The sequence below is a fragment of the Rhineura floridana genome, chromosome 3 (assembly GCF_030035675.1).
Source record: "Rhineura floridana isolate rRhiFlo1 chromosome 3, rRhiFlo1.hap2, whole genome shotgun sequence".
Lineage (NCBI taxonomy): Eukaryota > Metazoa > Chordata > Lepidosauria > Squamata > Rhineuridae > Rhineura > Rhineura floridana.
This window is the reverse complement of record NC_084482.1, coordinates 199,334,601-199,387,800: the sequence shown is the minus strand read 5'-3', so window position 1 is coordinate 199,387,800 and position 53,200 is coordinate 199,334,601. Positions and strand designations below refer to the sequence as shown.

The 53,200-nt window shown below is 42.8% G+C and overlaps 3 protein-coding genes and 1 long non-coding RNA gene across 6 annotated transcripts in view; 1 reads left to right on the top strand and 3 right to left on the bottom strand.

Annotated features, from left to right (window-relative positions):
* LOC133378866 (zinc finger protein RFP-like) overlaps positions 1-7,190 on the bottom strand; it is a 10,087-nt gene extending 2,897 nt beyond the window's left edge. Inside the window, exons 1-4 of the mRNA XM_061613480.1 lie at positions 6,966-7,190; positions 3,955-4,158; positions 2,339-2,434; positions 1,752-1,982 (exon numbers count right to left, since the gene is read on the bottom strand). Of these exons, the coding sequence (XP_061469464.1) occupies positions 1,752-1,982; positions 2,339-2,434; positions 3,955-4,158; positions 6,966-7,190 (756 nt within the window). The remainder of the gene's footprint in view (positions 1-1,751; positions 1,983-2,338; positions 2,435-3,954; positions 4,159-6,965) is intronic.
* Positions 7,191-17,650: 10,460 nt separating this feature from the next.
* On the bottom strand, positions 17,651-22,341 carry LOC133381061 (zinc finger protein 79-like). The gene is made up of 2 exons (XM_061619515.1): positions 22,257-22,341; positions 17,651-19,074 (listed from the first exon to the last, which is right to left on the bottom strand). The coding sequence occupies exon 2, from the start codon at positions 19,030-19,032 to the stop codon at positions 18,241-18,243; it is 792 nt and encodes a 263-aa protein (XP_061475499.1). The 5' UTR covers positions 19,033-19,074; positions 22,257-22,341; the 3' UTR covers positions 17,651-18,240.
* Positions 22,342-41,129: 18,788 nt separating this feature from the next.
* LOC133381059 (putative zinc finger protein 66) lies at positions 41,130-48,118 on the bottom strand. Of its 3 annotated transcripts, XM_061619509.1 has the most exons (3): positions 48,037-48,118; positions 46,271-46,356; positions 41,130-43,700 (listed from the first exon to the last, which is right to left on the bottom strand). In XM_061619509.1, the coding sequence occupies exons 2-3, from the start codon at positions 46,307-46,309 to the stop codon at positions 42,801-42,803; spliced, it is 939 nt and encodes a 312-aa protein (XP_061475493.1). In that variant the 5' UTR covers positions 46,310-46,356; positions 48,037-48,118; the 3' UTR covers positions 41,130-42,800. The 3 variants fall into 3 exon arrangements, with proteins under 3 accessions (XP_061475493.1, XP_061475495.1, XP_061475494.1); XM_061619511.1 differs by lacking the exon at positions 46,271-46,356 and having other exon boundaries at positions 48,037-48,103; XM_061619510.1 differs by lacking the exon at positions 48,037-48,118 and having other exon boundaries at positions 46,192-46,352.
* Positions 48,119-48,184: 66 nt separating this feature from the next.
* LOC133381062 (uncharacterized) lies at positions 48,185-52,222 on the top strand. Its single transcript, XR_009761614.1, has 3 exons — positions 48,185-48,249; positions 48,390-48,723; positions 52,020-52,222. It is a non-coding gene; the product is annotated as an uncharacterized LOC133381062 (long non-coding RNA).
* Positions 52,223-53,200: the final 978 nt, after the last annotated feature.

Genomic DNA, 53,200 nt, shown 5'->3' with positions numbered 1-53,200 from the left:
TTCATATCTCATCTCAAGGTCTCCCTGAGCATTTTGATCAGGGGGACGATAGATCGTTCCCAGTATTAAGTACTTAAATGTTCTTGCTGCTGTTGTGTTTGTTAACCCATCCAAACACTTCAGAGGATCAATTCCACCCACTCCCCTTTACCAGTTTGCCCTACAGGGCATCTTGCCTAAGTGGTCATATGTGACCATCACTCCTGTTCTGTTTTTAATTCTTCTAAGCCACTAAATGTCCACAGCATGGCTTAAAGAAGCCCCAGACTCCTGCAGCTATCCTTCCCTCAAAAACAAGCAAACGAAACTCTTTCCACTGAGGACAGGGTAAAGAGACATCCACATACCAGCACAGAGTACTTGAATCTCTTTTGTGCAGTTTTAACAACAAGAGGCTTTAGCAGAAGTTGTTCTTAACTGTGAATTTGACTAGGTAATCAGGGTCTGAATTAGCACACCAGGAGCCCAGCACAACCAGTGATAAAGAACGACAGACTCAAGATTGGACCTGAAATGAATCAGTTTATTGATACACAATGCTTCATTCAAAGCCATATATCTCTCCTTACTATGCATTTGGATGCCTCCTAACATGCGCCAGAGACAACAAGCCTAGCTACTAAACAGAATGTTTAGGTTCCTTAGTATGACCTAACTTCTAAGTTCTGCAGGGAGGAGGGAGAATTCCACCTTGTGGTTTTTCCCACTACAGTGTTGCAAGAACACCTGCATTTGGCTGACTTTCTTTTCTCCTAAAGATACAGGATCAGTCTCAGGGATTGAACCTGGCAACCCTAATTTTAAATACATTTTTAAATATCTTAAAATATGTTGAGTTGCCCAAATGTTGTTTTCACTCTTAACTTAAGGTTGGCACTGGGGGAGGCTCTTGTGCCTTTAACAGATGTATGGCAGGCAGAAATTAAACAGAAATTAAATTAAGCATTTTCTAGGATGGAAACACAATTATGGGGGAAACGTCACCTGTTGACATTCTGTCTGTCAAACATATTATTATTGTCATATGGAGCTTCCTGAGTCAAGTGCTGTAGAGGAAGCATCGTTGTGTACAGGTGGAACACTTAAAACGGGAGTCCCAATGCCCCGGCATCAACCAGGCTCTGTTCACCACTCTGGGTGGTTTGCTTTTATCTCCTTCCTTTCATTTCCTTCAAAAATTGTTAAATGTAGCTTATATTACTGTAACCTGCTCTGGGCCCTTCTGGTGAAGGGTAGGTAATAAACAGCATCATCATCATATTTGTTTTTGTGATGAATAAAAAGTGACATTATTTAATGCTTCATTATGTATTTTTTTCAATCAACACGGACGAAAAGTACAACAATTAGCATGTGGGGGTCATGAAGAGTTTTTGAGGTTACAAAGGGGGTCCCGTACTCATAAAGGCTGGGAACTACTGGAATTGAGTATTAGTTGGGACCCTCTACCAGGTCACACCCTGATCTAAGGTGGGTTCCAACAGCAGCATGACCAGCAGGCAAAGAGACGGTAAAATAAATAAGTGGGCTGCTTATATGCAACTTTGGTTTAAAAGTGAGTTCTGGGATACAGTCTACCACTTCCAACTGCAGGTGGAGAATCATACTTATGATGGCTCCTCTACGTAACAATAGCAAGTCCCTAGAATAGCATGGGGGAGGGGGAGAGAAGACTTAGGGGACAGCCTTCCTCCCCTGTCTGTATATTGATGTGGCACACTCCACTCTGTCATCCAAGGACCAGAATTTACCTGCAGGAGCTCACTGGCTGGTTTCCAATGCTTGTCCTCCATCTCCTGGATGGTGCTTTCGAGACAGGAGAGGTCCTCGGAGAGCCTGGCCAGGTGCTCATCCCTTTTCCTTGCAATCTCCTTCGCCACCTCTTCCATCTGGGCCAGGAGAAGCTTCTCTTGTTCTTCCAGAAACTGGCGCAGCCATCTGAACTCAGCCACTGTCTTTCCCCTCTCTGCATCAATTTGCCCCTTCAACAAGTAAATGGAAAGAAGAGAACAGCAGACCAATATCAGGAATAAATATAGTCTGACTTAGCACTATCAAGGAATCAGTTATGAGAATTCCCAGGGAAGGGCACTTCTGACATTTCAGAGAAATCACACCAATATTTAGCAGGGAAAGAGTTTCAGAAAAACTTAACAAGCCCTCTCCCTCCTCTCAGAATAGTCTTTGATTAACATTTTCTGAGGGAAATCAGGCAGTTCCAAACAGTTCATTTAAAAAACATTGTACAGTATCTCTTTCTACATTTCATATCCACTTTCCCCAGATATTGATTCTAGGCCGTAGTACTTTTTTGTTTCGAAGTAATAGTGATGTTCACAAGCAGGTTTTGGCTTTCCTTTTCAGTATCTGCTTTGAATGTCAGGATTTTCTCTGTCTTCTTTCTCAGATTGTCTAGGCAGCTGCTGACCCCATTCTGCAGAGAAAACAAAATCCCATTTTGAAGCAGAGCTGTGGGGTTTGGGAGTTGTAGTGTAGGCTTGTCCAACTCAGAGTAGACCCACTGAAGTTAATGGATGTGACTAACTTAGCTTCATTACTTTTGATGGGTCCACTCAGAGTAGAACTTAGTTGCATGCAACACCTAGTTAATTTTTCCTCTCCACGTGATATGAGGCAAAATCTTGTACACCTATCATATCCCCAATTTACTCACCTTTTTTCCCTGAACTAAAAAGCCCCAAATGTTTTAACTTTTCCTAAGGGATTTGCTCTAGCCTACATGCAGGGAAACAGTGGGGCCAGGTCTTGCATATGTGCCCAGTCCACTAAAGACTTTTAATCCCCTGCGTGTTCAGGCAAACACCTGAAGATGGCTATTGTTACACAACAGCCCTCTGTCCACTCGTCTGGGAGTAAGCCCCATTGAACACAGTGGGGCTTACTTCTAAGTAAACATGAGTAGGATGTTGCTTTTCATTTGTCCCAGGAAAATATACATGACCCTGGACTATTTCCCCACCTCCTCCTTCCGAAACTCTAAGAAGAACATGAGCAAAACCCTCCTGGATCAGACCAAGGATCCACTTAGTGAGACGATGCTAAAGTTGGTTCCTAGTTCCCAGTTCCTTATTTGCTTGAAAGTTCAAAACACTAAAAAAGAAGGAAAGTTGACAGCTACAGCAACTTCAAGCCAAAGTTAACAGTTCTCTGAACCCCAAAATACATGTTGGGGTGCCCTGTATGATATATCACTGTGATCGGGGGACTCTCCCCGTCAAGAATAACAATACATTTATGCAATCAAAATCGTCAGGCTTCTGATGCTATCATAAATACATAATGATGTCATAAAATCATAAAAAATAAGTAACTGAGGGTGCCCATCCCAAACTCTGCTCTGGGCCAGGACAAATCACACACCCCATGAAAGGGGAGGGTATCCCCTATGAGATGCCACTGCGTCCTGCCTGGCCCAGAGCTTCTGCTGGGCACAGGGCACGGAGGAGGGCATCTACGCAAAACCAAAGCAGACAAAAACTTGCAGGAAAAAATGAGTAACTGGGGGTGCCCACCCCAAAATCTCCTCTGGGCCAGGACAATCATACAGCCCAGGAAAGGGGAGGGTGTCCTTTATGAGATGCCAGTGCATCCTGCCTGGCCCAGAGCTTCTACTGGGAGCAGGGCACGGAGGAGGGCATCTACGCAAAACCAAAGCAGATGAAAACTTACAAGAAAAAATAAATAATTGGGGGTGCCCACCCCAAAGTCCGTTCTGGGCCAGGAGAAATCATACACCCCAGGGAAAGGGGGGGTGTCCTCTACTGCATCCCACCTGGCCCAGAGCTTCGAGGACACCCTCCCCTTTTGTGTGGTGTATGATTTCTCCTGGCCCAGACTGGCAAAGGTGATGTATTACCATATTTTGTTGCAGTTCCCACACATTCATGCCTATTCTTCCTCTCACCCCTGTCAAGATCCAGAGCGATTTCCTACCTTGTAGGCCTGGGAAGCCTCTTCCAGAGGAATCACCTTGTGATTTTCATGTTCCTTGGATTTCTCACACACAAGACAGATCGGGGTTTTGTGGTCTTTACAGAAGAGTTTCAAGGGCTCCTGGTACTTCTCACAGACTCTTCCCTTTCCTTCTACCCGTAGCCCCTCTTGAAGGCCGAGTTTCTTCTTGGCTATAAGTATTGGCTATAAGCAAGGGGAGCTTGAAGTCTTAGTGCATCAAGGCAAATATGACTTCATAGGGATAACAGAGACTTGGTGGGATGACTCCCATGATTGGAATATAGCCATTCAAGGATATAAACTCTACAGAAAGAATAGAAGCAACAGAAAAGGAGGGGCAGTAGCGTTATACGTCAAAGACAAATACACCTCTATGGAAATCCAAGAGAGCGAACAAAGGGGTCCGACAGAGACCATTTGGGTAAAAATAAATGGAGAAACAAATAAAACCGACATGGTAGTAGGTGTCTACTACAGACCCCCTGGCCAAGAAGAGGTGGTAGACGAGGCCTTTCTCAAACAAATCTCTGAAATCTCAGGGAGGCAAGAAGTAGTAGTGATGGGGGACTTCAACTACCCGGATATCTGCTGGGAGACAAACTCTGCAAAGCACAAAGCCTCCAACAAATTCCTGATGGGCCTTGCTGATAAATTTCCTCTTTCAAAAAGTAGAAGAAGGAACAAGGGAATCGGCAATCCTGGACCTGATCTTAACTAACAGGGACGAATTGGTCACGGGAATTAAAGCGGTCGGTACCTTGGGGGAAAGTGACCACGTAATGCTGGAATTCGTGATTCTGGGGAAAGCCAAAGAAGAATATAGTCAAATATGGACCTTGGATTTCAGGAAAGCCGATTTTAGCAAGCTCAGGGAAATGATGGGTAGGATCCCGTGGCTAGATAGACTAAAGAAAAAAGAGCCCAAGAAGCATGGGAGTTCATGAAGAACGTATTACAAATAGCGCAATTGCAAACAATTCCAAAGAGAAAGAAAAACAGAAGACATCGGAAAAAGCCAGTGTGGCTACATGGAAGACTGGTGGAGGAGGTAAAAGTAAAAAAGAGCATGTATAAAGAATGGAAGAAAGGATGCATCACCAAGGAAGAGTACCGATGAGTGGCTCGGGCTTGCAGGAATAGCGTAAGGAAAGCTAAAACCCAGAATGAGCTGAGGCTGGCGAGGGAAGCGAGGAACAACAAAAAGGGGGTTTTCAGATGTGTTCGAAGCAAGAGAAAGACCAAGGAAATGGTGGGACTGCTGCTCAATGAGGAGCGCAAAATGTTGACAGATAACAGGCAGAACTGCTCAACTCCTATTTTGCCTCCATTTTCTCCCAAAAAGGGAACAGTGTGCAACCTTGCATCGGTAGCAATCTCGGTAAGGGGTCGGGATTGCAGTTCGAGATTGATAAGGAGATAGTCAGGAAATACCTAGTTAACCTAAATGAGTTCAAATCTCCAGGGCCTGATGAACTGCATCCCAGAGTATTGAAGGAACTTGCGGATGTACTCTCGGAACCTCTTGCCATCATCTTTGAGAAATCCTGGAGAACAGGAGAGGTGCCAGAGGATTGGAGATGGGCAAACGTCGTCTCGCTCTTTAAAAAGGGTAAAAAAGAAGATCCGGGGAATTACAGGCCGGTCAGTCTGACTTCAGTACCAGGAAAGATATTAGAACGGATAATAAAAGAGTCCATTGGCAACAATCTAGATGACAATGCTGTGATTAGTAGGAGCCAACATGGGTTTGTCAAGAAAAAATCCTGTCAAACTAATCTCATCTCTTTTTTTGATCGGGTCACTAGCTTAGTAGATGGTGGAAATGCTGTAGATGTCATCTATCTAGATTTCAGCAAAGCATTTGACAAAGTCCCCCACGACCTTTTGATTAGCAAACTCGTCAAATGTGGACTGCATGGAAATACTGTCAGGTGGATTCACAACTGGTTGGAAAACCGTACTCAAAGAGTGGTCGTCAGTGGCTCTGCTTTGGACTGGAAGGAGGTTTCAAGTGGAGTGCCACAGGGTTTTGTCCTGGGGCCGATACTCTTCAACATTTTTATCAATGACTTAGATGATGGGGTGGAGGGAAGCCTTATGAAATTTGTGGATGATACGAAACTGGGAGGGATAGCTAACACAATGGAAGACAGGAATAAAATCCAAAGGGACCTGGATAGACTAGAAAATTGGGCTGAAATTAATAAAATGTCATTCAATAAAGACAAATGCAAGATTCTGCATTTAGGCCACAAAAACAAAATGCACGGGTACAGGATGGGAAATACCCGGCTTAGCAGTAGTGCATGTGAGAAGGACCTTGGAACTGTAGTGGATCGCAAGTTGAACATGACCCAGCAGTGTGATGCTGCGGCAAAAAAGGCAAACACGGTTTTGGGATGCATAAACAGAGCTATAGTTTCCAGGTCGATGGAAGTAATAGTTCCACTATATTCTGCATTAGTCAGGCCTCATCTGGAATACTGCATTCAGTTCTGGGCACCTCATTTTAAGAAAGATATAGACAAGTTAGAGCAGGTTCAGAAGAGGGCGACAAGGATGATTGCCGGTACGGAGAACAAGTCTTATGAGGAAAGGTTGAAGGAACTTGGCATGTTCAGTCTGGTGAAGAGAAGGCTGAGGGGCGACATTATTATGCTCTTTAAGTACCTGAAGGGCTGTCACATAGAGGAGGGTACAGATTTGTTCACTGCTGCGCCAGAGGGTAGGACTAGGTCTAACGGTTTTAAGTTGCAGGAGCGTAGATTCAGATTGGACATTAGAAGGAACTTCTTGACAGTAAGGGCAGTTCGGCAATGGAACCGACTGCCTAGGGAGGTGGTGGGATCCCCTTCACTGGATGTCTTCAAGCAGAGGCTGGATAGCTATCTGCAGGAGATGCTCTAGCTGTGGATTTCCTGCTGTGAGCAGGGGGTTGGACTCGATGGCCTACAAGGCCCCTTCCAACTCTATGATTCTATGATTTCTGCATTTGCCAGCGGCCGATTTGAGATGAGAGTCCTATGCTGAACTGTTTCCCTGCACTGAGGGCAGGAAGCCTCTGCCCCAGCTTTCTCCCAGCACCAGCTCAGGCAGGCTCGGCAAAAGTTGTGCCCGCACTCCGGGATGATCACTGGATCCTGGAAATACTGCAGGCAGATGGAACAAGTGGCTTCCTCGCAGAGATCCCAGATGGGACCCCCGAGATAAGCCATGGCGGCCTCACCAGGAAGACCGTGTGAGTTTCGTTTTCTCTCTTCTCCGTCAGCAACTGGGTGTTCCCTTTGAAGGAATTTCAAAGAAGGCAACTCGGGGTCTCCGCTATTGTGGAGATTGCTGGACCACGCCTCTTTTATAGAAGATTTTTTAAAAAATGAATGGTCATAATTCGTGACTACTGATTTAAGCAACGATTTTCCTATGAGAACTGGAGATAAGCGAGCTTTCTATTAATTTCAAGTCAGCCCCAACTACTTTGAAAGCCAATGAATGCATCTGAGGCCCCCAAGCCCCTCCCACCGAATTACTCCTTCTCGCTGCAGGCCACGATGAAAAACGCCAAAGCGCATCACAGCCTAAGAACATAAGAACATAAGAAGAGCCTGCCGGATCAGACCAGTGGCCCATCCAGTCCAGCATCCTGTTCTCACAGTGGCCAACCAGGTGCCTGGGGGAAGCCCGCAAGCAGGACCCGAGTGCAAGAACACTCTCCCCTCCTGAGGCTTCCGGCAACTGGTTTTCAGAAGCATGCTGCCTCTGACTAGGGTGGCAGAGCACAGCCATCACGGCTAGTAGCCATTGATAGCCCTGTCCTCCATGAATTTGTCTAATCTTCCTTTAAAGCCATCCAAGCTGGTGGCCATTACTGCATCTTGTGGGAGCAAATTCCATAGTTTAACTATGCACTGAGTAAAGAAGTACTTCCTTTTGTCTGTCCTGAATCTTCCAACATTCAGCTTCTTTGAATGTCCACGAGTTCTAGTATTATGAGAGAGGGAGAAGAACTTTTCTCTATCCACTTTCTCAATGCCATGCATAATTTTATACACTTCTATCATCTCTGACCCGCCTTTTCTCTAAACTAAAAAGCCCCAAATGCTGCAACCTTTCCTCGTAAGGGAGTCGCTCCATCCCCTTGATCATTCTGGTTGCCCTCTTCTGAACCTTTTCCAACTCTATAATATCCTTTTTGAGATGAGGCGACCAGAACTGTACACAGTATTCCAAATGCGGCCGCACCATAGATTTATACAACGGCATTAGGATATCGACTGTTTTATTTTCAATACCTTTCCTAATTATCGCTAGCATGGAATTTGCCTTTTTCACAGCTGCCGCACACTGGGTCGACATTTTCATCGTGCTGTCCACTACAACCCCGAGGTCTCTCTCCTGGTCGGTCACCGCCAGTTCAGACCCCATGAGCGTATATGTGAAATTAAGATTTTTTGCTCCAATATGCATAATTTTACACTTGTTTATATTGAATTGCATTTGCCATTTTTCCGCCCATTCCCTTAGTTTGGAGAGGTCTTTTTGGAGCTCTGCGCAATCTCTTTTTGTTTTAACAACCCTGAACAATTTAGTGTCGTCAGCAAACTTGGCCACTTCACTGCTCACTCCTAATTCTAGGTCATTAATGAACAAGTTAAAAAGTACAGGTCCCAATACCGATCCTTGAGGGACTCCACTTTCTACAGCCCTCCATTGGGAGAACTGTCCGTTTATTCCTACTCTCTGCTTTCTGCTTCTTAACCAATTCCTTATCCACAAGAGGACCTCTCCTCTTATTCCATGACTGCTAAGCTTCCTCAGAAGCCTTTGGTGAGGTACCTTGTCAAACGCTTTGTGAAAGTCTAAGTACACTATGTCCACTGGATCACCTCTATCTATATGCTTGTTGACACTCTCCAAGAATTCTAATAGGTTACTGAGACAGGACTTTCCCTTGCAGAAGCCATGCTGGCTCTGCTTCAGCAAGGCTTGTTCTTCTATGTGCTTAGTTAATCTAGGTTTAATTATACTTTCTACCAGTTTTCCAGGGACAGAAGTTAAGCTAACTGGCCTGTAATTTCCGGGATCCCCTCTGGATCCCTTTTTGAAGATTGGCGTTACATTTGCCACTTTCCAGTCCTCAGGCACAGAGGAGGACACAAGGGACAAGTGACATATTTTAGTTAGCAGATCAGCAATTTCACCTTTGAGTTCTTTGAGAACTCTCGGGTGGATGCCATCCGGGCCCGGTGATTTGTCAGTTTTTATATTGTCCATTAAGCTTAGAACTTCCTCTCTCGTTACCACTATTTGTCTCAGTTCCTCAGAATCCCTTCCTGCAAATGTTAGTTCAGGTTCAGGGATCTGCCCTATATCTTCCACTGTGAAGACAGATGCAAAGAATTCATTTAGCTTCTCTGCAATCTCCTTATCGTTCTTTAGTACACCTTTGACTCCCTTATCATCCAAGGATCCAATCGTCTCCCTAGATGGTCTCCTGCTTTGAATGTATTTATAGAATTTTTTGTTATTGGTTTTTATGTTCTTAGCAATGTGCTCCTCAAATTCTGTTTTAGCATCCCTTATTGTCTTCTTGCATATCTTTTGCCAGAGTTTGTGTTCTTTTTTATTTTGAAAAACTCCACTTTTGTGCATATTCCCGGTGGATCATTTTGACAAAAGTCCCAGCCACTGAAAATATGTAATGTGCAAAAAGGTCGATGATGGTGAATTTTTAATCTCCTCAGCGGGTCCTCTCTGGCCATGCTCACAGAACTATTAACATTAAAAAAAAAAGTTTAAAAAGTTTTTTACATAGTTTCCCAGAAGGATGCATTTACTCATGGGCAATATCTGAAGTTTTTTGAGAATTGTTTTATATGTTTTTACTTTTTTTATATACTACTGCAGTATCTCATGGTTTATAAATATTCTGAATAAATAAATGAAAAATGACAAGTGAATTATTGTTTTCAATTTTGAGGCTGGTACAACCTTTTATTTGATACTCTATTTTATACATGTGTGTATTTTGTTTTGCCTCAGTGTTGGCATATTTATAAATGCAAAAGTTAATACAAAACAATTAAGAACATTGCAAATCCTCCACAAAAGGGCCCTGCAAGAACATCCAGCTTCATCCTCTGGATTCTTGTGGATTCTGATTTGCTTTGCATGCGTGTTAACATTTTGCAAGAAGTGATTGTACTGAAACTTTTCCCCCCCCCAGTCCTAGAAGTTGGGGTCATCCAACAAAGCTGAAGAAGTGTTCCAGGGTGAAGGAGAAACAGCAGATTTTTGTGGGTAGATATTCTAAAAACGAAATTCAGACCCTCCTGGAGAAATGTGATGGGTGCATGATCCAGGTATATACACCTATGTAAAGTGGATAGGTGGGAGATTCAAGACAGGGAAAAGGAAGAGTTCTTCACATAGCAGATAGTTAAAATGTGGAATTTGCGGTCACAAGTTATACAGCTTTAAAACCTATCAAAGTCATGGAGGATAAGGTGGCCAATGGCTGCTATTCATGATGGCTCTAAATTTCATGTGGGATCAGACTCAGAGGCGCCATTCCTCAAGACCAGTGGCAGGGCACCAACAGCAAGAGGGAGATGTTGCCCTCATGTCCTGCTTGAGGCCGTCCCATTGGCCAGGGGTTGCTATAGACAGGCTTCAGGCGTGCAGGATCTACTTTGCTTTTTAACCAGCATACCAGGATCATCCAGCCAGAGCCAGGTGCAAAATAGCTTACCTGAGCTGACATAGACTAAGGTAAAGGCTGCCTCAGCCCAGGAATTTGTGATCCACCCCAGAATCAAGCCCAGAAGGTTATTCACAAAAAACACCACTCCTGGTATCCTCACTTTAGCAATTTTTTCCAGCCATTTTGCAGTGGTGATGGTGAGCTTTTAAACTGTTGTTCCTGTTTGACAACTAGGAGAAACCCTTGTCAATCTGCTGTAATCATCTGCAATCTACCAATAGATTCCAATCAACCTTCCCCTGCCATAAGCACTTGGCTGACCACTACTATGGGAACAGAATGTTGGACTAGAACAGCCTTTGCTCAGGGCTCACCTTAAAGACTAAAGTAATGACAACAGAAGATTTATGTAACTTTACAGTTGACAATGAGGTCATTGAACTTGTCAAGGATTATCAATACCTCGGCACAGTCATTAACCAAAATGGAGACAATAGTCAAGAAACCAGAAGAAGGCTACGACTGGGGAGGGCAGCTATGATAGAACTAGAAAAGGTCCTCAAATGCAATGATGTATCACTGAACACCAAAGTTAGGATCATTCAGACCATGGTATTCCTGATCTCTGTGTATGGATGTGAAAGTTGGACAGTGAAAAAGGCGGATAAGAGAAAAATCAACTCATTTGAAATGTGGTGCTGGAGGAGAGCTTTGTGCATACCATGGACTGGGAAAAGACTAATAATTGGGTGTCAGACAAATTAAACCAGAACTGTCACTAGAAGCTAAAATGATGAAACTGAGTTTATCATACTTTGGATGCATAATGAGAAGACATGATTCACTAGAAAAGACAATAATGCTGGGAAAAACAGAAGGGAGCAGAAAAAGAGGAAGGCCAAACAAGAATGGATTGATTCTATAAAGAAAGCCACAGACCTGATCTTACATGATCTGAACAGGGTGGTCCATGACAGATGCTACTGGAGGTCACTGATTCATAGGGTCGCCTTAAGTCATAATCGACTTGAAGGCACATAACAACAAAACATAGCTCATTGGTTGTTTAAAAACTGGCCGTAGAATCACACAGGTGGAAGGAATACAAAAGATCATCTAGTTCAACCACCTACCAATGTATTTATGGTCTGCCCCAAACAACCAACTAGAACAGTATGGTTTTCCTCTGCCTGGACATTGAGGACAACTGACTTTGGACAGAGGATGGCGCGGCCTCCATATCTCCCTAAATGCAAAGTAATGCAGGAGGAGGCAGTGACCCTGACCCAAGCCCAGTTGTGCATCGTGTGGGAAGGTTTGAAGATGGATTCTATGTACTTTTCGGTTAAAGCCCCTCCCCATGCCTGGGAACGCTGCATTATGAGCGTTCGCCAAAGCAGTAAATATTCTAAGCACATTGTAAGTGCTTAGCCACCTCCTTCCCACCTTTCCACTTAACCCAGGAATGTCTGGAGCTGTTTGATGCAGGCATGGGGGGCAGGGAGGACTTACAAGCACATCCCTCCATCTTAAAGCCCACATGCCTGAAGAGGCCTACACTCCTATGATTTTAAATACTGAGGGCACAGAGTGTTGGACTTGGAATGGCAGGGCCTGGGTTCAAGTCTCTACTTGACCACAGAGCTCTCTCAGTGGCCGTGGACAGGCCACTGTCTCAGCTCAGTCTGCCCTCCCTCACAGTGTTGCAGTGAGGATAACACAGGGGGTGGGGGAGAAAGGTTATTCCTGCCCGCCTACATATTACCCATCTTTTCTTGTAGCTCAAGAGGATTGCAAGGGCAGGAAATGTTGTGGTTGTGCTGCTTGTGGTGAGGGGAGGGGTTGCATCTGCGCAGTAAGCGCTCCTGAAACCAGCTGCTGCGACAGCTTGTTGCCTCTGATAGAAAAGCTTAGAGGGGCAAGTCAGTCGGAGCACCTCCTTCCTTTTTCTGCTATATTATTATTATTATATTTATATATTTATTATATTGTTGTTGTTGTTAATAATAATAATAATATTAATAATATCTCTCTCGCATGCACACATGTAGCAAAAGGTAACTAATATTTAAAAGCCTAATACGCGAGTACGGCAAATTGAGGGCGAAGCTCCTGTTTTTAAATGGTTAAAAAACAAACCAAAAAAATGGTCCCTCCTTGCCAGCGCGCACATCATTTTCCACACGAAACAAGCCATGAGCCTCCTGTAGTTGCGGGTGGCCAGCACTCGCTGAAGCCAAGTTGGAGATAAGCCGAAACCTGGGATCCTGTTGGTAATAAGGTGCAACCAACAGTGATGAAAGGACGTCCTGTGGACAGAAAATCCCGGCATCCTGGAGCACATGTCCCAATTAACTTTGAATTTTCTGGTTTAGGTCAGGTCAAGAGGTCAAGCCTTTTATTGCTAAGATCAACCATTCAGAGCTTTTTTACAGTCAAGTAGTATATACATTTTGTTATATAAACAGTATTGTAGTGGCAAATTCAGAAGTGCAGGGTCCTTTCCTGTTAGTCATAGCCACACCCACGCCCCCCTTTCTTGCTGCTGGGTTGAGAATGAGACCCGTCTCAACGCCTTCTCCCACAACAACATGGACTTCTCGATGCCACACCCCCTCCGCAGGGGTGAAGGACCTATTAGAATGGTCCGCCCCAGGTGCCTGATGGATCCGGATGGATTCCTGACTGCGCTAGGGGAATTGGAACCTGCTGAAGGTCGCCTGGTCGAAACCCTGGTGAGGGAGTGGAATATAGGGATCACCAGGGCATTAGATCGGGTGGCTCTGAAACGTCCTCTCCCCCTGAACAGAACTCAGTTAGCACCTTGGTATACACCATGTCTGCGGGGTCTGAGACAGGAGGTGAGACGACTAGAACGCCGGTGGCGGAAATCCCGCTCCGAAGGTGTCTGGACACAAGTTAGAGCGGCAGTAGCTGCCTACCAAGTGGCAATAAAGGCAGCAAAGAAGGCCTTCTTTACTGCCTCTATTGCGTCTGCAGAGTGCTGTCCCAGGAGGTTGTTCCAAGTGGTCTGAAGCCTGGTCGGTCCAGTTGCCCAGGAACCCTTGGAACAGTCAAAAGCCTCCTGTGACACTTTGGCTAAGCACTTTGCTGATAAAATCGAACGCTTACGGAGCTCGATCCCGTACGCCGTGGATACGGTAATTGAACCTGAGTTGGCCAGTTGCATGCCGGTCTGCCTGGATCACTTTCAGCCTCTCTCTTCTGATGATGTGGACAAGGTGCTCTCGACTGTAAAGCCTACCACCTGTCTAAATGATCCTTGCCCATCGTGGCTCCTTATGAGCTGCAGAGAAAAGTTGGGTGAGGGGATTAAGGCGGTGGTAAACGCATCCTTGAAGGAGGGTGTGATGCCATCAGCCCTCAAGGAGGCAATTGTAAAGCCCATCTTGAAGAAGCCCTCCTTGGATCCCCAAGTTTTTAATAACTTTCGCCCAATTTCAAATCTACCGTTTTTGGGCAAGGTCATTGAGCGAGTGGTGGCTAATCAGTTGTCGACACACTTGGATGAAATGGATTACTTGGATCCATACCAATCAGGCTTCAGGACTGGTCACGGAACTGAAACAGCCTTGGTCGCTCTGGTGGATGATATGAGGAGGGCATTAGATAGGGGAGAATTCACCTTTCTTGTCCTCCTCGATCTTTCAGCGGCTTTTGATACTGTTGACCACAGTATCCTTTTACATCGCCTGGAGGGACTGGGAATAGGAGGCACTGTACTACGGTGGTTCCGTTCCTTTCTCTCTGATAGGCACCAACGGGTGGCATTGGGGGAGGAGGTTTCAGACCCTTGGCCTCTTAATTGTGGTGTGCCACAGGGTTCTATCCTCTCTCCCATGCTATTCAACATCTATATGAAGCCGCTGGGGACAATCATCAGGAGATTTGGGCTGCAGTGTCACCAATATGCGGATGACACTCAGCTCTATCTCTCGTTTAAATCTTCACTGGAGTTGGCTGTGGAGACCTTGTCCAAGTGCCTGGAATCTGTGAGTGGATGGATGGGAAGGAATAGGCTGAGACTGAATCCCGATAAGACCGAGGTATTGCTCGTGGGGGACAAGAGTAGGCTGTGGATCGTTGACCTGAAACTCAATGGGGTGAGTTTACCCCTGAAGGACCAGGTCCGCAGCTTGATTCCAAGCTGTCCATGGAGGCTCAGATTTCGGCAGTAAGCCGGGCAGCTTGGTATCAACTACACCTTATACGTAGGCTGCAACCCTACCTTCCTGTTTATCAGCTCCCACTGGTAGTACACGCACTGGTCACCTCTCGACTTGATTACTGTAACGCGCTCTACGTGGGGCTACCCTTGAAAATGGTCCGGAAACTACAACTTATACAAAATGCGGCGGCTCGACTGTTACAAATAGTCGTCGCCGGGATCACATCACACCAGCGTTGTTCGATCTACACTGGCTTCCAGTTGTTTTCCGGGCCCAATTCAAGGTGTTGGTATTAACCTTTAAATCCCTATACGGTCTCAGCCCAGTTTATCTAAAGGAGCGCCTACAACGCCACCAATTATGCTGCCCGACAAGATCAGCCACACAGGGCCTTCTCTCAATCCCACCAACTAAATCAGCTAGATTGGTGGGGACCAGAGAGAGAGCCTTCTCAGTGGCGGCCCCCGCCCTCTGGAACTGCCTCCCACAGGATCTTCGGCATGCCTCTTCCCTGAATATATTCCACAAGGCCTTAAAGACCTGGCTTTTTCAACAGGCTTTTGGGATCTCTGGGAATGGTTAATTTTTTATGATTGAAATGCCTCCTACTCTGCATTGTTCTTGTATCATAATTTATATTGTTATATTACATTTTATTGTATTGTATTTATTGTACTTTGCTAAATGTACATCGCCTAGAGTGGCCATCGGCCAGATAGGCGACACATAAATTAAATTTATTATTATTATTAGATCGGAGCCAATAAGCAGAAAGGAAAAGTGGACAAGAGAAAAATAAACTAATTTGAAATGTGGTGTTGGAGGAGAGCTTTGCGTATACCATAGACTGTGAAAAAGACAAATAATTGGGTAATAGAACAAATTAAACCAGAACTCTCACTAGAAGCTAAAATGATGAAACTGAGGTTATCATACTTTGGACACATAATGAGAAGACATGATTCACTAGAAAAGACAATATTGCTGGGAAAAACAGAAGGGAGTAGAAAAAGAGGAAGGCCAAACAAGAGATGGATTTATTCCTTAAAGGAAGACCTGAACTTCCAAGATCTGAACAGGGTGGTTTATAACATGCTATTGGAGGTCGCTGATTCATAGGTTGCCATAAGTCAGAATCGATTTGAAGGCACACAACAAGAAGCATGGAAGAGTGTTAGCTGCTGAGAAGAGTCTTCTTGGTGGCTGACTCATCTCCTTTCACTCCAGTTGGCTCCAATCAGCAGGAAAGGACAAGGAAGCATGTTAGAAGACTCCTCCCAGTGGATAACACACTCCCCTTTCATGCTGATTGACTCATAGGATGCTGGAGACATTGGGACCCTGCTCCCAAAAAAGTAAGGGGTCTAATACCCCCCGAGACCCAGGGCAACTATACCCCTGTAAGGGAAAGCGGAAAATGGGGTGTGGCTGGAGGAGGCATGGTGTGACTATCGTGAAAGGGCCCTGAACTTCTGAATTTGCCGCTACACTACTGCTTATAAGCAGATTCCTTTAGCCCAGTCTGCATCTGCATTGGAATTGTTGTTAAGATGTTTTGTTTTTAAGATTTTGTTATTGTTGTTTGCTACTTTGAGCTCCTTTTGGAAGGGTAGGATATAAATTTAATAAATAATACTAATAATGCTGATTGTAAAAATAAAATTGAAATCCACCCCCAGTGTGGCTGTCCTTTTCTTTAGGTTCTCTCCAGGGTCCTTTGAACATATACATGAAGCTGCCTTATACACTATTGGTCCATCTAGCTCAGTATTGTCTAGAACGACTGGCAGTGTCACCCCAAGGTTTCAGACAAGGGTTCCACCCAGCCCTTCCTGGAGATGCCTGGGATTGTTTTGCATGCCAAGCATATGCTCTTCCCAATGGGCTACAGCCCCTCCCCAACAAGACTGTTATGTTGGGGGAGGAATCTGGCCCTTTGTATTTGGGCAAGCAGTTTATTGTGATCATGAGATTTGTCTAGGAGAGTGGGAATTCAACCTCCTCCTCCTAACTCCCCCCCCCCGTGGTGGAGGCGCATTCCTTGTGAGCTATGCTATGGGGTGGGTGAAACTGGCCATTGTCGCCTAGAACCTGAGCTAATCTTATCCAACACACTTTGTTCCTATAGTTCCTGGAACCTTTGCTCCAGCGGATAATGAAATCTTGTTGGTAATAAGATGCAACCTCCGACGGTGATTAAATAATAAATTTCAATTAGATAATTGACATTGTGTTGGCAAAAAATCCCAACATCTATATCCTTAGAATCTTCAGGTTTAGGTGGTCAAGAGGGTCTCAAGCCTTTTATTTGAAATATAAATCAGATGCAGACGCTAGGATGCCTTCATGTTATTTTGTCGCCTTCTGTTGCACTCACCTGAAAAAGCTTCAACAATAAGACATCCACTATGGCATTAGGCGGAGCCTGGAGGGTTTGAGCTAGCCCAACTTTGTTAATGGAAGCTCACAAAGTGAGGGTGCGGCTGCTTCCTTGAAAAACACGCTTGCATATTTGGTTGTGGGACTGGTTGCCTCTACTGTATTGCTGGATCCTGGTCTAGTAGCGATTATGGTCCCCACATATGCGAGCTAGTTTAGTTTATGCTGATGTTTAAGGGGATCTTTCTGAATTGGTCTGTATTGCTTTAAAATGTGGCATTTTTATCTTCTTTTTTTGTGTATTTATAACGCTGCCTACTGCTTCGGGAGTTCTTCAAAGCCTGAAGTGGTAAATAAAAGACATTTTAAAAACAACACCAAAAACAACAGAAGATTCTTGTCTGCAAAATGCTTTAGTGGTCTCAAGAGGGCTAGTAACCAGTTTACATCCTGAGAAGAAGCGCCATCCTCTGCAGTCAGAAAGGAGCTGCAGGCACGTAGACTGTCAGTAGGCTAGGTACAACTATTGCCTTCTAAGAAGCTGACTGGCAGAGGAGCGACCAAAGGGAGAATCTCCTGCCCAAACTGGCAGAGGAGCAGTCCATCTCCTCCACCATTATTTATTTATTACATTTATATACCGCCCCATAGCCGAAGCTCTCTGGGCGGTTTACAGTGATTAAAAACAATAAAAAACAAATATACAAATGTTTAAAACACACACAAAAATTTAAAAACACAAAAGAGGCTACAAATTTACATTTGACATAAAGTATATGCACATTTTATGCAAATGTGTGTCTTTGGGGAGTGCAGCAGAGGCCCCAATCTACCTGCAGTATACCGAGCCTAGAAAATCCTTGTATGGATCCTTTGATGAACAGAAAGAGTGGAACTCCGCTGAAAGCTTTTTCCACATTCAAAGCATTTATATGGCTCTTCCATTGTATGGATCTTTTGATGTGCCTGAAAATGGCCATTCTGACAAAAGCTCTTTCAACTCTCCAAGCATTTATAAGGTTTGTCCCCTGTATGAGTTCTGTGATGCAAAGAAAGGCGGCTGCCTGTCCTGAAGCTCTTTCCACACTCCAAGCATTGATAAGGTTTGTCCCCTGTGTGAGTTCTGTGATGTAAAGTAAGGCTGCTACTCTCACTGAAGCTCTTTCCACACTCGAAGCATTTATAAGGTTTGTCCCCTGTATGAGTTCTGTGATGCGAAGTAAGGTGGGCACTCTGACTGAAGCTCTTTCCACACTCCAAGCATTTATAAGGTTTGTCCCCAGTATGAGTTTTTTTATGTTGAATAAAGCTGCTACTCCAGCTGAACCTCCTTCCACACTCCAAGCATTTATAAGGTTTATTCCCTGTATGAGTTCTTTCATGCTGCCTGAGGGTGTCACTGCAACTGAAGCTCTTTCCGCACTCCAAACATTTGTAAGGTTTGTCCCTTGCATGAGTTGTTTTATGTTTACTAAGGGTACCACTCTGACCAAAGCTCTTTCCACACTCCAAGCATGTATAAGGTTTGTCCCCTGTATGAGTTCTTTGATGCGATGTAAGGGTGCTACTCTGACTGAAGCTCTTTCCACACTCCAAGCATTTATAAGGTTTGTCCCCTGTGTGAGTTCTGTGATGCGATGTAAGGGTGTCACTCCAACTGAAGCTCTTTCCACACTCCAAGCACTTATAAGGTTTGTCCCCTGTATGAGTTTGTCTCTCCTCTTGTCTCTTTTCTCCATCGTGACTCCTCAGTTTCTGTTCCTGCACCTGCTTCTCAGCTTTTTTCATTGATACTTCTGGTGGTTCTCCCTCAGATCCCCCAGATATATCCTGATGGAATGAAAAGGAAAAGTGATGAAATGCTGTGGAGAAATGTTCTGGTTATATTATTATCTGTACTTTGAAAACATATTTCTGGGACCTCTGTTGATATCAGAGTTTAACTGTCAATGCTTGAGGCCTTGTATGGAGCTGTTTTAGCAGTAGGTGCTTGGTAACAGGTTGTGAGAGATGAGTGTGACACATATCTGCTCTCTTGTGCCTCCATTTCTGGTGGGCAGCCCAGTGTTTATGCCTAGCTGGAATTTGCAAACCTATGATGGATCCTGTCCGACAGGGAGATGGTGCTGAACTGTGTGCAGTGGCGAAATTAATTATCTTTGTGAGTTTTATGTTATTTTTAAAAATTTAGGTTGCCTTTTAAGGTAAAGCACCCTCCCAAAATGTCTCACATACAAATAAAAGGTATTAAACATAGTTTCAATAACATACCATGATTTTAAACAGTGCTGATATGGAGGCTGTGCCCCTACCTTCCCAACCATCTGCTCCCATCTGTGGTACATGCTGGTCTCCTCTCGCCTAGACTACTGTAATGTGGACAGGGAGATGGTGCCGAACTGTGTGCCATGGGGAAATTAATTATCTGATTGTGAGTTTTATTTTATTTCTAAAAATTTAGGCTGCCTTCTAAAGTAAAGCACCCTCTCAAAATGTTTCACATAGAAATAAAAGGTATTAAACATAGTTTCAATAAAATACCATAATTTCAAACAGTACTTAAGCACATTTTAAAAATCCCAGTTGAGTCCCTAATATTAACCAAGCCATTAATAACACAGTTCGAATCAGCAGAAAACAATCATCAATAATCCAATGTCTCAGATAAGAGCAATTTGCAACAACTGCATCTTCAAAGCCCATTAAACTGAAATAAAGCCAGCCATATATATCTCTTGGGAAGGATACCTAATCTAGTATGTGTCCATCTATCGTAGTATCATTTATAATTGCATTTACATCCCGCCCTTCCTTCCAGAAGGAGTCTAAAATAGGAAAGCTGTCGCAATATCTCCATAGCAAACATCAGCTTGAGGAAAGCTCAGCTATGAAATTCCTTGCCCAAGGTAAATGCTACTGCAAAGAAAATAGCAATTTTCAAGAATGGATTGGTAGAAAATGTCAGTAATTGCCAGCTGATTATGCCATATATTACTTCCTTCTGCCACCATTTTGTGGCTGGTGGGCTTCAGTAATTTTCAGGTGTCTGAAGTGGGCCCTGGGGATAGAAAACTGGACAACCCGTGTGCTAGATAATGCTGATGAGGAACATCTCTTGTTCTACAATTTAGTCACAATTCCTGAACACAGAGCAGTCCAATCACATATCTCAGCATATTTTCCCCATTTTGCAAAACCCTGGATAACGAGGTCTACTCCATCTCCTTCCAGCCAAGAGATGATGTTACGTGTCAAATTGGATGTCCTCTTTCAAGCAAAATGCATATAAACATAAATCTGCCTTAAACAGGGAAAATCTATTGGCCAGCCCAGGAATAGCCAACTTGGGGGGGGGGCGTCTACTCCTGGCAGTGACATTGCTGCCTCTCTAAGAGAGAGGGGCAAGGCGATGTGGAAGTCAGGGCTCTGTGGGCACACTGGTAGAGCCGATCCGGTACTCCTCCTGGTGTGCCCAAACAGCCCCAAACCACCAGCTGCCTTGCCCCTCCCCCTCCTTGCCAGCTACTCCTGGGTCTATCTACCTTGGTTCTGTGTCTTTAGCTCCCGCCACCTGCATCCCAACAAGAGACCTTCCTGGCCACAAAAAAGAGAATCAAGATAAACAACTCATGGCAGATGCATTTCTGTGCTAAGATGGCGATCATTATGAGAGGCAGTATGGGGAAAACAACTGGGGAAAGTGCTGTTGCACTCATGTTCTGCTTGTGGGCTCCCCTTGGGCACCTGGTTGGCCACTGTGAGGAACTCCAAAAGGAACTCTCCCAAGTCGGCTTAAAGAGCAAATGCAATTAAATGAAAGGAAGTGTAAAGTGATGCACAGTCAAGTAAAAAAATCTTAACTGAACCGGTGGTGACTGACCAGCAGAGAGACCTTGGGGTCATAGCAGATGCCTCATTTAAGATACTGATGTTGTAGCTATGAAATTGGCGAATTCCATGTGAGGGATCATTAAGACACAGATTGGAAATAAAACTACCAATATCGTAACACCATTGTACAAATCTATCATGTGATCCTACTTGGAATATTGTCTACAGTTCTGGTTGCGTGACCCCAAAAATAGTATTGTAGAGGTGGGAAAAGTACAGAAAAGAACAACCAAAATGATCCAGGGTATGGAAAGGTCACAACATTTGGGGATTTTTGCTGTAAAAAAAAGCTAAGAGGAGACACGATAGAAGTGTATGATCACACCATACATTTAAAGCACATTCAACACAAATTTACAGCACATGATTGCCCAATGAATCCTGGATAATAGTTTTTCCTCACTGCACTTCATTCCCAGCACCCTTAATAAACTACAACTCTTAGGACTCTTTGGAGGAAGCCATATGCTTTCAATGTACAGTGTGGATGTGTCAAAATGGTGCATGATGTGGAGAAAATGGATAATGCCCTCTGATTTAGTAGGGAACTTACACCTGGTATGTAGGAAGAAGGAGCGGGAAGTAGTTCCCACCAGTTTTCATCAGTTTCAGGAAAAACGTCACTTGCTAAATGGTTTGTCGGGCAGCCTATCCTAAAAAAATGAGGGCAGGGGCATGTTTTTGCTTTTCTAAATTGAATGAGACCTTAATTCTAAGAGAATAGGAAACCCAGGAGGGCTGGCAGAATGGTATTGAAAGAATAACCTCAACATTAAACATTCAAAGCTGAACCAAAAACCAAATGAAGAGACATGAAGAAGCTGCCTTATAACAAATCAGGCCATTTAGCTCACTACTGTCTACTTAGCTCCATTCTAACTATTAAGCGTCTACATCTCAAAAGCTTGAGATCATGAAATTCATCACCAGAAATCCACAAGTTCCTGAGGGATGCTTAGATCTGGCCCCAACCAGAGCAAGCTCAGGGGAGGAGGCAGACGGGACTTAGGGCAGAGGGCAGGACTGCATTCTCAGATCTTAGGAGTCTGCTGGGGAGTGGGCGCTTAAAAGGAGGGGTCCTCGCTTTCTTCCCACCTCCCCGTCCGTCCCGAACTGTATACCTTGTTTCAGGCTCCCTCCGTGCAACCCCCTCTCTAACACAACTGCAAGCAAAGTCAGGATCCTGCGCTTCCGCATTGCATTTCTTTCAGAAAGGAGGGACAGGAAAAGGAAGTCCCTCGTGCACTCTTCCTTTCTGTTGTGGTTTGTTAACCCTTAAAGAGTGCCCTGGCAGAAGCTCCTCGGCTGCTTCAGAATGAGAGCAAGGGAAGGTGGTAAGCACGTTTTTCGCCTGTGTCCCTACTTCATATTAAAAATAAAAATGCCTTGCACATGTATTAAAAAAGACTTTGAGGGAAAAGTTTAGGCTAGCCTAAACCCCGTTTTCTTTACCTGTTTGATTTCTATGCGCAGGGACGTTTTGTGTTGACTTTCTCACTCTGCTACAAACCTCCTGCAGTCGGAAGTGACTGAGTCCAGCCAGAAACACATTGCCTGCCTAATGTGTTCCTTCTGTCATTCTCCTGTTACTGTGGTGAACGCCGACAGTGCACTCCGAAGACCTGTGAACATCCCGAAAAGAAAATCAGGTTGAATGCTCGTGGTCGTATTACAAGCCCATAAACAAATCGGAACAAATGCTTAATAAAGATATGAGAGTGGCTAATTCTACTGCTTCCTATGATGATGATGGACTGCCTTCAAGTTGATTCCGACTTATGGCGACCCTATGAATAGGGTTTTCATAGTAAGCGGTATTCAGCAGTGGCATCACTAGGGTTGGTGTCACCCGGTGCGGTAACTCATGGTGTCACCCCCATGGACCTCCTCCTGTACTAGACCATACAGAATCCTTAGTAGTGTTTTTTGTACTAATGTTACTCGTAAATCGTAATTCCCGTATATCACTGAATGTAATGGCAATAGTAGTGACATAAACAACTAGCAAAATTAAAATTACACCTTTACATTACAATATCATACGCACAGCTCAAATTCTTCAGACACCTGCTTATGTCCCTATGCTGCTCCCACCCCTCATTTAGGTGCCTGGTATGCATGCGTGTGGACACACCTCCTTACAATTATGGAAAGTGATTCTTAATAAGTCTCCAGACACAAAGTTACATAACTATTTATCAGTTGTTTAGTAGAATATTCAGAGCTGCAGGGTCCCTTCATGATAGTTACAGCCACGTACACCCTTTTTCGCTCCTGCATTAATGAGATCTTTGTTAATGCATTCTCTCACAACAACAAACATCTCTAGGAGCCAATCAGCATGAAAGTAGAGAGCGTTAGCAACTGAGAAGAGTCTTCTCAGTGGCTGACTCACCTCCTTTCACTCTGATTGGGTCCAATCAGCAGAAAAGGCAAGGAAGCCTATTAGAAGACTCTTCTCAGTGACTAACACACTCCCTTTTCATGCTGACTTTAGGATGCTTGGAGACATAGAGACTCTGCTCCCAAAAAAGCAGAGGGACTAAGATCCCCTGGGCGACTACCCTCCTGGTGCTTATGGACATGACTGTAATATATTTTGTGATGTGCAAGTTTGATATTATTTATTAAGTGTGTTTAGGATTACACTGATGGCATTCCCAAATATGTACTTTCACACAGATGTTGGTTTTCCATAACACAATGTTTGTGCAAGCCTCCACACTTGGGGGGGGCACTACTTGCACACCCCTTCCATAAGCCTCAAACATGGTCTCTTGTTCTACCAGCGTGCCTTCACACCATCACATTTCGCAAAACATAAGGATAGGTAAATTGCTTTTAGGGAGGTTCACAACTATGATTTCCTATTTATTTAATCTAAAAATATTTAAAATACATAAAAACAGCCAGGGGAAGATATTGGAGAAATATAAAATAAATACAAATTAAAAAGGGGGAGGTGAAGAGACCTTAAATGTGCTACTCACCATCTCTCAGCCTATCCTCCCCTCAGGATGAAAACAATGGAGAACCATAACCACCCCCAGGAAGAAGGGCACACTTAAAATGTAGAGGAAAAAAGCATCGACAACCATAGTGTGAAATCAAATACTTATTGGGACACAGTATGAAGAAATATTTATATAAACATGACTCTCAAATATGTTTATGAATTACACAATCTGTAAATATATTTATAGTGCAATCCGATGTTTGTTTACTCAGAAGCAAGTCCCAATGTATTCAATGGGACTTACTCAAACTGGGAAGTGTGCAGAGAACTGCAGCCTCAAGTGATAAGGAACTTGTTTTTTCAACTTGTTCTTTTAAGTTGAGACCTTATCCCAGTCTGAGTCTGTGTTGGAATTGCTTTTTAATATGTTTTTAAGCCTTTTCTTTTTTAAAAAGCTTTTAAAAAATATTTTCAAAGATGTTTTAATATATTTTAAAGTCTGTTTTTATGATGTTTTAAAGTGCTTTTAGTGCTGTTGTTTGCTGCCCTGGGCTACTACTGGGAGGAAGGGCGGGATATAAATCAAATAATAAATAAATAAACTTCATTCACCCAACCCAAAATTCAGAATCATGCCTCTTTAGGCTGTTTTCCAACTGTTTATTCTTGTTTTATGGTTATTGGATTTTAAATGGCTTTATTTCTTGTTGTGAGCTGCCATGGTTTCCAACCCTACCTCACAGGGTTGTTGGAAAGACTACACACACACACACACTGCAGACATATAAGTACATACAGCCCATATAATAGTTTATTGTCAAACCAGTTGGTCATTGCAGAAAAATCAGTAATAGTTTTTAAAAAATCAGTATTAGTTTCCTACAGAATAAAAACTGTAATACCTAAGTAAGCCCTGCCTACTTGCTTTAAAATAGGACTGGAGGAGGGGGGAGAGAAAGAGAACACAAACACAGTTCTTTTTTACATTCACTCCAAAATGCCATTGATTTTCAGCACATTCATAACCTTGTCTACTCAAAAGTAAATCCTATTGAATTCAATGGGATTTACTCTGGAGATATGGGATCAGCAATGCTTTTACCCCCACAAAAGCAAGTATTGGGAAGGTTTTGAAAACACTGCCCAGGATCTGACTCCTACACGCAAGAGGGGAAAAAACTGAAATGTATATACTTACCCAATTTATGAGATTTTCAGATAAACGGGGGGGGGAACCACCATTTTCTGGCTTTGCAATGAGGTTTACTAGACACTGCCACAGGTCAAACAAACACTTCACTGATTGGCTGCAATCCTGAACAGGCGGGGTTAAAGCTACAAAATGCTATATAGATTTAACGGGGGCGGCTGACGTTTTTATGCATATCTTGAGAACCGGACCACCTAGAAACTTAATTTTTTTTTTTAATTAAAGCTGAGACTCACCCCCCTCTGATGGTTTCACCTGGTGCGGTCCGCACGCCCCTAGTGACGCCTCTGGTATTTGGTAGGGACTAGAGAGAGGGCATTCTCAGTGGCAGGCCCCACTCTCTGGAACTCCCTCCCGTTCGATCTTCGCCATGCCCCTTCCCTGAATATATTTCACCGAGCCTTAAAAACCTGGCTCTTTGGACAGGCCTTCGGGATCTCCGGGGTGGGCTAATTTTTCTATGATTGTTTTATAATTGTTTATTGATTGCCCTACATTGTTCTATACTGCTGCTATTTAAAATGGTTATTGTTGACTGCATTGTATTTTATTCTGTATTTATATTGTATTTTATCGAATTTTAATGTGTACGTCGCCTAGAGTGGCTTCGGCCAGATAGGCGACACAAAAATTAAATTTTACTTACTTACTTACTTACAGAGGGGGTTTACCATTGCCTTCCTCTGAGGCTGAGAGGCAGTGACTTGCCCAAGGTCACCCAGTGAGCTTCGTGGCTGTGTGGGGATTTGAACCCTGGTCTCCCAGGTTGTAGTCCAACACCTTAACCACTACACCGCACTGGGTTAACATTTAAACAGGATAAAACAATCCCCCAGCTAATAAACGAAACAATACATAACTCATTCATAACTCATGAAACTGGGGTTCTTTTTATGAATTCAGGTTGGCACTGAAGGACAGCAGGGCTCTCATGCCTTTAATGGCAGGCAGCTATTTAACAGAGTAAGCCTTTCCTAGCCCAGAACAAAAATGATGGGGAAAGCTTCACCTGTTTGATATTCTGTTTGTCAGGCATCTTGTTACATGTCTGTGTCCCCTGTTTTATTTTTGGGCACTCCTCCCTCCCCCACCTGGCCCAGAGATTGTGTTGGATGCAGGGCATGTATAAAGGCATCTATGCACAACCAAAAGAGACATAAAGCGAATAAAAAGTAAGTACCTGGGGGTGTTCACCACAAAATCTTCTCTGGGCCAAGACAATCAAACACCCCAGAAAATGATAGGGTGTCCTCTATGATACTCCAGTGCTTACGGCCAGTACTTATGATCTTTGTGGAATTTTTTAATGTTTAATTTTTGTATTGGTTTTCCATTACTTACCTTGTTATAGCTCAATTTTATTATTTTAAGAAGTCATTCATGCTGGTGACAGAAGGACTTGTGACACGGTCAACAAACAACGATTTCTTTTTTTTTTTTTACAATAATTTTTATTCAAATTTTCATAAAACAAACAAAACAAAATCATAAAACATTCAAAGACAAAAAACAAAACAAAACAAAAATGATTAAACAAAAAAATAAAATGTTGACTTCCCATTTGTCGCAGATCAAATCAGTTATAGGTCTACAATATATAACAATCCTGTCTCTTAAATTATATTATAAAATCACTTTCCTCCAGTAGTTATCTTAATTAATCATCAAATCTCATAGACATTACTTTATTCTTTCCACAAAAAGTCAAAGAGAGGTTTCAATTCTTTAAGAAATATATCTATCAATTTTTCTCCAAATAAACATGTCGATTAATCCATCTCGTTAATAATAATAATAATCTTATTGTCATAACCATAGTCCAAATAAACATATCGATTAATCCATCTCATCAAATCTGTTAAGTCCAATAATTTCAATAGCCATTATTCCATTATCCATATTAATTCCATCTTCCATCTTCAATAGTCCTGTTAAGTCCAGTAATTTCAGTGTCCAATCTTCCATTATCAGTATTCCATAATAATCTTGCTGTCATAGCCATAGTCATATAATAAGAGTCTGATGGGAATTTCCTCTATCCCAAATATTTTCTTGCCATCCATTCTGAATAAGTTGCTGAAATATTGTTGTAAAGTCATATCTCTGTTCTTCTTTTTTACAAAATGCACTGGCTCATCTCTTGAGAGTTTTTCCATTGTCACATGGCTGCAGTTAATTCCATAGATTTTCTCTATATCAAGCTCCATCACGTCATTCCAGTCCAGAAAATTATCCAAGCCATTGATAACTTTATCTCTAATATCTTTATTAATTTCTTCAGAGATAACGTTAAATTCCAAACAGTAGATTTTATTTCTAATATCCATAAACTCCAGATCTTTTTCCAATTCCACATTTGTTCCAATCTCCAGGGCTTGTATCTTCCCTTTATTTTTTCTTTTCTCATCTCTGATCTCATTCTCCTCTCTCACAGGATCCCCTATTTCTTTAAGCTCCTGCGTCATTTTGCTCAGTTCCATTTTCAGCTCCATACTGCCCTGTCGCAGGGTTTGTTTCGTTATCTCAATCTCATCCATTATTTTCTGAAACATAATTACTTCCAGATTCTCAGCCACTTTCTTGATTGCCATTTTTAAAACCACGAAGACAAAACAAAAATAAAGAAGAACCACTTCTTATTTCAGCAACAATTGGGTTAATATTCCAGGCTTGATGACATCACAGTATAAACAGAGCAGCCTGCCTTATCTCTCTATGTTCAAGAATACAAAACAAATTTAGTTCCCAGCATCAAAACAGTTAGTGGCGTCGTGAAGAAGCAGATTCGTCAAAATAAAATAGACCAAAAAGAGAATAGTCCCAGACAATATAATGTTCCAAAGTTCATATTTTTTATTTTTTTCTCCTCGGAATAGAAATCCCTCTTCTGTTTATATCTTTAGAATGCACTTCCAGGACAGCTTTTTGCAATAGAAACAGAGATAAGCTGTTAATTTCGTGAATAACAGAGAAGAGTTATAGCTCACCCAGAAGTTCTTTAAAGCTGATTCATTTGACAAATCTCTTTTTTGCTGCAACAATTTAAACCAAGTAAAAAAAAGATAGAAAGAAGGGTGCTTGCCTGTTAGTCCGTTTTCTCTTTGAAGAAAAGATAAACGTATCGCATTAATCAGATAGAGCTTGTTCGGAAGTCTGTCCGGCATTGCTGGCTGGACCTTTTCTCATAAATTAATGAAATCCAGTCCTCCCAACAAAAACAGGCTTTTGAGGTTGATCTCTACGTTTCTCCCTGCCCGGGAGAAATTTCATCAGTCAAAAAAAAAAATGTTCTGACTGATTTATACCTGGATAAGCTTCTTCTGAGGCGGGAGCCCGTCTCAAAAGCAGGCACAAGCGAAGTCACCCTTCCTGGAAGTCAACAAACAACGATTTCTTGAAGAAGATGTAATGTAATAGATGACACTCTAAAGCAGTGATTCTCAAATGGTGCGCCCAGGCACACTGGTGCGCCCTAAGAGGTGGCTAGGTGTGCCTCAAATATTATGAAAGTATATTTTAAAAATGAGAAGAAACCCGTTTGTATATAGTCAGTAATAGTTTTCTATAGTTTAAGTTATTTTTATTCATAGTTTAAAATATATTATTTTTAATTTTGTACACTAAGTGCGCCAGAAAATTTTTATATGTTTTACAGTGTGCCACGAACCAAAAACGTTTGAGAACCACTGCTCTAAAGTATGCATGGATGGCATCTCATAGAACACGTTCTCCCAGATGCATGGCAGTATTGTTTGTGGTGCCCCAAACAATCTTTTAGGATGGGCAGCCCAGTTTCTTATTTTCTTTCCTCTACATATTTGCTATTTTTCTAATACGTATATGCCCTTGTCTGTACCATACATACAAAGGAAGCTCTGAACTGGGTAGGAACTCTCTCCCACATGCATGGATATATGACTTGTAGTTCCCAAAGCATGTTTTGGGGTGGGAACCCACAGTTCCATATATATGTTCTACATTGTTTGTTGTGCATAGATGCATATATCCATTTTGTGTTTCCACAAGAAAATCAATGCCAGGCAGCATGCAGTGACATCTAGCTGAGGACACTCTCCCCTTTTCTCAGGTGAATGATGTTTCATGGCCCACAGCAGAATTTGGACTGGTCACCCCAAATTACATATTTTTCTCTACTTACTCTTCATTCTTTTAGTTATGCATAGATGCCCTTATGAATGCCCTGCACTGAGCAGAAACTATGCGTCAGGTGGAAATATTGGCATCTCATAGAGGATACCCTCTCCTTTCCTGGGGTGTATGATTTGTCATGGCCCAGAGCAGATTTTGGGGTGAGCACCAGTGCCAGATTTACATACAAGCTAAACAAACTACAGCTTAGGGCCTCACATTACGAGGGGCCTCGAGTTTGAAAGAAAGAAAGAAAGAAAGAAAGAAAGAAAGAAAGAAAGAAAGAAAGAAAGAAAGAAAGAAAGAAAGAAAGAAAGAAAGAAAGAAAGAAGTTTAATAATGTAATTGATGATTTTGCAAGTATTAAATCGCGGAAAAATGTTTTGAATGTGCTTTTTTAAATGTATTCTTCATTAATATAACATTTGTGTTTTGTTGTTGTTATTTGCCTTCCAGTCGATTACAGCTTATGGCGACCCTGTAAATCAGTGACCTCCAAGAGCATCTGTCATGAACCACCCTGTTCAGATCTTGCAAGTTCAGGTCTGTGGCTTCCTTTATGGAATCAATCCATCTCTTGTTTGGCCTTCCTCTTTTTCTACTTCCTTCTGTTTTTCCAAGCATTATTGTCTTTTCTAGTGAATCATGTCTTCTCATGATGTGTCCAAAGTATGATAACCTCAGTTTCATCATTTTAGTTTCTAGTGACAGTTCTGGTTTTATTTGTTCTAACACCTAATTATTTGTCTTTTTCGCAGTCCATGGTATCATAAGAACATAAGAACATAAGAAGAGCCTGCTGGATCAGGCCAGTGGCCCATCTAGTCCAGCATCCTGTTCTCACAGTGGCCAACCAGGTGCCTGGGGAAAGCCCGCAAGCAGAACCCGAATGCAAGAACACTCTCCCCTCCTGAGGCTTCCGGCAACTGGTTTTCAGAAGCATGCTGCCTCTGACTAGGGTGGCAGAGCACAGCCATCATGGCTAGTAGCCATTGATAGCCCTGTCCTCCATGAATTTGTCTAATCTTCTTTTAAAGCCGTCCAAGCTGGTGGCCATTACTGCATCTTGTGGGAGCAAATTCCATAGTTTAACTATGCGCTGAGTAAAGAAGTACTTCCTTTTGTCTGTCCTGAATCTTCCAACATTCAGCTTCTCACCACATTTCAAATGAGTTGATTTTTCTCTTACCCACTTTTTTCACTGACTAACTTTCATATCCATACATAGAGATCGAGAATACCATGATCTGAATGATCCTGACTTTAGTGTTCAGTGATACATCTTTGCATTTGAGGATCTTTTCTAGTTCTCTCATAGCTGTCCTCCCGAGTCCTAGCCTTCTGATTTCTGGACTATGCTCCACGAGCCTGCTCCACGAGCTAGAGGGAGCCCCAGCTGACGAAGCGTCAAGGCCCCAGCTGACAAAGCGTCAAGGCGAGTTAAGCAGCAGAGCGAAAAGAGGGTAAGTAGCTCCCATTTATTCCATTATTTAATTGAAGTAAAACAGCTCAGAGCAATAAGTAATAAGGGCACCCTAAGGTCACCCGGAGCTAGGAGCCAAATCCTGAAAGAACCTATATCTTAGGAGACAGATCCTAGGAGAAGGAAGCGTATAGAAAGCTAGTTTTCAACACCACCCTAGCAGGAAAGCTTCAGGGGACACTGTAAACAAGGCTAAATTCCAGTCGGAGAGAAGGGGGAAAAGGAAACTCCACCGATACATACAGGGAGAGAGTCAGCTCAGTCCTTGCTAAAAAGGGCAGCTTCAGCCTTCCTGAAACACAACCACAAGCTCTGTTTCCCTAGGTTAAAGAAAGGTCAGGCTGTTCTAGGTGGGAAAACAACAAACAAAAAAGACTTGCCTGGAAGGCGCAGCCCCTTGCTGAGATTAAAAGCAGCCAAAAGCTTAAACAGCCCCGCCCCTCGCTCAGGAAGGAAGCCTGCCTTCCTGCCTTCAAAGGAAGGAAGCCTGAGATAATCCTAAAGAGTTAAGGCCCAGCTGATAGCCATCAGCCTCAAGTAACACATCATTGGCTGGCAGCAGTAGCTGGGAGGAACCAGCCACACATATAAAGTCAGAGCACCCTAGCGAGGGAGCCTGCTCCATGAGCTAGAGGGAGTCCCAGCTGACAAAGCGTCAAGGCGAGTTAAGCAGCAGAGTGCGTTCGGCAGCAGGGCGAGGAGGCCAGGGCCCCCTACTCTGCCCGTCTGTTCCCTGACCTCAACTAAACCGCAGTCTCCAACCCATTGACATAATAAACCTTAAACAAAACTATGCAGGTAAGAAGCCAGCAGGAGTGTGGGGGCTTTCCAGTGTTTTGCACCGCCTGCAGCATGTACGACTATCTGCCTGTTGGACAGAAGTCGTGGGTGTGCTCTCGGTGCAATGAGCTCCTGGCTCTCCGGGAACGACTTCATTTCCTTGAGGCCAAGGTGGCGGACCTGGAAAAGCAGAGAGAGGCAGAGAGGTGTGTGGAGGAGGCCTTCCGGGACGTTATAGCTGTGTCCCACTCCAACGATGATAGCTCTCCTGCTATCATGGAGAACGATGGTCTCGGGGAAGGAGAGCATCCAGCTGAGGAAGAGGGAAACGATCCCTTAGAAGGGACCCATTCCTTGGGGGATGAGCAGCTGTCCTCTCGTGCCGAGGATATATCTCCAGGGGGTGGAGGGATCCTTGTAGTGGGTGATTCGATCATTAGGAACATAGACAGTTGGGCGTGTGATGGGCGTGTAGACCGCAAGGTGTTTTGCCTGCCTGGTGCGAAGGTTGCGGATATCGCCCATCGTTTAGATAGTTTGGTAGACAGTGCTGGGAAGGAGTCAGTGGTTGTGGTGCACGTTGGCACCAACGACATGGGGAAATGCAGCCGTGAGGTCCTGGAAGCAAAATTTAGGTTGCTAGGTAGGATGCTGAAAGCCAGGACCTCCAAGGTGGTTTTCTCTGAAATGCTACGGGTTCTACGCGCAGGACCAGCCAGACAGGACCAGCTTCGCAGTCTCAATGCGTGGATGAGACGATGGTGTCGGGTGGAAGGGTTTGGATTTGTTAGGCACTGGGGAACATTTTGGGACAAGCCGGGCCTGTACAAAAGGGATGGGCTCCACTTGAACCAGAATGGAACCAGACTGCTGGCACTTAAAATTAAAAAGGTGGCAGAGCAGCTTTTAAACTGACTGAGGGGGGAAACCCGACAGGAACTGAGAAAGGTCCGGTTCGGAATAAACCTCCCCCCTGGGATAAAAACCAAAGAAATGATGAAATTTTAAAAGGGGTAGGCCTAGAAGTAGGCATTGTGAGAGCAGTGGCACAGGATATCAATTCAGAAGAGCAAAATTACCACAGGCCTAACCACAAGTGCCAAAGACACTTGAAGAGAGACACTGCTTACAAGTGCCTGTACGCTAATGCTAGGAGCCTGCGAACCAAGATGGGAGAACTGGAGTGCTTGGTCTTAGAGGAGAGCATTGATATAGTGAGCATAACGGAGACCTGGTGGAATGGAGAAAAACAGTGGGATACGGTTATCCCTGGATATAAACTATATCGGAAGGACAGGGAAGGACGTATTGGTGGCGGAGTCGCTCTATACGTGAAAGAAGGCATTGAATCCAGCAAGCTCGAAACCCCAAAAGAGGCGGACTCCTCCACAGAATCATTGTGGGTGGTGATACCATGACCCAGGAGGGACTTAATACTGGGAATGATCTATCGTCCCCCTGATCAAAATGCTCAGGGAGACCTTGAGATGAGATATGAAATTGAGGAAGCATCCAAACTAGGAAATGTGGTAGTAATGGGTGACTTCAACTACCCGGACATAGACTGGCTGCATATGTGTTCCAGTCATGACAAAGCAGCAAAGTTTCTAGATATTCTAAATGACTATTCCCTAGACCAGTTGGTCATGGAACCGACCAGAGGGACGGCAACCCTGGACTTAATCCTCAGTGGGGACCGGGACCTGGTGCGAGATGTAAGTGTTGTTGAACCGATTGGGAGCAGTGACCACAGTGCTATTAAATTAAACATACATGTAACTGGCCAATTGCCAAGAAAATCCAACACGGTCACATTTGACTTCAAAAGAGGAAACTTCACAAAAATGAGGGGATTGGTAAAAAGAAAGCTGAAAAACAAAGTCCAGAGGGTCACATCACTCGAAAATGCTTGGAAGTTGTTTAAAAACACTATAATAGAAGCTCAACTGGAGTGCATACCGCAGATCAGAAAAGGTACCGCCAGGGCCAAGAAGATGCCAGCATGGTTAACGAGCAAAGTCAAGGAAGCTCTTAGAGGCAAAAAGTCTTCCTTCAAAAAAATGGAAGTCTTGTCCGAATGAAGAAAATAAAAAAGAACACAAACTCTGGCAAAAGAAATGCAAGAAGACAATAAGGGATGCTAAAAAAGAATTTGTGGAGCACATTGCTAAGAACATAAAAACCAACAACAAAAAATTCTATAAATACATTCAAAGCAGGAGACCATCTAGGGAGACGATTGGACCCTTGGATGATAAGGGAGTCAAAGGTGTACTAAAGAACGATAAGGAGATTGCAGAGAAGCTAAATGAATTCTTTGCATCTGTCTTCACAGTGGAAGATATAGGGCAGATCCCTGAACCTGAACTAACATTTGCAGGAAGGGATTCTGAGGAACTGAGACAAATAGTGGTAACGAGAGAGGAAGTTCTAAGCTTAATGGACAATATAAAAACTGACAAATCACCGGGCCTGGATGGCATCCACCCGTGAGTTCTCAAAGAACTCAAAGGTGAAATTGCTGATCTGCTAACTAAAATATGTAACTTGTCCCTTGGGTCCTCCTCCGTGCCTGAGGACTTGAAAGTGGCAAATGTAACGCCAATCTTCAAAAAGGGATCCAGAGGGGATGCCGGAAATTACAGGCCAGTTAGCTTAACTTCTGTCCCTGGAAAACTGGTAGAAAGTATTATTAAAGCTAGATTAACTAAGCACATAGAAGAACAAGCCTTGCTGAAGCAGAGCCAGCATGGCTTCTGCAAGGGAAAGTCCTGTCTCAGTAACCTATTAGAATTCTTTGAGAGTGTCAACAAGCATATAGATAGAGGTGATCCAGTGGACATAGTGTACTTAGACTTTCAAAAAGCGTTTGACAAGGTACCTCACCAAAGGCTTCTGAGGAAGCTTAGCAGTCATGGAATAAGAGGAGAGGTCCTCTTGTGGATAAGGAATTGGTTAAGAAGCAGAAAGCAGAGAGTAGGAATAAACGGACAGTTCTCCCAGTAGAGGGCTGTAGAAAGTGGAGTCCCTCAAGGATCGGTATTGGGACCTGTACTTTTCAACTTGTTCATTAATGACCTAGAATTAGGAGTGAGCAGTGAAGTGGCCAAGTTTGCTGATGACACTAAATTGTTCAGGGTTGTTAAAACAAAAAGAGATTGCGAAGAGCTCCAAAAAGACCTCTCCAAACTGAGTGAATGGGCAGAAAAATGGCAAATGCAATTCAATATAAACAAGTGTAAAATTATGCATATTGGAGCAAAAAATCTTAATTTCACATATACGCTCATGGGGTCTGAACTGGCGGTGACCGACCAGGAGAGAGACCTCGGGGTTGTAGTGGACAGCACGATGAAAATGTCGACCCAGTGTGCAGCAGCTGTGAAAAAGGCAAATTCCATGCTAGCAATAATTAGGAAAGGTATTGAAAATAAAACAACCGATATCATAATGCCGTTGTATAAATCTATGGTGTGGCCGCATTTGGAATACTGTGTACAGTTCTGGTCGCCTCATCTCAAAAAGGATATTATAGAGTTGGAAAAGGTTCAGAAGAGGGCAACCAGAATGATCAAGGGGATGGAGCGACTCCCTTACGAGGAAAGGTTGCAGCATTTGGGGCTTTTTAGTTTAGAGAAAAGGCGGGTCAGAGGAGACATGATAGAAGTGTATAAAATTATGCATGGCATGGAGAAAGTGGATAGAGAAAAGTTCTTCTCCCTCTCTCATAATACTAGAACTCGTGGACATTCAAAGAAGCTGAATGTTGGAAGATTCAGGACAGACAAAAGGAAGTACTTCTTTACTCAGCGCATAGTTAAACTATGGAATTTGCTCCCACAAGATGCAGTAATGGCCACCAGCTTGGATGGCTTTAAAAGAAGATTAGACAAATTCATGGAGGACAGGGCTATCAATGGCTACTAGCCATGATGGCTGTGCTCTGCCACCCTAGTCAGAGGCAGCATGCTTCTGAAAACCAGTTGCTGGAAGCCTCAGGAGGGGAGAGTGTTCTTGCACTCGGGTCCTGCTTGCGGGCTTCCCCCAGGCACCTGGTTGGCCACTGTGAGAACAGGATGCTGGACGATGGGCCACTGGCCTGATCCAGCAGGCTCTTCTTATGTTCTTATGACTATTATCTCCATTTTGGTTAATGACTGTGCCAAGGTATTGATAATCCTTGACAAGTTCAATGTCCTCATTGTCAACTGTTAAGTTACATAAATCTTTTGTTATTATTTTAGTCTTCTTGACGTTCAGCTGTAGTCCTGCTTTTTTGCTTTCCTCTTTAACTTTCATTATCGTCATGATCTGTGGGTGGGTAGGAGATGACAAGAGAGGAGGTGGAGAGTGAGACGGGGTGGAGTGGAGAAGATAATTGTTTGTGCTTTCCTCTTTAACTTTCATCAGCATTCGTTTCAAATCATCACTGGTTTCTGCTAGTAGTATGCTATCACCTGCGTATCTTAAATTACTGATATTTCTCCCTCCAATTTTCACACCTCTTTCATCTTGGTCCAATCCCGCTTTCTGTATGATATGTTCTGCGTATAGATTAAACAAATAGGGTGATAAAATACACCCTGTCTCACACCCTTTCCGATTGGGAACCAATCGGTTTCTCCATATTCTGTCCTTACAGTAGCCTCTTATCCAGAGTATAGGTTGCACATTAGGACAATCAGATGCTGTGGCACCCCCATTTCTTTTAAAGCATTCCATAGTTTTTCATGATCTACACAGTCAAAGGCTTTGCTGTAATCTATAAAGCACAAAGTGATTTTCTTGTGAAATTCCTTGGTCCGTTCCAGTATCCAATGTATGTTTGTGATGTGATCTCTGGTGCCTCTTCCCTTTCTAAATCAAGCTTGGACATCTGGCATTTCTTGCTTCATATATGATCTTCTGTTGTAGAATCTTAAGCATTACTTTACTTACATGGGATATTGTCAATGGTTGGGTAATTACTGCATTCCCTGGGATCCCCTTTCTTTGGGATTGGGATATTTATTGAATGCTTCCAGTCTGTGTGCCATTGCTTAGTTTTCCATATTTCTTGACAAATTTTTGTCAAAATCTGGACAGATTCAGTCTCAGTTGCTTGTAGCAACTCTATTGGTATGCCATCTGTTCCTGGTGATTTGTTTCTTCCAAGTATTTTGAGAGCAGCTTTCACCTCACATTCTAAAATTTCTGGTTCTTCAGCATATGGTTCCTCCATGAATGAATCTGTCATCCTGGCATGTCTTTTGTAGAGTTCTTGAGTGTATTGCTTCCATCTTCCTTTTATTTCATCTCAGTCAGTCAGTGTGTTCCCCTGTTGATCATTCAGCATCCCTACTCGTGGTTTGAATTTTTCTTTAAAGAAATCAATCTTTTGGAACAGGGCTCTTGTTCTTCCCTTTTTGTTGTCCTCTTCTATTTCTATCCAATAACTATTGTAATAGTTATCTTTGTCCCTGCGTACTAGTCGCTGTATAGTTGCATTTAGGGTTCTAACCATGTTTCTGTTTCGTTTTGCTTTTGCTTTCCTTCTCTCTTTAACCATTTTAAGAGTTTCTTCAGTCACCATTGGGGTCTTTCTCTCTAACTAGGAGTATTGTCTTTTTGCATTCTTCCCAGATAATGTCTCTGACTTCACTCCATAGTTATTCTGGTTCTCTGTCAACTAAGTGTAAAGCCCAAACCTCTTCCTTATCTTTATATTCTTCTGGGTTGTTTTTTAAATTGTATTTTGGCATTATGATTGCTTTGTTGTTCTTTAGCTTTACTCTGATTCTGGATATTACCAGTTCATGATCTGTACCGTAGTCTGCTCCTGGTCTTGTTTTCGCAGAAAGCATGAAACTTTTCCATCTTCTGCTACCAATTATATAATCAATTTGATTCCTATATTGACCATTTGGCGGTGTCCACGTGTACAGTTGTCTTTTCAGTTGCTCAAAACATGTGTTCGCAGAAACAAATTATTGGCTTCACAGAATTCAATAAGTCTTTCTCCTGCTTTCATTTCTGTCTCCTAAGCTCCATTTCCCCACAATCCCTAGTTCTTCTCTGTTCCCTACTTTTGCATTCCAGTCCCCCATGATTATCAGCGCATCTTGTTTCGGTGTGTGATCAATTTCTTCCTGTACTTCTGCGTAAAATCTCTCCAATTACTCTTTTTGTTTCTTACCAATTCCTCGCTTGCACTGCAGTCTTCCGGAGCTCCCTGTATACTATCCCAGCAGAGACGGGCTTCTTAAAAGATGGGGCTGGGGGAAGCTGCCTCCTCTGCTCAACACGCTCAATCAGGTTCTGTACCCCAAGCCCTGCGCGATAGGCCAGCGGCTGGCTCTCGGCAGGTGACAACAACAAAAAGAGGGAAACCCTCAAAGTGCCAAGCTGGTGAAGGAACTGATAATAATTAAAACAGGAATGTTTTAATAGGATGCCAGATGCGTTTTGGGTGTTGTCACCCATTATCAAGGGCAATCTGTCAGCAAGAACCAACAAATATACAACATTAAAAACAGTTTTCAATCATTCAAAACATAATACCCTATTTGGCACATTACTCAGTAAAATGCAAACAGTTCCGCAATTTTCTGGACACTGGTTACAATATGCTGATAAATAGGAAAAAAGGGGGACAACTCAGATGGAATATATTACAATGAAGACTATACATAGCAATAAATGTATCAGATACTAGCACACCCACTTTTCCAAAAACTGAAAATGATATATGAAAAATATTACAAGGGAAGATACAATGTCTGTAACCAAAAGCACATAAATGTGAAAAACATGAAACTGTTAAAACAATACATTTTAAAATAGACCAACAGCCAAAGGAATTATTGATTAGCTACCACTGTTTCAAATGCACAGAGTCAAAAATATATAATGTTAATAAAAATGATATTAATGCAACAACAAAAATGGTGCAAATGACATATAACTTTGTAACAAGTGTATGGAAATAAAAATAATAATAACTCTGAAATATAGGCAAAGAAATCTTAAATACCCCACAATGTAAAATTGCTAAAAATATATAAAATAGCTAGATACAAAAGACTCAGTGAAATTGGTAAAAATGCCATATAACTATACCATATTATATATGAAAATATATAATAAGAAACAAATGGCTCTAAAATACAAGCAGAAAAAACTTTTTTAAAACATCCAATGATAAAATTACTAAAAAACTTAAAATGACACTACTAGGTCTACAAAAAGACTAAAAATGTCAAACAAGCATGTGAATATAAAATTATTTATACATTGTGTGAGAGCCAGTGTAGTGTAGTGGTTAAGGTGTTGGACTATGACCTGGGAGACCAGGGTTCGAATCCCCACACAGCCATGAAGCTCACTGGGTGACCTTGGGCCAGTCACTGCCTCTCAGCCTCAGAGGAAGGCAATGGTAAGCCACCTCTGAATACCGCTGACCATGAAAACCCTGTTCATAGGGTCATCCATAAGTCGCAATCGAGTTGAAGGCAGTCCATTTCCATTTACTAGCAATATATTAACAAGCACAAACATAAAACAAATAAACAATCTACCAGGATGTTAAAATTCTGATATCTGCTCTTATAAAAACGAAACAGAACAAAATAATAAATAAATAAATAAATACCTTTGCACAGTGTGTAACGTGACTATCTTGTTGGTGAAGCCAAATGAGTAAGTTCCCAAGCACAGGTGGCTATAAAATGAGAAGCAAGCTACTCACCCATAGGTGAAAATAGCTGTACACTAAAAGTTTTATAAACTTTTAATATATTATTATTATTTATTTTTATTTTATTATTAAATTTATATACCGCCCTATAGCCGAAGCTCTCTGGGTGGGTCACAACAAGTAAAAAATACAGTTAAAATATATCATTAAAACATTTTTAAGTACAACATAAATTGCAGATGAAAGAATTTAAAACATAATTAATACATATTAAAATCCATTATTAATATAAAGATAATAGGGATGGCGCCTGTCTCATATTTAAGGGGAGGGAATTCCACAGGGTAGGTGCCGCCTACACAGTAAGTGTGGGTGGCTGTTGAAAATGCCACAGTATACACATCTACTCAGAAGTAAGTCTCTTTCCATTTCATAGGGCTTAAGTAGGTACAGGGTTGCTGCCTAGGCTTTCTTGTAAGGAAGCGGCAGGAAAGGGCTCATGGTGAAGGGTTCATAGTGGCAGTAAGCTCACTCAAGTACAAGCTTAACACACAATAATCATGCTAAATTGGTTGAAGCCTGGAGGTGCCCTAATGGGGTGGGGGAGAGAACAAAACATGTCTCTTTACAAAGAATCATCACTTTAGTTAAAGGAAGCAAACTTTGATGCCTGTGATACAAGCATTATATCCCCTTTTGCAGTTGTATTATACCTCCTTCTGTATCTTCACAACAGCCATGTGAGGTGGGTTCAGATTATGGTTGGTAACTGGTCTAAGGCAGGAAGTGAGCAAAGCAATGATGAGTTAAGTGAGTTTAAAATGTGAAGTTGTACATGCTCAGAGTACTCTTTTGTTTGCTGTAAAAAACTCAGGAGTGGAAATTAGCAATCAGCATGGAGAGTGCAGGGATGGCTGTTTTCCTGGTTTTGTGTATTTATTTCTAGTGTCTCCTCACTATTTTTGCTCTTTGCTATATTAGTTAGAAATTATTAACTTAAGATGCTAGTTTTTAATATATATCAAGTTGCCCAAATGTGTTGCTGCTTTTGTTTTTACAGCATAAACATTGCAGTGTTGGGAGTGGACGGAAATGTGAACTGCTTGCAATTGAAGTGTTATCCAATTTCTTGGTTTGCTGTTGTTTTTTCCTAAGGAAATGCAGCAGTGAGGTGGGGGGAGTTAGGTTAAGTTGCCTGTAGCAGCAATATGTGGGGAGGGGGAATATGGGAGTTCTTGGGAGTGGGTTGGTGCTGCTGGTATAAACACGTTTTGTTATTCAAAGAGGTCAAGGTGGTGTACAGAGCTCTCCCCCTTTGCATAGCCTGTGAGGTAGGTAAGTTAAGACATAAAAACTGGCCCAGGCGTACCAATTGAGCTTAAGAGCCGAGTCGACATTTCAAATTCTTTTTGCCCAAAAATGAAAAAGAAAAAAAATGTTATTTAATATGAAGTATTCATAAATACCACAAGAAATGAATACAGGCTTTGCTTTTTAAACTATTTAAATCTTGAATTTATTCCAGCATGAGCATCTAGACAGAACTGCTATAAATCTTAAATCACTTTTGATTCCCTCCAACTGAAATACCACACCTGATCTTACCTAAGATCAGAATGTGAAAAACGTACAGTAACTTAATAAATTTACAATGTAGGAGAATTCTTTCTCCATTGGGATCTTTTGCTGGGGGTCCTTAAATAAAATTGAAGACACAGGCTTGAAGCAAAAAGGTAGGCCTTTATTCTTTACAAGCACATGCAGGCACATGCAGGGTCAGCCCCCCCAGGAACATCCAGAAGAGACTTCACTGAGGCACTGTGTGCAAGCTCTTATATAGGGTACAATTACAGCATGTGACAATGGTTTAACCAATCTCATGAGTCCTTGCCCACCCAACAACACAGGTCTTCCTCTCTACATTCATTCTAAACCAATCAGAAAGCATTAGCTAACTACAGTGGTGATTCCAAGATTCTGTCCATATCATAAATGTTACCATTGTCCTACTGTCTCTTCAAGACTAATGAATTTTGGTTCTAGTTGGAACAGTTACTTCTGTGAATGTTTTCAGGCATACCCAGTACATCCATTGTTGTATTGTTTCTGATGGGTCAGGCTGACTCAGGTTCACCTGGAAATATTTTGGACAAGTTCCCTGAGTCAAGTTTGGGAACTTAACTCAGGGTGTTTGTAAATGTATGAGCAACCCCAGTTCTATTCCTTTGCCACAGGGGTTTTTCTCAGAAATCCCATTCCCTTGCCTATGAAATACATAGCTCATGAAAGAGGGTTTTATTTAAACCCCTGAGCTACCTTATGAAACCACACAGACTAAGGAAAAAGAAACTGGATTACTCTGGCCAACTGGTAATTGTTTCAGCCACTTTAGATATATAGACAGACAAGCAGGCCACCCCAGATGTACCCTTTTCTTTATGGAAAGACATCTATAAAATTATAAATTTAATACTGTTATGTAAATCTTTACTAAAATCTATTTATTAAAACATTTGATTATTTATCCCCTAGGTGGCATTCAAGGATCAAACATTGGAAATCCCTACTCATTTCATCAATCACAGCTTTCTTTCGCTCCTAACACTTCTTGATTCCAAACAATAAACTCATTAATTTCAGCCTTGTCAAATACCAGTCAGTTTGCCAAGAAACAGGAGATCGGCGTGACTGAGTTAAATATCAAGATTAAGGTTTTCTCTATAAGCATGAATCTCAATATTTAACTCCTTATGATTTTTCAAAAGAAATGTGCCCTCTTAATAATCATGATCATACATGTATGGACATATAAAATTCCCCATTAACAACACATCAAATGTGAGTTCTTTAGGGTTGGCATTGCAAGAGAGCAGGGCTCTGTTGATATTCTTTCTGTTTGATATCTCATTATTTATTTATTTATTTATTACATTTATATACTGCCCCATAGCTGAAGCTCTCTGGGCAGTTTACAGCAATTAAAAACAATAAAAAACAAATATACAAATTTTAAAACACACCAAAAAATTTAAAAACACAAAAGAGGCTACAAATTTACATTTGACATAAAGTATATGCACATTTTATGCAAATGTGTGTCTTTGGGGAGTGCAGCAGAGGCCCCAATCTACCTGCAGTATACCGAGCCTAGAAAATCCTGTTGGTAGCCCTGCTTCCTTGTATGGATCCTTTGATGAATAGAAAGAGTGGAACTCCGCTGAAAGCTTTCTCCACATTCAAAGCATTTATATGGCTCTTCCATTGTACAGATCTTTTGATGTGCCTCAAGATGGCCATTCTGACAAAAGCTCTTTCAACTCTCCAAGCATGTATGAGGTTTGTCTCCTGTATGAATTTTTTGATGTTTACTAAGGGTGCCACTCTCACTGAAGCTCTTTCCATACTCCAAGCATTAAGGTTTGTCCCCTGTATGAGTTCTGTGATGCAAAGTAAGGCGGCTACCCGTCCTGAAGCTCTTTCCACATTCCAAGCATTTATAAGGTTTGTCCCCTGTATGAGTTTTTTTATGTTGAATAAAGCTGCTATTCTCACTGAAGCTCTTTCCACAATCAAAGCATTTATAAGGTTTGTCCCCTGTATGAGTTCTATGATGCGAAGTAAGGGTGCTACTCCGACTGAAGTTCTTTCCACACTCCAAGCATTTATAAGGTTTGTCCCCTGTATGAGTTTTTTTATGGTGAATAAAGCTGTTACTCCAGCTGAACCTCCTTCCACACTCCAAGCATTTATAAGGATTGTGCCCTGTATGAGTTCTTCCATGCTGCCTAAGGGTGTCACTCCACCTGAACCTCTTTCCGCACTCCCAACATTTGTAAGGTTTGTCCCTTGCATGAGTTGTTTTATGTCTAATAAGGGTGCCACTCCGACTGAAGCTCTTTCCACACTCCAAGCATGTATAAGGTTTGTCCCCTGTATGAGTTCTTTGATGCGATGTAAGGGTGCTACTCTGACTGAAGCTCTTTCCACACTCGGAGCATTTATAAGGTTTGTCCCCTGTATGAGTTCTGTGATGTGAAGTAAGACTGCTACTATAACTGAAGCTCTTTCCACACTCCAAGCATTTATAAGGTTTGTCCCCTGTATGCATTCTGTGATGTTGACTAAGGGTGCTACTCCGACTAAAGCTCTTTCCACACTCCAAGCACTTATAAGGTTTGTCTCCTGTATGAGTTTGTCTCTCCTCTTGTCTCTTTTCTCCATCGTGACTCCTCAGCTTCTGTTCCTGCACCTGCTTCTCAGCTTTTTTCATTGATACTTCTGGTGGTTCTCCCTCAGATCCCCCAGATATATCCTGATGGAATGAAAAGCAAAGGTGATGAAATGCTGTGGAGAAATGTTCTGGTTATATTATTATCTGTACTTTGAAAACATATTTCTGGGACCTCTGTTGATAACAGAGTTTAACTGTCAATGCTTGAGGCCTTGTATGGAGCTGTTTTAGCAGTAGGTGCTTGGTAACAGGTTGTGAGAGACGAGTGTGACACATATCTGCTCTCTTGTGCCTCCGTTTCTGGTGGGCAGCCCAGTGTTTATGCCTAGCTGGAATTTGCAAACCTATGATGGATCCTGTCCGACAGGGTGCTGAACTGTGTGCAGTGGTGAAATTAATTATCTGATTGTGAGTTTTATGTTATTTTTAAAAATTTAGGTTGCCTTTTAAGGTAAAGCACCCTCCCAAAATGTCTCACATACAAATAAAAGGTATTAAACATAGTTTCAATAACATACCATGATTTTAAACAGTGCTGATACGGAGGCTGTGCCCCTACCTTCCCAACCATCTGCTCCCATCTGTGGTACATGCCTGGTCTCCTCTCACCTAGACTACTGTAATGTGGTCTACGTGGGGTTACCCTCGAAAACGGTCTGGAAGCTGCAACTGGTACAGAATGCAGTGACTCGCCTGATTAAAGGCAGCTGCCGGTGAGATCACATCATTCCAGTGCTGAAGGAGTTGCACTGGTTACCGGTTGTTTTCCAGGCCCAATTCAAGGTGTTGGTTCTGACCTTTAAAACCCTATATGGTTTCGGCCCAGTCTATCTGAAGGAGCGCCTCCAACATCATCAGGGATGCTGCTCAACAAGATCAGCCTCAAAAGGCCTTCTCTCCATCCCACCAGTTAAAACAGCTAGACTGGTGAGGACTAGGGAGAGGGCTTTTTCAGTTGTGGCCCCCACTTTGTGGAATTCCCTCCCAAATGATCTCCGCCATGCCCCTTCTGTGATGAGCTTCCGCCGGGCTTTGAAGACCTGGCTCTTCAGGCAGGCTTTTGGGGTGGGTTAGGTTTTATTATTATTGTTGAGATTTTTAATGTTTTAATGTATTTGTATGTTTTTATTTTGTATGTCGCCCGGAGTGGCTGGACAGCCAGCCAGATGGGCGACTAATAAATTTAATAAATAATAATAATAAATAATAATAATAATACTTGAGCAAATATTTAAAATCTCATTTAAGAATTATCTAAGACTAACCAAGGCATTACTAACACAGTTCAAACCAGCAGAAGACAATCAATAATCCAGTGTCTCAAAGAGCAATTTGAAACAATCTGATCTTCAGTGCCTATTAAAAATCTGAAACAAAGCCAGCCACATCTATCTCTTGGGAAGGATACCCAAGTATTCCACAAGTGAGGGGCCTCCACAGAAAAGGCCCAATCTCTAGTTTCTGTCAATCTATCATATTATCATTTATAATTGCATTTACATCCTTCCCTTCCTCCCAGGAGTCTAAAATGCAGAGGCTATTGCAATATCTCCATAACAAATGTCACCTTGAAGAAAGCCATGGAACTCCTTGCCCAAGGTAAAGGCTATTGCAAAGAAAGTGGCAATTTTAAAAAATTGATTGGTATAAAATGTCAGTAATTGCCAGCTGAGTTTGTCATGTTTTACTTCCTTGTGCCACCATTTTGTGACTGGCTCTGTCCCTGCACCACCACTTTCTGACGGGTGGGCCTCAGTGCTAGACAATGCTGAAGGAGGAACAATTCATATTGTACAATTGATTCTCAATTCCTGAACACAGAGGAGTCCAATCACATATCTGAGTAGGTCTCTCCCCCTCTGCAAAACCCTGGACAAAGAGGTCTTCTCCATCTCTTTCTAGCCAGAAGATGGGGTTAGGTTTCAAATTCACATGTCCTTTTCCAAGCAAAATACATATAAACATGAATCAGTCTTAAACAGTGAAAATCTATTGGCCTACCCAGGAGTGGCCAACTGGGAGGGGTGGCATCCATCAGGCCTCCTGGCAGTGACATCACTGCCACCTACTGTAAGAGAGAGGGCCAAGGCGATGGAGAAGTTGGGGCTCTGTGGGCATACTGGTGGAGCTAATCCGGTACTCCTGGAGTGCCCACACAGCCCCAAACTACCTGCTGCCTTGCCCCTCCCCCTCCTTGCCAGCTACTCCTGGGTCTACAGACCTTAGTTTTGTGTCCTTGGTTCCCGCCACCCACATCCCAACAAGAGACCTGCCTGACCACAAAAAAGAGAATCAAGATAAATAACTCATGGCAGATGCATCCCTTCGCTAAGATAGCTACCATTATCAGAGGCAGTATGGGGAAAATGAGTGGGAAGAGTGCTGTTGTACTCATGTTCTGCTTGTGGGCTCCCCGTGGGCACCTGGTTGGCCACTGTGAAAACAGAATCCTGGACTACCTGAGCCTTTGGTTTCATCCCGCAGGTCTCTTGTTGTCTTCTTATGTCCAGGGTAAGTCTACCAGTACCGTTCTAATGATCTCATTGGCAACATCACCAAGAGGAATTCATACCTTCCATAGCTATTGATAAAGGGCAAAAGAATCCTTGTCCAGAGAGGTTGCCATCTCATTAATCTCCCGCATAACCTACTTGTACAGAGCTCTCTGGTCTGGATCTAGCTGAGCCCATTCCTCCTCGGTGAAATGCAAGGACACCTCTTCAAAGGTCACCAGTCCCTGGAAGAAGAAAACAATTGCTTTCCTCATTAACTTTCCCAGGCAAGGCATGGACATCATCTGCCCTCCACTTACACTCTGAAGAGAGATGGGGCAAGTGCGATACTTTCCTTCAGTGTTCACAAATCATCTCAGGTCCAGATGGCATCTGCCTGAGATGTCTTAAAACAACCCAAATGTGACATTCCTGATCTTCTAACAAAAAGATGTACCTTCTCCCAAAGACATGCTAACATATGTATGACTGACAAATGTATTACAATTTAAAAGCAAAAGGACACAGAAGGTATCCTGGAAATCAGAGGCCTGTTAGCTTAATATCTGTTTTAGGAAAAGTAGTGGAAAATGTTATTAAAGACAATTACCAAACATGGATGCGAACTTCGCAATCGTGAGATAAGAGCAAATATGCTCTTATGGATCAATAAGTGCTTAAAGATCAGGAAAGAGAGCAGGAATAAATGAATAATTCTCCCAATGGAAGGATGTAAAAAGCCCCCCCCCCAATCATCAGTATTAGGACCTGTGCTTTTAAACTTGTTCCTAAAGGACACAGATTTGGAGTCAGAAGTGAGGTACCCAAGTTTACTGTTGATATCAAATTGTTCATTCAGGGTGGTTAAAACAAATAGGGACTGTGAGGAACTCCAAAAGGAACTCTCCAAGCTGGCTTGGGTATGAAAGAGCAAATGCAATCAAATGAAAGCAAGTGTAAAGTGATGCAGTCAAGTAAAAACTGAACCGGTGGTGACTGACCAGGAAAGTGACCTTGAGGTCCTTCTGGATGCCTCAATTAAGATACTGTTGTAGCTATGAAGCCCAGGATTCAAATCTTTCTCATAGAAAAAAAGCTAAGAGGAGACATGATACAAGTGTATGATCGCACTATGCATTGAAAGCACTTTGAACACAAATTTAAGCACATGATTGCCCAAAGAATCCTGGATAATAGTTTTTCCTCACTACACTACATTCCCAGCATTCTTAATAAACTACAACTCCTAGGACTCTTTGGAGGAAGCCATATGCTTTCAATTACAGTGTGGATGTGCCAATATGGTGCATGATGTGGAGAAAATGGATAATGCCCTCTGATTTAGTAGGGATCTTACACCTGGCATGTAGGAAGAAGAAGCGGGAAGTAATTCCCACCAGTTTTCATCAGTTTTAGGAAAAACGTCACTTGCTAAATGGTTTGTTGTGCCGCCTACCCTAAAATAATGAGGGCAGGGCCATGTTTTTGCTTTTCTAAATTGAATGAGACCTTAATTTTAAGAGAATAGGAAACCCAGGAGGGCTGGCAGAATGGTATTGAAAGAATAACCTCAACATTAAACATTCAAAGCTGAACCAAAAACCAAATGAAGAGACATGAAGAAGCTGCCTTATAACAAATCAGGCCATTTAGCTCACTACTGTCTACTTAGCTCCATTCTAACTATTAAGCGTCTACATCTCAAAAGCTTGAGATCATGAAATTCATCACCAGAAATCCACAAGTTCCTGAGGGATACTTAGATCTGGCCCCAACCAGAGCAAGCTCAGAGGAGAAGGCAGACGGGACTTAGGGCAGAAGGCAGGACTGCATTCTCAGATCTTAGGAGTCTGCTGGGGAGTGGGCGCTTAAAAGGAGGGGTCCTCGCTTTCTTCCCACCTCCCCGTCCGTCCCGAACTGTATACCTTGTTTCAGGCTCCCTCCGTGCAACCCCCTCTCTAACACAACTGCAAGCAAAGTCAGGATCCTGCGCTTTCGCATTGCATTTCTTTCAGAAAGGAGGGACAGGAAAAGGAAGTCCCTCGTGCACTCTTCCTTTCTGTTGTGGTTTGTTAACCCTTAAAGAGCGCCCTGGCAGAAGCTCCTCGGCTGCTTCTCAGGGAGAGCAAGGGAAGGTGGTAAGCACGTTTTTCGCCTGTGTCACTTCTCCATATTCAAAACAAAAATGCCATACACATTTTTTTAAAAAAGGTTTTGCGGTAAAAGTTTAGGTTAGCCTAAACCCCGTTTTCTTTACCTGTTTGATTTCTATGCTCAGGGGCTTTTTGTGTTGACTTTCTCACTCTGCTACAAACCTCCTGCAGTCGGAAGTGACTGAGTCCAGCCAGAAACACATTGCCTGCCTAATGTGTTCCTTCTGTCATTCTCCTGTTACTGTGGTGAACGCCGACAGTGCACTCCGAAGACCTGTGAACATCCCGAAAAGAAAATCAGGTTGAATGCTCGTGGTCGTATTACAAGCCCATAAACAAATCGGAACAAATGCTCAATAAAGATATGAGAGTGGCTAATTCTACTGCTTCCTATGATGATGATGGACTGCCTTCAAGTCGATTCCGACTTACGGCAACCCTATGAATAGGGTTTTCATGGTAAGCGGTATTCAGAGGGGGTTTACCATTGCCTCCCTCTGAGGCTGAGAGGGAGTGACTGGCCCAAGGTCACCCAGTGAGCTTTATGGCTGTGTAGGGATTTGAACCCTGGTCTCCCAGGTTGTAGTCCAACACCTTAACCACTACACTACACTGGGTTACCAGTTAAACAGGATAAAACAATCCCCCAGCTAATAAACAAAACAATACATGACTCATTCATAACTCATGAAACTGGAGTTATTTGCATGGATTCAGGTTGGCACTGAAGGACAGCAGGGCTCTCATGCCTTTAATGGCAGGCAGCTATTTAACAGAGTAAGCCTTTCCTAGTCCAGAACAAAAATGATGGGGAAAGCTTCACCTGTTTGATATTCTGTTTGTCAGGCATCTTGTTACTTGTCTGTGACCCCTGATTTATTTTTGGGCACTCCTCCCTCCCCCACCTGGCCCAGAGCTTCTGTTGGGTGCAGGGCATGTATAAAGGCATCTATGCACAACCAAAAGAGACATAAAGCGAATAAAAAGTAAGTACCTGGGGGTGTTCACCACAAAATCTTCTCTGGGCCAAGACAAATCAAACACCCCAGAAAATGATAGGGTGTCCTCTATGATACTCCAGTGCTTACGGCCAGTGCTTATGATCTTTGTGGAATTATTTAATGTTTAATTTTTGTATTGGTTTTCCATTACTTACCTTGTTATAGCTCAATTTATTATTTTAAAAAGTCATTCATGTTGGTGACAGAAGGACTTGTGACACGGTCAACAAACAATGATTTCTTGAAGAAGATGTAATGTCGTAGACGACACTCTAAAGTATGCATGGATGGCATCTCATAGAACACGTTCTCTCAGATGCATGGCAGTATTGTTTACGGTGCCCCAAACCATCTTTTAGGATGGGCACCCCAGTTTCTTATTTTCTTTCCTCTACATATTTGCTATTTTTCTAATACGTATATGCCCTTGTCTGTACCATACATACAAAGGAAGCTCTGAACTGGGTGGGAACTCTCTCCCACATGCATGGATATATGACTTGTAGTTCCCAAAGCATGTTTTGGGGTGGGAACCCACAGTTCCATATATATGTTCTACATTGCTTGTTGTGCATAGATGCGCATATCCATTTTGCGTTTCCACAAGAAAATCGATGCCAGGCAGCATGCAGTGACATCTAGCTGAGGACACTCTTCCCTTTTCTCAGGTGAATGATGTCTCATGGCCCACAGCAGATTTTGGACTGGTCACCCCAAATTACATATTTTTCTCTACTTACTCTTCATTCTTTTAGTTCTGCATTGATGCCCTTATGGATGCCCTGCACTGAGCAGAAACTATGGGTCAGGTGGAAATACTGGCATCTCCTATAGGTCTCTGCAAAATAAAAGAGGACATTGCCCTGTCACTGCAAACACATTAACCCCTTATTTCAGGTCCAGGGTTAGAGGCTGTGGCAGGGAAAAGTTGGCTTGTATGATAGCTTCGGCTTGTTAATTTTGCAAGTTAGAAGTGAGGCTGAGGCAGGTTTGGATTTCCAGCTATAAATGCCTCCATTAAAAAGAAACCTTTAAACTGCAGCAGTGGTCAGACTCGGTGTACTTAAATTGCTCCCTTAAATCCCTTCCATTCAGATCCTGCTGAGTATTATGCTCCGTTCATTTCTGTCCAGGCCCATTGTGTTTTTAAATATCAGTGTCATTACCTTTTGCTTTTGTGGGCGGGGACACAGCTGCCCAATCACATCTATAGTATAATCCTGGGACTTCTACAGAAGTTGGTGTCAGATGGTTAAAGATAGAAGTGTAGAGTGTCAAACTGTCCACAAGCTGCTGGAGCATAAAATATCCAGCTAGTCAGCCACTCCCCAGAAGGCTGTAGGGGCTGGACTGCATTGGATAGAAATCAGGGCCCAAGGAGCAGTAGTTGTCTAACTTTCCCTCTCACAGAGTCTCTGAAACAAGCAACATATACAAAAGGAACCTGAGACCAACATAAGAAAAGAAAAGGAACTTTAGATGAGGAAAGGAGCCTCGCAAGCTGCATCTTTGCATTTTGTTGCAACCGCTTGACATCTCAGTCCTGCTTCTCAGTAAATATCTTCTTCCACTCTAGCTTTGAAGCCCGGGCAGGCCTGTAGCAGGGGCTGGGAGCTGGGGGGGGGCAACACCCCCAAATTTTTATTCCCCCTAATTTTTTGACAGTAAATTAATTAATTTATTACAGGAAAAAAATCTCCCTCCCCCAGTGTACCCAAAACCTAGGATTTTGGAAACTTAGGATCTCATGGCTTGACATCCCTTTTAAAAGCTGTGGTGAGGGGGAGCATGGATTGGGCTGCAGAGGATTGATATTTTCCTCCCTGTAGCTCTACCAATGGATGGATGCCCCCCCTTCTGAGAAACTGGCTTGGGGTGGGAAACCGCTGGCTCACAGGCCAGCAACGGTCCCAAGTTGTCCTGCAATGCTGTTTTTCCTGCATCGCATGAATCGGTTCTGCACCTGACATGTCACCAGCCTGGAAGCTGGGAATGCAAAGGATCTTCTCCTGCAGGCACATATCGAGCCACCCCCACAAAGGAGTTTTTGGGAGGCTGATGGTCACCTGATGTTGTTGTGAATTTAGGTGACTGACGGGTGCTAGCCCCCCCCAGCTGTCAAACTGGCCCACAGGGCGTTAGTGTCATGAGCCTTGTAGAGAACTCCTGGCAGAGCGACCCGGAGGTGGACTGACCATTGCTAAGTGTGGGCACAATTTCTGCTGAACTTGTCTGATTCATTGCTGGTGGGCAACTCCTACACTGCTGCTGCATGACCTCAGCAGCCATGTCAAGCCTGCTTGTCCTCCTCTCTGTCGTGACATCTCCCCCTCTTGCACCACTGTCCCAGTGTCTTGGCTCAGTGGAGTTCAGGTCCCAGCCATCCCCTCTGCTGCCACCATGGACAATGACACCAGCTCCTCCCACGCTGTGGCAGCTGCTATTGCTCACTGGGTCACCTCAGACAAGCCACTTTCTCAGCCTCCTAGCTGAAACGTGCCAGTTATAAAATTTGCATACTTTACAGGGTTGTTGTAAGGGTCATAACTAGATAATGAATGTGAAGTGCTCTGAAAACTTGAAAACAGTGCACAAATGAAACATTAAAAAGGAGAGGAGAAGCATCCCAATCCTGAATGCACTGCATGGAAGCCCTATTAATTTTAAAAGAACTGTTTTTTTCTGTAGCGTGTCTAGACATAAGCAATTCTCCCAGCTGATGTTGCATGTCTTTCTCCTTATTTGCCCCCACAGAAAATGTAACTTTGGATCCAGACACAGCCCAGCTTGTCTCATCCTGTCTGAGGATCATATAAGTGTGAGATGGGGAGAAAAACGTCTAGCTGTGCCCAACAATGCTGAGAGAGTTGACACCCACCCGTGTGCTGTGATGTGAAGGGTTCACAGCAGGCAGACATTTCTGGGAAGTTGTTTTGGGGAGTGAGGGGTAATGGGCTGTGGGGTTGCCAAAAAGTCTGTGAAGAGAAAGGGTGAGATCACATCTGATCCTGAGGAAGGGATCTGGGAGAAGGGGGAGGGATTAGGTGAATACAGGGTCTCCTCCTGTGGTGGGTATCCTAATCTGCCCGAGTGAGGAGCCCAAGAAGATCCAAGTGACCCTGAACTATGAAGGGGGTCGAGTGGCCTTTTATAATGCTTTGATAGCCGGGGGGTGGGTGGGCAGGATCCAATATGGTTCAGGAGCAGGAGGCAAAGGAGGAGATTAGGTGGGCAGGCACTAGAGAGAAAGCTGCTTTCATTTCCTAAAGGAAAACATTGTTAACAACATTGCTGTGGTTGAAAAAAAAAACCCTGAACAATAAAAGCAAAGGATAGTGGAGAAAATAACTAACACCAAATGGAACTGCCTGCCAAGTTTGACGGAATGCAATCAAAAAGGCGGCCATCATCACATCTTGTGGTAGCAAATTCCATTGCTTAATGTCACGCTCTTTTGAAGTGGCATTATTGGAGTGAGCTTCCTTTCTTTTCTTTAGAAATAATTGTTCATTTCATTGATACACATGAAAGAATTAAATTTACAAAAGTAAGTTACAAATTATATTCAAATTAACAAAAAGTAAACAAAAGTAAACAAACACAACTTTACATTGTGATAGAGTACTTTGATAAATGTACTACAAAGGCAAATACATGATAAATAAAAGTGCAGAATTACATAATTCACAAAGTTTTCAGGACTCTTGGCACAGGTTTGTGATGTTCAATTATATTAATGTACATAATGAAGCTCCACCAATCTCCTGCAAAGGTATCTTTCTATTTCCTTCCCTTTTACTGCATGTAATTTTTCTGTTAAAGCAAGTTCCCAGATTTTATTTATCTATTTCTGTATACAGATTCCTTTAAGATCCTTCCAAAATTTGGCTATAAGAATTCTGGCTGCCACCACTGAATATGCAATTAATGCAGGG

What these genes read in the sequence shown, in the direction of transcription:
- LOC133381059 (XM_061619509.1), bottom strand. Translation starts at nt 46,309, where the DNA reads ATGGGCTCAGCTAGATCCAGACCAGAGAGCTCTGTACAA. An exon ending in GACCAGAGAGCTCTGTACAA is followed by an intron (nt 43,701 to 46,270) that starts GTAGGTTATGCG and finishes TCATTCCATCAG; the next exon opens with GATATATCTGGGGGATCTGA.
- LOC133381061 (XM_061619515.1), bottom strand. Translation starts at nt 19,032, where the DNA reads ATGAAAAAAGCTGAGAAGCAGGTGCAGGAACAGAAACTGAGGAGTCAC.